Source organism: Hemicordylus capensis, chromosome 6 (genome assembly GCF_027244095.1).
Source record: "Hemicordylus capensis ecotype Gifberg chromosome 6, rHemCap1.1.pri, whole genome shotgun sequence".
Classification (NCBI taxonomy): Eukaryota; Metazoa; Chordata; class Lepidosauria; order Squamata; family Cordylidae; genus Hemicordylus; species Hemicordylus capensis.
The window spans coordinates 32,744,018-32,816,106 of NC_069662.1; the positions used below are offsets into that span (position 1 = coordinate 32,744,018).

General features: G+C 42.4%; 5 protein-coding genes and 1 pseudogene across 5 annotated transcripts; 4 read left to right on the top strand and 2 right to left on the bottom strand.

Moving 5' to 3' along the window:
• Positions 1-6,397: 6,397 nt before the first annotated feature.
• Positions 6,398-7,330, bottom strand: LOC128331266 (olfactory receptor 10C1-like). The gene has a single exon (XM_053264618.1). The coding sequence runs from the start codon at positions 7,328-7,330 to the stop codon at positions 6,398-6,400; it is 933 nt and encodes a 310-aa protein (XP_053120593.1).
• Positions 7,331-22,336: 15,006 nt separating this feature from the next.
• On the top strand, positions 22,337-23,299 carry LOC128331267 (olfactory receptor 10C1-like). Its single transcript, XM_053264619.1, has one exon. The coding sequence runs from the start codon at positions 22,337-22,339 to the stop codon at positions 23,297-23,299; it is 963 nt and encodes a 320-aa protein (XP_053120594.1).
• Positions 23,300-34,323: 11,024 nt separating this feature from the next.
• On the bottom strand, positions 34,324-35,280 carry LOC128331268 (olfactory receptor 10A7-like; annotated as a pseudogene).
• Positions 35,281-41,038: 5,758 nt separating this feature from the next.
• On the top strand, positions 41,039-41,980 carry LOC128331269 (olfactory receptor 5V1-like). Its single transcript, XM_053264620.1, has one exon. It carries the CDS (start codon positions 41,039-41,041, stop codon positions 41,978-41,980), a length of 942 nt encoding a protein of 313 aa, XP_053120595.1.
• Positions 41,981-50,049: 8,069 nt separating this feature from the next.
• Positions 50,050-51,003, top strand: LOC128331270 (olfactory receptor 10C1-like). The gene has a single exon (XM_053264621.1). It carries the CDS (start codon positions 50,050-50,052, stop codon positions 51,001-51,003), a length of 954 nt encoding a protein of 317 aa, XP_053120596.1.
• Positions 51,004-60,354: 9,351 nt separating this feature from the next.
• LOC128331271 (olfactory receptor 10A7-like) lies at positions 60,355-62,816 on the top strand. The gene is made up of 3 exons (XM_053264622.1): positions 60,355-60,410; positions 61,756-62,683; positions 62,784-62,816. The coding sequence occupies exons 1-3, from the start codon at positions 60,355-60,357 to the stop codon at positions 62,814-62,816; spliced, it is 1,017 nt and encodes a 338-aa protein (XP_053120597.1).
• The last annotated feature ends 9,273 nt before the right edge of the window (positions 62,817-72,089 follow it).

The following is a 72,089-nucleotide window of genomic DNA, read 5'->3' on the forward strand; positions in this document are numbered from 1 at the left end:
TAAGGATTGTCATGCACAGAGGTGCACCTAGGTAATTTTGGAGCCTGGACCTAAAGCCTTTGGAGGCCCCCCTCCCCTGAAAATTAAGCATCATCATGCTTCGCCAGGTGACCACACCACCTGGAACAGACTAAAGAGGATTTGGGGGCCACAGGGGCTGTGGAGGCCCTGGACTTTGGACCCAAAGTCCAGGGGTAGGAGCACCTCTGGTCATGCAATTTAGTAAATAGAGCCAGCTAACAATTAATTTCCAGAAAACCAAAATTATGTCATTTTCTAAAAGGCATACATTCATTGTGCATGTGCATGGTGCATTATGGGGAGCTTCCCGACACAGGCCGGGATGCTACTTGTGTATATGTGCTGTGTGAAGCTGTGAACACAATCAGTTAGCCAGGCGTAAGAGCTCACTCGCACCCTTTACCTGGCTAACAGCCGGGACTCACTACAAGGTTTGCTGCTGTGCCACTGTCGTGACGGGAGCCTCGCAGCTCCCGGCATTTCTCATGCACAGGCAAAACCAGGATGGACTTCCTTAGCCCGGTATTCCCTGGGCATGTGAACAGCCCCTGTGCCTTCCAATGCTTGATGAGTACTGGGGTTTTGCAAGAGGCCTTTTTGGGAAGCTGAGCTGAGCATTTGTTATGGTTACTCTTTCTATTATAATATCTTATCTTGTTGCTTGATATTGTTTTAATTACTTGCATTTCTATAATGATAGATACTTTGAATTCTCTAAAGAAAAAATGGGGGATATATATATATATTTAAAGAAAAATAATTATAGTGTTGCAAGAGCAGCAATTCAGTTAAGGTGGTGGTGGTGGTGATGGTGATTGCCATGATTTACCATTACAATGTCTGCGAATTCTATTCATTATAAAATCAATATGATTTTTTTCCTATCAGAATGAAATTCCAAATTCCATGGAGAATAATCATAGAAATGTAAACATTTGACCTCCAGTGTTCACAACCTTTTCTGTGATAGACAGACAGACATATACAGATGGATAAAGACAGACAGACAGACACACAAACTATGGAATGGACCATCAGACTAAGTGAAATTTACATAGATGCTGTGGAAGCATACATTATTTAGCTATTTAGAGACACTATGATTTCATAGCCCTGAGGAGAGGAAAGCGATGTGCAGTGTGGTAATTTTTACTATGGAAAATAATCTTAAGAGATAACCTTGCAGTCTGTGTATCCATTTGTGTGTGTGTGTGTTCCTAACAACATTGCAATGCCTGGACCTATTTGGACCAAATGAAAGGCATATTTTGTGATGACATCATCCACCCCAAATTAGATGGCAGATGCATGAAGATTTGGGGTGGAAGTGGGCTTACCCATGAACCTTCTGTGCCCCCCCCCCCAATTCTGTTTTTCCCAGTGCCACCACTGGGTTAGCAAGAATTTTTTTCAATTCAAGATTTGTCTGTTGGGCAGGATAATATAATCAGAGTGCTTTTCTTGAATACTATACTGAAAATCCTTTTGGCAAATTCTGTTTGCATACTGCTCTTATTGAACATTAAAAAATACTTATATGATGTTATCTGGGGGGAAATCCCTCTAACTCAAACAATTCTGTGAGTTTTGTCAACCCATTATAGTTAGCTGCAATAATAAAAATGTTGGAAAATATGCATGGACCATTTTGTGATCTATGCTTTCCCCCAAATTAGATCTAGATCTATCTCCATATCTATAAAGAAATAATTATACTTATTTAAGACTGATTCTTAATACATAGAGTGGTTTATCCCTTTACAGATTTTATGTTTATTCAACAGACCTTAACCCGCCTATTATAAATAGCTGTAACTGAACAATTATTTATAGGGGTAAAGATCTTCTTCTCATTTAAACAGTATTTTATTTGATGTCAGTTATGATCAATGGTACTCATATTAACGAATCAGGGACACTTTATCGCTTTATTATATATTTTTATATATTATATAATGAGTAGATCATTATGACAGTATTAATATGTATATTGGTGAAGATGGGCATATTTTTATAGAATGGACATATGTTGAGAAGGCTTGTGTACTCCCATTGAAAAAAAATCTATTATCCAGCACAGAAGTATTATTATTTATTTACACAGTCAGGCAGGTGTTATTGACTGGTTTGTTTTATCCAGACATCGAGTCCTTCCCAAGGACCTGGGATGCCAGAATTTTATTGTCAATGTCATTGCTGTTATAGATATTGTCGCAGAATATAGGCTGTTCCCAGTAAAGCTGCTTTTTGTAATTGGCTGATGGTGATTTCTGTGGCCCCTATGGTGTTGAGGTGCTCTTTGAGGTCTTTTGGAACTGCACCCAGGGCGTTAATTACCACTGGGATTATTTTGGTCTTTTTCTGCCACAGCCTTTCAATTTCAGTTTGTAGATCTCTGTATTTTGTTAAAGATCTTTGTATTTTGTTGTTGTTGTTATTATTAATAATAATTCAATTTCTACACTGCCCTTCCAAAAATGGCTTAGGGTGGTTTACAAAGAGAAATAACAAACAAATAAGATGGCTCCCTGTCCTCAAAGGGCTCACATTCTAAAAAGAAACATAAGACACACATCAGCAACAGTCACTGGAAGTACTGTGCTGGGGGTGGATAGGGCCAGTAACTCTCCCCCTGCTAAAGAAGGTGAAGAACAATTTGAACTTTTATGTGCGCTTGAAAAAGTCTACTGAAACAGCAAACATTACCGGAAAGCTGTTGTGTGCTTATACATTTTAGAAATATTATACTGTTGTTCTTATGTTCATATTTCTATTGTTTGGTTGTTATATCTTATTGACTTGAATGATTTAATTATTATACATGTTTCACCTTTAATATAATTTATATATTCAGTTGTATTTTACACACACACACACACACACACACACACACATATATATATATAGAGAGAGAGATATCTGATGGTTGGTTTGTATGTCTTGCTAAGGATAAACATATGTAACCATGTACATCAGGAAGAGTGGGAATATATGAAAAAATAAAACAAACATTTCTGGGTGGCACAGGGTTCTTTAGAGGGAAGCAGAGATTCGTGAAATTCTACTGCTCTCGCACTCCGCAGTGCAGACATTTCTTCCTGGCATGCTGCCATTGCCTAGGCTGTCAAGCTCTAATAATAATATAGCTTAGCATTTGTATAGCACTTTTTGAATGTAAAATTTTTGTGCTTTTGAAATGATTATGGCAAACTTTTGTTTCAGTCCTCAAGTACAGTATCACAGAGGTATTTGGGTACCTTCTTTTCATCACACAGTTTTATCTTCTCCTGCACCAGAAATTATATGATAACAACCTTGAGCCCAAATGGGAGATTAGTTTCTGGTCATACGCCTGTTGAATATTAATCTCCACAGAGCCTATGTTAAATATATTCAAGAGAAAAGGAAATATGTTTAACAAAATATTCTCTATAAAATATATAACACAATTGTTTCATAGTATTACTAATAATTCCATTGAGCTGGCTTGCATCCTAAGAAAGCTAGTCATGACTAAGCACCAATGAAATCAAAGAGATACATTAGTCACAATTAACTTAGTCCCATTAATTTCATTGGGACTTAGTAAAGACTGACTTTTTAGGCTACTATAAATAAATAATAAATTATTAGAAAGAGGAGAAATATAAATCAAGCAATGGTAAAGACTGGTATTGCCAAAGAATTTTGCCTTACAAAGTTTCCACTTTTCTCTGTAGAGTACAAATATATAAGAGCAGTGGCGTAGCAAGGTTGGAGGTGGAGGCTGGTGGGCAAATTCCAAAAGGCACCTCCCTCTTCATTCACTGTCCACCTCTCTTGTTTAGTCTCTCATCGTTCCGCCCCACCCCTTCACTAACCACTCATTGGCTGCCCACCTTCCAAGCTGTGCTTTCTCCAACTGCTAGTGAGAACAGGCCTGCTTGGATGGGCCACCAGCTGTTCTCACTGGAATCCTGGCTGTTCCAGTGTGGACTTGGGGCGAGCACAGCCCAGTGGTGGCAGGAGGTGCAAAGGTGGGGGTGAGCCTGTAGGGTGATGGGTGTTTGGCCAGCATGGCCCCTGGACACCCACACTCACCCATGGTCTACAATACTGTATAAGAGGTATATACAATTTTTTTGACAGTGGCCTACATGTTGCACAGTATAACTTGGGTAGTTCAGAACCTCCTGTGCTGCTGTGGGCACCTAATAAACAGATGCACACAACCGCAACTCTGTGCGATAGAGCTCTCCCACTGCTATTTACCCTAAATTTACATTATTTACTCATAATGTTACTTGCATTGGGAATAATGCAAGTAGAGTCTCACTGTATGACTGCACAAGGGAAAGCAGTAGTGAAAGAGACCTGTTGCACAGCGTTGTGGGTTGCCTGCAGCCAGGGCCGATGCCAGACTATTTTGCACCCTAGGCAAACACATTGACACTCTACACTCTGCACCCTTCTGAAGTCTGTGCCCTAGACAGCTGCCTAGTTGACCTAATGGTAGCACTGGCCCTGCCTGCAGCAGTGTGGGCAGTTCTGAACCACCTGCACAGCATGTAAGCAAATATCATGAAGAGTGCTATGTATATTTTATTGAACATTTGAATTAAGAACTTAATATGAACTGGGTTTTTAAAATAAAATATCTACTTGCATTTTTCAAACAGAGATGCACATCCAACACTACTTGGATGTAATAATAATAATACTTTCACCACATTGGAATTGCCTGTTGTTGTTTTTTCTCATTCTGAGAGGGGGTGGTCTGGTTTAGAGGTGCTAACTCTGACTGAAACTATTCCTGGACATACTTTGTTGTCTCAATAATAATCAAAACATCAAGTCATTAAAATCTTCAGGGTTGTTTTCAATAATCCTGGAGAGCCTTACATGTTAAGCAAGGCAAAAGTATAAATAGCAGCAGAGCTTAAATGTAACCATGTTGTTTTCTTCATTGAGGAACAAAGCAAGGGAACAGCCAAAAGGTTTCTGAGAGTAATTTTTAATGCACAGTTATCAGGAATATCTAAACACTGAGTACATTTGAAATTTCACAGATCCTTCCCCAGCAGATTATAAAAATTGCACAGAACTGTTTGTTCAACAATGTGAAATCAAAAGTTCTAATATTCTTTATTAGTTTAAAATCATTTCACATAAAGCATCACTTTATATTTTTATCTTTGACATACTGTTGAAAATTATTTTTATAAAAACATAAATCATTAGAGGGAAAAGCCCATCTGATTCCAATGGTAGCCAACCATATCAAGAAAAGCCATAGCCAACCTTGAGAAAAAAAACCATAGCAGGACACAGAAGAGAAAACAAAAGTGCATGGCTATACCATGAATGGGGAAGCATAGCATTTGAACTCAGAGGTGTGTACCATTCCACATGTAAGAGCCTTTGAGTTCCAATATCTAGAGAGGTAAGGCAGGTCAGGTTGTCCAAGTGACCAACTTGCTTTGATTAGGCCCAGACATGAAATGAATTCTTAAATATCTTCAGCCTATACTTCCCAGGCTTTTCCTCCATGGCTAGAGAGCAGAAATGGTTAAAGGAGCATCCCTCTGACCTGGAGTCCTGCACGCCTCTCTCTCTGCTCCATCTGATCTCTCTCTCTGCTCCATTAATAGACCAGTTGACACCACAGCTGTGCAGGCTTGGGGTACAAAGAATGGAAGAGGCTAGTCTATTGAGGGGCTCAGGTTCAGTGGTCGTGGGGCCTGCTTGTAAAGGGGAATCAGGTGAGGCAGAATCCTACCTCTAAACAGGTTCTAAGGGTGGCTGGGGCAGCAGTGAGAGGGCACCTTACCAGCTCTCAGCACTCCACACTTCCTCGTCCATCCTTAGAACCCTTTTAGAAGTAGTTTTTCCTTTTGCTTATAAAGGGGATCCTCACCATATTCCCCTTTACAAGCAGAGCTCCTCAAACCTGTCAAACTGGGTTGACCCAGTTTGACCCGGTTTGACTGAACAGGCTGGACTGCCAGTGGGTTCAATTGAACCCGCTCATGGACCGGTGGTTCAGTTTGAATCTGAACCGAATCTGAACTGAATTTTCACCTTACCGGCTCCTACCATCTATCCACCCAGCCGCCCTTAGAACCCTCTAAGAGGCATGATTCCCCTCTGCTTGTAAAGGGGAATCCTAGATGGATTCCCCTTTACAAGCAGAGCCCCTCTAACTAGGTTGGACCACCAGCCAGTTCAACCAAACCAGCTTACGGACTGGTGGTTTGGTTCAAATTTGGTTTTAATTTGAACCAAACCGCCAAAACCAGTTCCATGCAAACCCTGTGTGTGAGATAGGAAGAAGGAGACATCACAGGGCAGTTCTCTTTGTTTTGGATGGTTTCCCCACCCCTGCCACAGTTCCAGTTCAGTGAAATAAATATTTTTTCAATAGTTTCCTCAGAGCTCCTTTGAATTCCTTGTTTCTCAGACTGTAAATAACAGGATTCAGCAATGGAGTCACAATAGCATAGAACAGAGACAGCAGTTTGTCAACTGATGGCAAGTAACATGATCTTGGTCTTAAGTACATGAAGCCTGCTGTGCCATAGAACAGTGTCACTACCAGGAGGTGTGAAGAACAGGTGGAGAAGGCTTTGTATCTGTTCTGTGATGATGGCATCATGAATATGGTGTGGAGGATACAGCTGTAGGAGAAGATGATCATCCAGAATGGCACCATGATTGCCAGCACAGCCACTGCAATAACTTGAATCTCACTGAGAAAAGTGTCTCCACAGACCAGTTCAAAGAGTGGTTGAATTTCACAAAAAAAGTGGTTGATGATGATCCCGCAGAACGGCAAGTGAAACATGAGTGTGGTGTGTCCCAGTGCTACGGCACTTCCACAGATCCATGACCCAACCACCAACTGGATACAAAATTTCTTGTTCATGACAGCTCCATAGGTCAAAGGCCTACATATTGCCACATACCGGTCAAATGACATGGAAGCCAAGAGGAAGCACTCTGCCACCCCAAAGAATAGGAAGAAGAACATCTGGGCAGCACATCCCCAAAAGGAAATGGTAGTTTGCTTCACCAGCAAGTTATCCAGCATCTTTGGGGTTGTGACTGAGGTATAGAAAATCTCCAAGAATGACAAATGTGTAAGGAAGAAATACATAGGAGTGTGAAGACTGTGGTCAGCATTTATTATTGCAATAATAAGGCCATTGGACAAAAGGGTGATGAGATAGACAGAAAATAGTATTGTAAATAGTAGTGGATGGAGTCTCGGAACATCAGAAAAACCCAGGAGTATGAAGCTAGTCACAGGAGTATTGTTCACAAAAAACATTTTCTCCTCAAAATTGTTTGCCTCTTTCCTTCGTTGCTTCCAGCCCACATAACTGTAACTGATGACCAGTTAACTCTTGGGAAGCATTCCTGTCTTCATTATAGTATACAATCTGAGAAGGAAAATCTTGTGGTGGTCTATATTCTGATTATCATAATACAAAGAAATGCAAATCAAGAAATGCAGGAAAAGGTAGTGTACGGCTGAGAGACACAACACAGAAAAGACTGACAAATGGAGCTGGAAGTTAGTGTGTAATTTTAGGTAATTAAACCCAAAATAGTCAAATGTTAAATCCCACACAAAGTCACAAAACTATGAGGTCATTCACACAATCAAAAACTGTGTTCTACCTGGGTTTGGTTGCTTTGTGTGCTCTCAGTTTTCAGTTATCAGTTGTGTGGAAGCACGGTAATCTAGTGTGGATTGCCGGGAAATTTAGGACCAACAAACGGAAGTACTTTTTCACACATGCATAATCAGCTTGTGGAATTCTCTGCCATGAGATGTGGTGACAGCCAACAACCTGGATGGCTTTAAGAGGGGTTTGGATGACTTCATGGAGGAGAGGTCTGTCATCGGCTACTAGTTAGAGGGCTAGAGGCCATCTCCAGCCTCAAAGGCAGGATGCCGCTGAGTACCAGTTGCAGGGGAGTAACAGCAGGAGAGATGGCACACCCTCAACTCCTGCCTGTGGCTTCCAGCAGGATCTGGTGGGCTACTGTGCAAAACAGGATGCTGGGCTAGATGGTGCTTGAGCCTGATCCAGCAGGGCTGTTCTTATGTTCTAAGGTATGACACTAGAACTAAAGCTCATCCCATGACACTAATTGCCAAGAAATTTAGGACAAACAAAAGGAAGCACTTTTTCACACAACACATATTTAACCTATGGAATTCTCTGCCACAAGATGTGGTGACAGCCAACAACCTGGATGGCTTTAAGAGGCGTTTGGATAAATTCATGGAGGAAAGGTCTATCAAAGGCTACTAGTCTAAGGGCTATAGGCCACCTCCAGGAGGGGAGTAACATCAGTAGAGAAGGCATGCCTTCAGCTCTTGCCTGTGAGCTTCCCAGCGGTATCTGGTGGGCCACTGCATGAAACAGGATAATGGACTAGATGGGCGTTTGGCCTGATCCAGCAGGGCTGTTTGTATGAAGAAAACCTGGGTAGCTTTTCCTCCTACTTTGCTTCCACACAGTAACCTCTACCCCAGTTTTCCTCTTTCCTTGCTTCCACACAAATGAAAATTGTCAGCACACACAGCTCCCAAACCCAAGTAGAACACAATTTTTGATTGTCGGAATGACCCCTATGTATGTGAGAGATGATATGCAGTTATCACAAAATCTGCTAATAATATTTATTATTTATTGATTAAAATACCCTGCTCTTTAGCTCCATAGCTTTTAGTGCCAGCTGATTTTTCTTTTCCCCCCACAGATGTGCCAATGCTCCAATATGGCAGTTAGACTATGTTTTTAAAATCTACCCTCAAATAACCATGATGGTTTTCCTTGATTCTGTTTTCCTTCTACAAGCTGGTTGAAACATTTCTTTTTTAGTATAAGGTTGTAGATCCTACTTTATCAAAATGTGTCTTATGGTGGCTAACAACATTGTTATGTAAACATGCATGATCAATAAAACCACTGCTAAAAAGTCAGCCATTAAAATAATCAAATGCACACTAAAATAAAAACATACTAAAAAACAGTGGGCCAGATCAACATCCTCCTTGACACACAAGGAGAACAGGGTCACAGCGAGAACATGACTGCCCTGAAGCCACTAAAGGACATACTGACTCTTATCTTGGGATGTCCTGGAATTTCATGTGAGGGATGTTCATCCAAATTGCCAGTCTTCACAGGCTGCAAAATCCTGGGGTTTGCCATATGTGTAGAGTGGCTATTCAGATGAACACCTCTCACATGTGATTAAAGGACAATCACATGTTAAAGGCAGGGGTGTATCTAGGGTAGGGCAGGCAGGGCAGGTGCCCCGGGTGCCACTTGAAGGGGGGCGCCATTTTGTAAAAGTAAAAAAAATATTAAAAATGGCCACTGAAAACAAAATGGCCACTGTGCATGCTCAAATGGCCTCTGTGAGGTCCTAGGCCATGCCAGGCCTCACAGAGGCCATTTGAGCTTGCATGGCAGCCATTTTGTTTTCAGCCGCACCATTAGGAAGCCCCCGAAGGGGCTATAGGTATTTTTCAAAAATTAATATAATGTAAGTCACTGTACGCATATTCAGTTTGGCACTATGTACAGAGAATCAGGGCTGTGAATAATGAGCTGAAGCTTATGAGCTAGGATTGTATTCATTTGCTCTTACTTTGCTTCTTGTGACAAATGAGTTAAATGTGATGTCTTAATGATATGGCTATTAATGGTGAGTTTGTCTTTGAATCAGTGTGGAATCCTTAGTATTAAGGCCCACTGGGAGTTTCTTGCTCTCTTTCTCTCATTTTAACTGTCTTTCTGAAATATATTATAGATATATAAAATAGAATATATTCCAAGCAGTGACACAGTTCACTCTGCATATCCTTTAATTATTTTCAGAATATCTGGGAAAAGCCAAATTCTCCATTGATTTTTAAAACTTATGTAATAGTGATGCTACAATGCATCGTAGAGAATTAGACAGGCACTTCTGTTTAGTTTTCCAAGTATACCTCCACATAGTATTGGGGTATTTCATGAGCCCCAGCATACTGAAATTTGAAGTTTTCCTTCACTTTTTGGTCTGGCTACACCCACAGCTAAATAGTTTTTGAAATATTAAAAGATTAACGAGCTTGACTTGTATTTTTGAGCTGATATTATGGTAAATATCTGAAAGATGGGTGTCGGATGATTGGACAGGAGGCGCAATTCCAGTGCTTGCCCTGGGCGCTATTTTCCCTACATACGCCTCTGGTTAAAGGACTGTGCGTCAGCACAGTCTTTAGTGAAATTGGGTGGCTGGTTCTTGCCATGGCCCAGTTCTCCATGCATGAAGAGAATTGTGTTAATCTGAACTGGCCCACAGTCAATAACAAAATTGTTTTGTTTTTACAGAAGTGATCAAAACTAGTTAATGTTATGAAATGTCTTAGAGGCAGGGCTGACTTTTCCTGGTGCTGAAGAGATGGCAGTGACAGTCCCAGGCTCTGGGCTTAATGGTCCAAGGTCTGGTGCCACCACAGAAATGGCCTTTTCTGCACCTACTGCATACTTGACCTCTGGGGCAGGGATACCCAAGAAGGGCCTCAGATGATTATCACAACTGATGGACAGGTTCATATGAGAAAAGACAGTCCTTTAAGGAACCTGGTCTTGAGCTTTAAAGTTAAATTTCCCTATGGCAGGGGGTCCAAACCATGCCTCCCCAGATACTGTTAGACTAATTATGTGTTATTTATTTTTCTATGTAAACCACTTTGAGACCTTTGATTGAAGAGTGGTATATAAATATTCATCACCATCGGTGGTAGTAGTAGGTTACACTTCCCATCATACCCAACCACAGTCATATTTGGCTGTTGTGGGGATGATGAGATTTGTAGTTCAGCAACTTCTGGGTGTGCAAGGTTGAGAACCCCTGCCATAGGGAAACTGATTTCACTAATGTTGAGAAATATGATCAGTATGGAGTCGTAAAAGATTGAAAACAGAGTTTCATCTCCCCCACCACCACTTCTCTAGATCAATTTTATCTCACCATCCAGGCAAATAACTAGAATTATTTTTTAAAAATATAACTAGATTCATGCTAATGTGTCAATTTGAAGACTTTTACAAATGTGCTCCTCTAATATATTGTGGCGAGTGTAGATGTGCAAAAACAGGGAGAGGGAGAGCCAGCATTTGCACATAAATGGCATCCACCCTCCCCCCACAATGTGATTGCCTGTCCTCATTCAGATGTTACCAGCAGGAGAATGCAGAGGGGAGTGGGAACTGGCTGGGTGGGCTTCCTTCTGCAATGAAGGACAGCCCCGACTGCCAATCACAGCTGGAGTGAGGGAGGAGCTTCCTCCATCAACTCCAGTTTGAGCTTAGTGGGACTGCAGTTCAGCATTCAGACATAATACTGACACCTTCAAACCTCAGGTAGGAGCATAGAAGGCCACTACAAACCAACAGTTCAAATTGGAGTTTGGGGAGGGAAACCATGGGTCATTTTTACTTTCAAAATGTGATTGCGTGCTTTGGAGCATACTAGAAATTCAGCCTCAGGTGCCTACAACTCTGGTTTCCTGTTACATGCAAATGGGGCCAGAGAGAGAGAAAGAGGGGGTGGGGAAGCATTCTCACTAGGAAATTGACAAAACCCTACCTATACTTCACAAAGGGCTGCCCAGCCATCTGTGTATAACTAAAAACCTGCAAATTTGGGAAAGGATTCATAGCGCAGTGGCAGATTGGTATTCAGAACAACTGTAATTCCCAGCTACAGAAAGAAGTATCAGGGCTGAGAAAGACAGCTGCCTGAATCTGCCAAATAAAGCCAAAAGTACTATATTAGATGGTGCATTGGCTTGACTCTATATAACACAAATTCATACGTTGAGACAGAGGACCTTTTTAAAGTTTGTGGAATATAGATGGAATAGAATGAACAGATTATGGGAAATAATAATGCCTGCTGAAGTATACTCTAAAGCTTCATAAACAAAATTATAGAATCCTGTATCACAATTATGCTTAATCTAGAAAGAATGAGACACTGGCTTAAAGTAAAGATCTCACCTGCTCTCAGAGTCCTATGTTAGTTACAAGTCATGCCTATCCAGACTTGAAGAGAATTTAAATCTTTACTGTGACCTCAGAGACATATTCCCCAATGTTATCTCAATTCATTTTATGGCCTACTTGAACTCCAGGGACTATGTCATGCAAATCTCTTAGGAGAGGCAAAAGAATATGTACTGCCAAGTTTTTTCTGAGGTGTGAATTCTCATTCTATCATAGCAAATGAGATTTTTTTCAGTTAAACAACTCTCATGACCCCACTTTCACTTTTTCACACTTTCCTTTACTATGAATAATATGAGGAAGTAATCAATTTAGCACACTTCACCTTATGAAGACAAACCTCATAAAAATAAATTCACCAAAATTCCCCCCTCTGCCCAATCACTCTTAAATTGGGGATCGGTGGTAGCCTCCACCCATTAGGCACTATCTACCAGCCCACCCCACTCCTTTGGGGCAGATCCACTTTCTGCCCCCAATCTGCCCCAAAGACACCCAAACTTCAAAAATTCTCAAAAAATCAGCCCTTTGCCCAATCCCCCTGAAATGGGGGTGGTATCCTCCACCCATTAGGCACTACCACCCCACCCCACTATTTTGGGGCAGATCCACTTTCTGCCCCCAAACTGCCCCAAAGTCACCAAAACTTCAAAAATTCTCAAAAAATCACCCCTTTGTCCAAACCCCCTGAAATTGGGGTGGTAGCCTGCACCCATTAGGCACTACCACCCCACCCCACAATTCTTCCCCAGGCCCCACTTTCTGCCCCAATATGCCCCAATCTGCCCCAAAGACATGAAAATTTCAGAAATTTACCAAAAATCAGCCCTTTGCCCAATCCCCCTGAAATTGGGGTGGTAGCCTGCACCCATTAGGCACTACCACCCCACCCCACTCCTTTTGCCCAAATCCCATGCTATGCCCCCGAACTGCCCCAAAGTCACTAAAACTTTAAAAATTCACAAAAAATCAGGACTTTGCCCAATCCCACTGAAATTGGGGTGGTAGACTCTACCCATTGGGCACTACCACTCCACCCCAAAATTTTGCCCCTGGGCCCCTTTTTACCCCCCCCAAATCGATTCGGATTCGGATTCGGATTAAATCCAAATCCGAACCGAATCAAGGGTGATTCGGGTGACCCAGATTCGGGCACAAAACAGAACGGGGTGATTCGGCTCGGGTCCGAGCCGAATCACCCGAAAATCCGAATTGCACACCCCTACTTCTTTTGATATCAAGTTCTATGAATATTCAGACAACTCACTTGACTTCATCTGTCCTGTCTATGGGCATGATATAGACATCAAGTCACTGGAATCATATTTTTGTGGATTGTGATCTACATTTGAGAAGAGCTTAATTTTTGCATCCAATCACTAATGCTGGGACTTGTGTGAGGAAAGATCTTGATAATGGATTCTGTTTAATAATGGCTTGATGATTTAAACGCACACCTTGTTTTTACTGAGTTTGCAGGAGAACTTCTGTGTTTCTTCTATGATCTGCAGCATGAACAAGACGCATCGCCTGCTTCTTGTTGCACAAGTTGAGTGAGTTGCAATTCCTACAGTAGGGAAATTATTGTAAAAGAGAGAGAGAGAAAATGACTCTAGTTTTCATTCCCGCACAACTTTCAACCCACCAAATGAAGTGCAGCTAAGCAGTTTCTGCTATAGCTACATATCTGGGACTGCAAAGACTGAGAGGTTGCCAGACTCTTGGCATGGCTTCCAAGTTTCAAGATTAGGTCTAAAATTGCCTTCTTTCAAAACAGCCCTCGTAGTTGTTGCACAACAGTAGGGATGTGTGAAGTGGCTCAACCTTGAGCCAGTTCAACATGAGACTGGCCCAGTTCCAGGGCTCAACCTTGAGCTGAACCGGGCCTGGTTCAGTTTGGCTCAAGGTCAAGCTGAACCCCCACCCCAGGCCTTTTCAGGCCCGGTTCAGGGTGCAATTGATGGATGTTGTTTTTTTGGGGGTGGGAGGCAGACTTACCACAGCTGCAGGCTCCCACTGTCTCAGGGGGTGCTGATGCGGCTGCAGGGGGTCTCCATTGGTTTTCCCTCTCCCTGCCACCCTCCCCCAGGCCAGACCATTTTGGGCCCATATCAGGCCTCTCTGAATGTGCCCGGGGTCCATGGGCATGGGCAATTTGCATGCCCGGACCAGGCCTGGACCAGCTTGAATTCGAGCCAAGCCAGCCCCTCATTCAGGGTGACAAAACTGAACATGCCTTGTTTGATTCAAGTCCAAGCCAGTTTTGTGCACATCTCTACACAACCGCGCACATCTTTAACCTTGTCATAAACAGTTTCACTTGTTATCTACCTCTGTCAAATTCCTATTAAAGGGACAGGAACAGACATAATATTATGTTCAAGGAATTTTTCCTTTAATTTTGAATTTGAGTTATTTTCTTTCATATTTAATTCAGAGAAGTGGTCTAAGCTATTCCTCTCTTATCAGACAGAACAACACTATAGAATTCTATGGCCTTTCTATGTGTAGGGTTGCCAAATTTTTTCTCCTGCCAGTGTTCTTGAACCTTTAAAATTTTTCTAATACACAGAAATGCGGTAAGTGAAGCTTTGCTTGTTATGAAAAATGGAAATGTCATCTGTTTAATTTCTGCATGCCAGTCTGCTGTTGTAGCCCAGGATAAGATTGGCAGCATTGTGTTCAAGTTGACAATGCCTTGAAAACTGTTTAACTTTACATAAATCTTCCATGTTAAAAAACAATATTGTGTTGAGAGATTTGTGGTTCATCAGATTTTTGTATAGCATTAGATCCAACATCATAACCACATCCAATCTTGAAATTAAAATGAGAAAATTATTCCAATTGAACTATTGACCTTTAATTGGCAATCTTTTCTTTTTTAAAAAACTTATTCAGAATCACATATACTTCATCATGTATAATGATTTTAATAGGATCCATAGGGCTTCATTTAAAAAGAAAATATTTGCAAACTGAACCAAAATTGAACTCCAGCTAGTCACCAAGGGGCCTGTTAAAAATGGAGCGAACTCTATTGGTGTCACATCCCTAAGATTATAATTTACACCCACACAAGATCTGGCCCATTGCATGAGGTAACTGGAGGTAGAATTAACACTTATGTATTTCTCAAAGGTGGTATGAACCAAACAAAAATCAGTGTTAAATTATAACAGTTAAATGAGATCTTTTGTGGTTCATTATATGAGAAACTAAACTTTCAGGATCGCATCCTCAGAGATTTGAGATAGTACTACCCTACTAATGTTTGTACAATGACAAATGCAGTTCTGACTCCCAAGTATATAGGAATTTGAATTTTTTACTTTTGTGTAGAGGGGCAGATTTCTAGCACAATGGTTTGTTGAATTGCTCTACATTGACTAGTGTACCTGATTTTAATCCCAGACAATCTTAATTAATCTGCCAGAACTAATAATCACCTTCCACTTGTGAGAACACAGCAAACAACACAAAAACATCTATGCAATAAATTCAATCCTTGCAATAGCCTAAGTTTACTACACAATGAAATCGTTAAGATAATGATCCTACAGGGATTTCTTTGTCTACAAATGGTTTACAAAGTAAACATAGACTTGTCTAGGAAGACAACTAATATTTATCTTATTTTAGCTTATTTTATTTATTTCCGTTACTCACTTATATATACTTATAAAAAAGATCTATGAAATATTTCCTGTCACAGCTACATGAGTTAGCCCTGAACCTTCTGGAAATAATGATATATATTCAGGTGGCAGAAGAATTAACACCCAAGTAAAGAAAATTATTGAGTTACTTTAATGGTATACGAACAAACAAATAAAAGCACCATCGAAATCAATGAGGCAAGTTTATTTTGTGATTAGCTTAATTCTGTTAAGTGAAGTCAAAACTCGGTTAAGTAAAAAACTGTTTGGTTTTATGGTTTTTATTGTTTTAACCATCTTGGGATATATTTATGAAAAGAGGTATAGAAATTGAACTATAGCGTATGGGGCTGTGGATGCCCTGCAGGTGAGTCTGTGCGGGATCGGGGCCAGAGAGGGTGAGTTAGCAGTTCCTGAGGGTCAGCTGCTCAGATTAGCCATCTTTCTGGACTTATATAAGGGCTGCTGCCCTATGTTGGCAAGACCATCACCAGCAGGGTTGCCACCAAAGGGGTGACACCAAATGGGGTTGCCCCTTTGGGGGAGCCACCTCGGGGGCAATGAGGGCAAGGGCCTGGTGTTATTTTTGGCTCCTGTTGTTTTTGGATCCTGGGTGTGATGTATCAGGGTAACCTTGTCCCCAATAAGGAGGTTCATTCCTGGGCAGATGGAGCCCAATAATCATCAGCCCAGACGAGACAACAAGATCAAAGGTTTATTTACTCTTGAGTAGTAATGGTATTGTTTGGCTCATGCTCAAAACAAGACAAAGGACTATTGCAGAGAGCATACATTTTATACTCTTAAAATTGTTCTCCAGAACAACATGTTGTTCAGCTACATAGCAAATACGTCATCATGACTTGCTAAGATTAGGGAATAAACCACAAACATGCACGCAGGCAGACAGACAGCCTTATCTTAAAATTGTTCTACATTCTAAATCCATGGTCACTCTAACCTGTGGGGGATGGAAAACTACCAGAGGGAATACACAGTAGTAAGCATCCTTCTAGCAGAGCAGATCCTTGAGTTTAGTTAAACATAATGGCGTTGCTTATGTCAAGCTGTGAACTTCTATGCATTTCTGATTTACTATACATCAGGTGTTCCAGATGTGTCTTGTTTTGTCTGGGGATGGGGAGACGGGGGAGTGTCCACTGACTGTGGGGTGGCTATTCCAGTGGTGGTGGAGAATAGAGTAAGTAAAGTTGGCAGGTCAGCACGTCGTTATAGGGGAAGGGAAAACAGAAGTCTATTAGCTGTTTCCCCTTCTGACTGCCCTGCCAGCTCTTTGACCTTGGGGAGCAGTGCAAACCTCCCACAGAATCTCACCTTGCTACTCTGTAATGCCAAGTCTGTCCAGAATAAGTCAGAAACCATCCATGATCTGATTCTGAATGAAGGGGCAGACCTGGTATGTATTACAGAGACTTGGTTGGGGGAGGCTGGTGGCCAAGTTTGGTCCCATCTTCTCCCTCCAGGGTACTCTGTTGAGGAACAGGTGCAAGGCCGTGGGCAGGGAGGTGGAGTGGCTGTGGTTTATAAGAATAACCTCTCCCTGACCCTGTGGAAGTGTCTGACCATATTGAATGTGTGTACCTGAGTTGGGGACCAGGGATACACTGGGACTTCTCTTGGTATACCAATCACCCTGCTACCTGACAGAGTCCCTAACCGAGCTGACGGACTTGTTCTCAGGTTTGGCGTTGGAGTCTCCTAGGCTTGTGGTGCTGGGGGACTTCAATGTCCAATTTGGGACCAATTTGTCTGGGGTGGCTCCAGAGTTCATAGTGGCCATGACGACTATAGGCCTATCCCAAAGGGTCTCGGGACTGACACACTTTGCAGGTCACATGCTTGATTTGGTCTTTCACTCTGATCATGGTGGTGTTCTGTGGGTGGGGACTCCTGTGATTTCCACATTGTCATAGACGGACCACCATCTGGTTAAGGTTGGACTCACAGTCACACCCCACCTTCGCTGGGGCAAGAGGCCCATTAGAATGGTCCGCCCGAGAAGGTTATTCGATCCTATAGGGTTCTAAGAAGCCTTGGAGGCATTTAGTGTTGGCTCTGCCTGTGTGATCCTGTTGATGTCCTGGTGGAGAACTGGAACAGCAAGCTCACCAGGGCAGTAGACATGATCACACCTAAGCCTCCTCTCTGACCTGCTTCAAAACTGGCCCCTTGGTATACAGAAGAACTACAAGGGCTGAAGCTGTGAGGTAGATGACTGTAGTGCAAGTGGAGGAAGACTCGACTCGAATCTGACAGATTGCAACATAGAGCACATTTGAAGATCTATGCTCTGGCAATATGGGCAGCAAAGAAGCGATTCTTTTCAGCCTGTATTGTATCCTCAGGTTCACATATGGTGGAGTTGTCCAGAGTTGCGAGAAGGCTAGTGAGTGCCCCTCCTCTCTTGAATCAGAATTTGGAACCATCTATTACCCGCTGTGATGTGTTTAATGATTTTATTGTGGATAAAATCTCTTGTATTCGGGCCAGCATGGATTTAGATCCCACTATTACTGCAGTGTCTGAATCCGAGTTTTCCAGCAATTCCTCTTATGTAGTTAGGCTTGATCAGTTTCCATTTGTGACTCGTGAGCATGTGGACAAGCTGCTTGGAGCAATGCAGCCTACCACCTGTTCTCTTGACCCTTGCCCGAGGTGGCTAATACTATCTGGCAGGGAGGTTGTTGTAGAAGGCCTGGTAGAGATCATAAATGCTTCTCTGAGGGAGGGCAGGATGCCTCCTTGTCTTAAGGAGGCAATTATTAGACCACTTCTTAAGAAGCCTGCCCTGGATTCCTCAGATTTGAGCACCTATAGGCCTGTCTCCAACCTTCTATGGCTGGGCAAGGTAATTGAGAAAGTGGTGGCCTCCCAACTCCAGGCAGTCTTGGAAGAAACTGCTTATCTAGACCTGTTCCGGACTGGGCTTCGGGTGGGCTATGGGGTGGAGACTGCCTTGGTCGGCCTGATGTATGATCTCCGATTGGGAATAAACAGAGGAAATGTGACTCTGTTGGTCCTTTTGGACCTCTTAGTGGCTTTCGATACTATCAACCATAATATCCTTCTGGAGCGTCTGAGGGGATTGGGAGTGGGAGGCACTGTTTTGAAGTGGTTCCACTCTTATCTCTCGGGCAGATTCCAGATGGTGTATCTCAGGGACTGTTGTTCTTAAAAAACTAAACTTCGGTATGGTGTCCCTCAGGGCTCCGTATTGTCTCTGATGTTGTTTAACATCTAAATGAAACCACTGGGAGAGATCATCAGGAGATTTGGTGCAGGGTGCTATCAGTATTCTGATGACACCCAAATCTATTACTCCATGTCAACATCATCAGGATAAGGCATAACCTCCCTAAATGCCTGCCTGGAGGCAGTGATGGGCTGGATGAAAAGTAACAAGTTGAGACTGAATCCAGATAAGACAAAGGTACTTATTGTGCAGGGTCGGAACTTGGGAGATGATTTTGATCTGCCAGTTCTGGATGGAGTCACACTTCCCCAGAAGGAACAGGTATGCTCTCTCGGGGTGCTTCTGGACACAAAACTCTCCCTGGTGTCCCAGGTTGAGGCAGTGGCCAGAGGTGCCTTTTATTAGCTTGGGCTGATATGCCAGCTGCTTCCGTTTCTTGAGATAAATGACCTCAGAACAGTACTACATCTGCTGGTCACCTCCGGACTTTACTACTGCAATGTGCTCTATGTGGGCCTGCCTTTGTATGTAGTCCAGAAACTGCAGTTAGTCCAGAATGTGGCGGCCAGGTTGGTCTCTGGGCCATCTCGGAGATGCCATATCACTCCTATCTTAAAAGATCTACACTGGCTGCTGATAAGTTTTCAGGCAAAGTACAAGGTTTTGGTTATAACTTATAAAGCCCTAAACAGTTTAGCCCTGGGTATTTAAGAGAACGGATTCTTTGCTATGAACCACACCGCCCATTGAGATCATCTGGAGAGGTTTGTCTGCAGTTGCCACCGGCATGTCTGGGTGGCTACTCGAGGACCGGGCTTCTCCATTGCTGCCCCGAGGCTTTGGAACACACTTCCTGCTGAAATAAGAGCCTCCCCATCTCTTACAACTTTTAAAAGGGCAGTCAAGACGCATTTGTTCACCCAGGCTTTTAATTAGATACTGTTTTAATTGTGTTTTAATTGTGTTAACTTTTTAAATTTTAATTGTTGAAATGTTTTAATCTTTTTATTGGTTGTTTTTATTGTCTTGTAAACCAGAGAACTTGTGTTTTGGGCAGTATAGAAATGAAAGAGAAAGAAAGAAAGAAAGAAAGAAAGAAAGAAAGAAAGAAAGAAAGAAAGAAAGAAAGAAAGAGAAACCTCAATTTAATTACAGTGATTGACATACTGACTAACAAAGCACCTGTAGTGATGTGTTCTGGACAAAAGACCCAGTCTCAGTAAACATTATCTCTTCTGCAGCTGCCTGTGCCATCTGTCCGCCCATAATTTCAAGTCATAATTGACTTTCTTTCAATAGAACTCAATGAGGCTGTTCTCACAAGCAACCAAGACAGGACTAGGGCAGCTAAGCCTAGGCTTGGCTGCCCATGGGAACTGCTGGCAGCCAAACAGCTCCCAGCAGTGCCTCAGTGGCCAATCCGGCTAGGAAGCTGGGCTCTTAAACAAGATTAACCGAGTGAGCACTTATCCCCATTTATTTGATAGTGTTCCACACTGGTTGCTTTCTGCTTTTGACTGTCTGTCATGCCCCTCTGACTCCTGGGGGGTCCCCACAATGTGCCATGCACTTGCGCATTGTGTCCCAGCCTCAGAGCCATCCTGGGACAATGAGTCACAGCCTCAGAGTGATCCACTCTGCTCCACACTGCACCAGGCTTACAAGGATCATCTGGGAAGAAGGCAAGGAGGAATGCCCCAATATGTTTAGTTAGCTTAAATATCATAAAATGCTTGTGTTTCCCAACATTGGGTGAAACACCACTGGGCACTTAACCTCATTAAGGTTGATTATGACATGGAACATGGAATTGCAGAACATTTCTCAGATGAGGTATGATTCACCCCAATGTCTATTGAGGATTTAGCAAAACACCCTTGAGCAGTTTCAGTGGTCTTGATCCCAAATTCCTCACGTTTCAACTGAGGGGGAATATTCACATTTTGCTTTAGGCAGTGGCATTCTAGGATATGTGAAAGCACTCCCCAAACACACACACACACACACACACACACACACCAAAATATGTTGCCAGTATAATCTAAACATTTTATTCCCTTGAAATTCCTTAGATATCTTGCTTTGGGAGGAACTCTCAATTTTCCGTTGAATGCAACTGCAGATGGCCCTTATTATCCACAGTGGAGACACCCACAGTTTCACATATCTGTGGTTGGCCAATGGATACCCAACCTTGTTATTTGTGGATACAAAAAGAGTTAAAACGAGCTGGGCTGGGCGCAGAGCATCTGTGTCTCCAGCCAGATCACCCACCACCGCTGCTTCCCCCCTGCCCTGGCACGCCCTTCTCCCCCCCCCCCCACTTTCTGGTGGGCTGGCCCACTTCCTCTCTCCTCCACCCCGCCCACTTCTCACCCCCACCCCACAGTTTATGGCTGGCAGGCCAGCGGGAAAGCCGGCTAGCCACCTCCGGCTGCCTCTTCCCACTGGGCCAGCCTGCTGCCACCTCTTCCTTCTGGCAGCCGGGCTGGCCCACCGCCACCTCCTGCTCCCGCCAGCCGGACTGGGTCGACCCGCCTCCTCCTCCCAGCAGCCGGGCTGCCTGCTGCCGACTCCTGCTCCTGTCGGCCGAACCACCCTGCCGCCGCCTCCAACCAACTGGCTGACACTGCCTTTGTCTCCTTGTCCCTGTCACTATTCCCCAGACAGCTGCTTGCAAACTCTCATGAGAGCTGCCATGCATGAGATTAGCAATGGGTACGTTTAGGAGAATTATATAGAGAGATATGCCTATCTGCAGGTCCTTGGTGGCCAGAAATGATCTCCGAGGTCATTAGCGGCCACCGTTTTGCTGAATGGATTTCAAAAAAACAACCCATGATTTTTCACAGAAAACCAGCAGAATTGGGGAGTTTGGTGGGCATTGCTGAACAGTTGGCGACCTGGAGGGCATGGCACAGTATATTTAACTTATTTCTGCTCCCCCGACCCTTTTTTACCCTTTTTAGATACCAAGGAACCTAACTCTCTGATTCCCATTCACTCAAGTTCTCGTTATCTGCAGTTTATCCATGGTTGTAGGTGAAAACAGAACCCACACAGATAACAAGGGCCACCTGTATAGGCAAAGTAGTAAGATGGATGGATCAGGATAGAAAGTACAGTGTCATTGTTAATTCGCATTTATATGCCGGACTCTGCAGCTGACAGCCTTGTGCTGCAATGGAACTTTCTGTGTTATTTGTGCAAGCCACTTATCAAAAACTCTCAGGGCTGTTCGGGGGATCAAATACCACTCATAACCTTCATTTATCTACAGAGGCAGGTTAAACTTCAGCTATCTAAAGTAATAAGTGAATTATGAATGGGTTTTAGCATTCAATAATAGTAATATTTTCTCTTTTTGGTCCATAAGATAAAATATGCTGAAAGATAAAACATGGAGATTGGAGAATGGAACATCTATTACTGAATTCATTATATTGGGCTTCTCAAAGCTCCCAGAAATGAAGATTTTTCTTTTTGTGGTTTTTGCATGTCTCTACTTCTTCACAGTACTTGGCAATATCACCATTACTGTGATCACCAGTGTTGATGCTGCCCTTGACACTCCCATGTATTTCTTCTTAAGGAACTTATCTCTCGTGGAACTGTGCTTCACTTCAGTCACTGTACCTAACTTGCTAGCAAATCTCCTCTTGGAAGAAGGCAGAATCTCTTTTATTGGGTGTGCATCACAGCTGTATTTCTTTTTAGTGTTTGCTGTGACTGAGTGCTTTCTCCTCTCTTTCATGTCGTATGACCGCTATGTGGCCATTTGCATCCCATTGCGGTATACAACCATCATGAACAAGAGATTTTGCATCCAGCTGTCAGTGGCATCTTGGGTTGTTGGATTGTTAATTGCTGCAGGACACACCACCTTCATCTTCACCCTACCCTTTTGCAGGTCCAACATAATTAACCATTTCTTTTGCGAGATCCAGCCATTGCTCATGCTAGTTTGTGGCAACACCTATTGGAATGAAGTCCAAGTCATTGTGGCTGCCGGTGTAGTACTGATGTTGCCCTTCATCCTTATTCTGGTGTCTTACATCCATATCATCATCACTATCTTGAGGATGAAGTCAGCCAAAAGCAGGAGGAAAGCTTTCTCCACTTGTTCCTCTCACCTCATTGTAGTAACCCTGTTCTATGGCTCAGCCCTCTTCATGTATGGCCGACCTAAGTCAAATTACTCTTTGGATACTGACAAATGGCTTTCCCTATTCTATTCTGTCATTACTCCAGTACTGAACCCTATAATATACAGTTTCAGGAACAAAGAAGTAAAAGGAGCCCTGAGGAAACTGGGTGCTAAAGTCTTCCTTACATCAAAAGGATAAACAACACTGCAGTCCAAAGCTCTGAAAATAGTGTGGCATGTTAACAGGGCAGCATACTCAAGTGCATCTTTATTCTTTCCAGTAATTGCTACAGTAACTTCTCTGTCTGATATGGGATTAACGTACCTAGCTATTCTTGCATTCAATTCCACAAAGAAGCTGTTTGCATACAAGGTGAATTCCTCGTGTTTTCAAGGAAACTCCTGCACACATACAGACCACACATATAGCTCTGCTTGCCTGAGATATATTAGTATTTCCTTTGAATGCTTTCATTATTATTATTATTTTATTATTTGCTGTACATTTAATGGTGCTGCCTACTTCCCAATATACTGATGTGATATATTTATAATTTGCTATTTCAGAGACAATTTCACATTCTATGGCTGATAATTTGTTCCAAATGGTGTTGCTATTATTCTTATTTTATTATTACAATCTTGTATTGGGTACTTTGATGCTATCTTGATTAAGTTCAATTTTAATTAATCCATATTGACTGAATATTAGATATTGAGGGTATTCTTATGATCACTGGAAAGCGGGCTAAAGGAGCTTAGCCCATTTTCCAGTCATCGTGAGAACCAGAGACCCCACCAAAGTAGCCCTCCCCTTAGCCCAGGTTAGTGGAGCGAGCACTGGCAGTTGTGTGGGCAGCCGATCCGGCTGCCCAGGGCTGCAGTAGTGATTGCCTGTGCAGAGAGCAGGCTAAGCCCGCTCTCCCCGCAGAACCCCCTCCAGCGGGTCTCACTGATTGTGAGACTCACCCCATTATCTTGATTATTTGTATTTCTGTGCTGTTAGCAGGCTTGATTTGTCGGGGGGCAGGAGGTTATTTTTTTTTTAAAAAATGTAATAGTTATTTTATGGCTATGGTCAGGGTTCCTAATTTGGGGGGAAACTACTCTGGTTTCTGGTTATAGAAAGGATGAACTGTAGCCACTTTAAGATACAGAACCTGTAGCCACAATTGGTTGTTTACCATGCAGATGTGCACAGGGGCAGCTGAGGAAGTGCCACAAGTACGGAAGTGGTGATGACTGGAGGAGGAGCAGGGATGAACCTGCTCTCCTCCATGCAAAAGAGGCCATGGAAGCTCTTGGTTTAATAGGATTGTGCTGCAATTTGGATGCCGAATCACATTTTGAGCATATCCCTACACAAAACTACCCCTTCTCCATATGTTTCTAGAAAGAAATGGACACCAACAATAGCCACTGGAGGAATGCTGTTCTGGGAATGGATAGGGACAATTGCTCTTCCTGTGCAAATTATAAGAGAATCATCACTTGAAAATATAAAATGTAGATTTTGAGGAGGGAGTTAGTGGTAACATGTAGGTATTCTGGGAGAACATGCCAAGCATAAGAGGTGGAGAATGGACAGAATAATGTCCATAGGAGAGCTGGTCTTTTGATAGCAAACATGACTTGTCCCCATAGCTAAGCAGAGTCTGCCCTGGTTGCATATTAATGGGAGACTTGATGTGTGAGCACTGTAAGATATTCCCCTTAGAGAATGTAGCTGCTCTGGGAAGAGCAGAAAGTTCCAAGTTCCCTCCCTGGCTTCTCCAAGACAGGACTGAGAGAGATTCCTGCCTGCAATCTTGAAGAAGCTGCGGTAACACCAGCCAAACTTACCCTGAAGTCTCTTTGAGATCCTTGGACCCACTCCAAGGATGACTTTAAATATCCATCCACACACCTGGTGTCCCCCCCCCCCCCCACAAATCCAGGCATGTAGCCAGGCTCTGACACATGGAGCATCAACATCTCCTTTGGGTGTGTGCAAACTTCACTGGGAAGGGAGGTGGGTGAGTCGCAGCACTTCTGCTCTATCTTTTACAATGGAGAGTTGTGGACCCCACTCAAGCAGGGCCCCCTTTGTTGGGTTAACTCTTGAGCATGAAGCTGGGAGACTTGGGGCTTACAATCCCATGAGAGGGATAGCCCACCAGCAGCAAGCTGCCAATGGAGCAGGAGTGTGGCTTGGTCTGCATGGACTTTTTTGCAAAGGTCCTGCAAAGGATCCCCTTGCAAGAGCATCCTAGGTTATGGTGAGGCAGACCCACCAGGATCCTTTACCCTTCCTCATATACATATCCCCTCCTAGGAAATCTTCATGTTTTCTTCTCTTTCCCAAGTAAAAGGGAGATAGTACCTCCAGGACGATCCCTCTAAAAATCATTTTTGTGTGGGGTTATTTTGTGGCAGGGGTCTAAGGGGCTGATGGTGCTGTGGCTGACAGAAGAAGCACTGGCATGGCATGAGGGTTTAAAATGCCCTTTCCATGCCGAGGGCAGGTGGCCCAGTCTGAAGATTTAGGGATGGGATATAAATCTTTTAAATAAATAAATTTAAGAATCCTATGGATGAGGGGGGAAGCCTTCGATTGTATTGACCGTGTCAATTTGTGGAATATCCTGAGGAAAACGGGCATCCCATAACACCTCATTGTTCTCATGAGAAACTTATACATGGGACAGGAAGCCACAGTCCAGACGGAACATGGTGAAACAGACTGGTCCCAGGTCGGCAAAGGAGTAAGACAAGATTGTATGTTTTCTCCTTCTTTATTCAATTTATGTGCTGAACATATACTGAGAAGCTGGACTGGAAGAAGATGAGCGTCGTTTTAAAGTTGGAGGAAGAAACATAAATAACCCATGCTACACTGATGACACCACTCTGATAGCTGAGAATGCGGATGATCTGCAAGCTCTAGTCAAGGAGTACAGTGAAAAAATGGGACTACAACTAAATGTAAAGAAGACTAAAAAAAAATGAAAACGGGTGCAGCAGCCAGCCTCAGAATTGACAATGAAGACATTGAAGTGGTGGATAGCTTCTGCTTTTTAGGATTAACTGTCAACAGTAAAAGATCCAGCAGTCAAGAAATACGCTGCAGACTAGCACTTGGTAGAGTTGCAATGAAGACCTTTGGAAGGATATTTAGATGCCGTGACATGTCTAGACCTATAAAGATTAGAATTGTTTGGACAATGGTTTTTCCCATGACACTCTATGAATGTGAAAGCTGGACTTTGAAGACGAAAGATAGAAAAAGTATTGACGCTTTTGAACTTTGGTCAATCAATCAATTTATTACAGCCATAGGCCATACAGTTGAACTTTGGTGCTGGAGAAGACTTTTGAGGACTTTTGAGGATATCATGGACAGCCAGGAAAACAAGCAAAAGCATCATAGAACACTGAACATAGTTTTAACTCAAGGCACAAATGACCGGGCTCAAACTATCATACTTCGGACACATTATACGAAGATCCAGCTCCCTTGAGAAGTCCACAATGCTGGGAAAAGTTGAAGGAAAGAGAAGAGGACAACTAGCAGCAAGGTGGATGGACTCAATTCACAGCAGCAATGAATGCACCACTGAGAGACCTTTAAGGCCAAGTTGAAGACAGATCGTCCTGGAGAGAATCTCTTTGTGGTTGCTAAGAGTCAACACCAACTTGATGGCACTTAATCAATCAATCAACGGATGAGGCTTAATTATCAATCCTGTCTTCCCTCACCATTTTACATTGATTCAAGCACTTTTCTTACTTCTCTGGCATCAGAACTAGTTTGGGAGAAAATTTCCCAAAGCATTGGATTTCAACAAAAGGGGAAGAGGTGCTTTCCTCACTTTTGTGCACTTTTCTTTTTGGAAATATCAAACCTTGCCCCACCCCTGCTTTATATGTCAATGGGGCAAAACCATAAACAAACCACAAATAGGGCAGACAGCACAGCACATCAAAAAGTCATCTAGTTTGACCCTGACACCGAGTCATGACCGTCAGGAGGCAGTGGCGTATCGGGGGGAAATGGCGCCCAGGGCAAGCTTTGGCCCTGGAATGGCACCCCCCAGCCCCCCGGCCCCCACATACCTGTGAGGGCACGGCGGCGCCCCCCAGGCGGCAGATTGCTGGTGGTGGCGGCGATTCGGCGGTGGCGGGTCACCCGCCGAGTGTGGTGGCGGGCGGGTGGCGGCGATTCGGCGGCGGCGGGCAGCAGCGGCGGGTCGCCCGCCGAGTGCAGCGGTGGCTGGCGGCGATGGGCTGTAGCACGGCCCGAGCGGCAGCGGCGGATCGCCCGCCGAGGAGTGCAGGCAGAGCGACGCCGAGCCTGCCTTCTGGCCCGGCGTCGCTTCCCAACTGCGCAGGCGCGCTTGCGCAGTTCACAGAATGGACTGCGCAGGCGTGCCTGCGCAGTTGGGAAGCGAGTCCGGGCCAGAAGGCAGGCTCGGCATCGCTCTGCCTGCACTCCTCGGCGGGCGATCCACCGCCACTCAGGCCGCGCTACAGCCCATCGCCGTCAGCCACCAGCCACCGCCGCACTCGGCGGGTGATCCGCCGCTGCCGCCACCCGCCGCCACACTCGGCGGGCGATCCAGGGGGGCGGGGGAAGCCACTTTTTGGCGCCCCCCCATGTGGCCTGCCGGGGTGGCGCCCAGGGCACGTGCCCTGCCTGCCCCCCTATCGTTACGCCCCTGTCAGGAGGAGAACAAGTTACTGAGCACTTGGCTACCAGCTTCTAGGCCTCTCTAGTAATGTTATAAAAGTGAGATCCCATAGGAACTGCTGGCTACATTGCTATTTACAATGTCTGTGCTGTCCCACGCTCAGGAAAGGGATAGGATGAAGTAGAAATTAACCATGTTGTCAATACTTCTGAGCATATGATCAAAATGTCACATTGCCAGAGCTCTGTGAGCTGAAGCCATTCAGCAGCAGCAACTATCCTGTTCATTATTTTGCAAGAACTGTTTGTCTAAATGTGTTTCAGAGTTGTTACATTTTCCATTACATGTGATATTCTGCTATCTATCTATCTATCTATCTATCTATATATTTATTTATTTATTTTACATTTTATATCCCACTCTTCCTCCAAGGAGCCCAGAGTGGTGTACTACATACTTAGGTTTCTCCTCACAACAACAACCCTGTGAAATAGGTTAGGCTGAGAGAGAAGTGACTGGCCCAGAGTCACCCAGCAAGTATCATGGCTGAATGGGGATTTGAACTCAGGTCTCCCCAGTCCTAGTCTGACACTCTAGCCACTACACCACACTGGCTGAATAATAGACTCTTATTCCTTTGAGGTAATACAGGAGTTGTCTTAAATTCATAGTTGTCTTTGATTTGGGTAAATACATCATCCCTACATCATAAGTTCAGGTTTACTACCACTTCTTCATAACAAAGATCTGATGTACATGAATTCCTACAGCCTAGGATTTCTTGGACAACAAGCACTATGTGCAGCAGGTTTTTTTTAAAAAAAAATCTATACAAAAACAGCTATGAGAGGGGGCAACTAACAGCAGAGAAGCAGGAAGGGTATATAACCATTCCCATACGCCAAACTGCCCCCCATGGATTTATCTCCATAGTGTTTCAAATGCATGTCAAACATGCAATATCCCCCATGTATTAAACCACTTGGGGGTGATTTGGAGCAAAGAAATGGTGAGCAAAGAAACAGTTAAATGCTCATACCATCACCTGCCACTTCTTAACTTTGTTTTCTTCACTGCCCCTCCTGAATCTGCTATTTTTATTATATGTTGATGTTTTAATGAGATGCCAAAGTAAGATGATAAAGAAATAAAACATGTAAGGACATTAATACCTGATACATTATTATTATAAATATTTATGTACTGCTTTCATATCCAGCGCTATTCAAAAAGCAGTGAGGGGTGGGAATGTGTTCTAATACAGAGGTCTGAGAAATCTGCCTCCTTAAAGAACTTTGCTAGGGAGCAAAGATGATACTAACAGCTGTCATGAAGAGCTGAAATGAAACAGACATTAATGCTGTGTTGACACCATACATTGGAAAAACAAACTGCAATGATCAAAGCAATTAACCTTTTACAAAAGACAGAGATAAGACAGAGCAATGACAAATGTCAAACAGTCATGCACCACATTAGAAATACCAACATGTACAATCCAATATGGAGGAAAAGCTTCAAAATTTTCATCAGAGCAGATGAGATATATCTAAAGTTCCCCTACGAATTGGACAAAGAAGCACTCTTAAAGTAGTGGCTCTCTTCAACCCAGCATAGCATCCCTCCAGTGGCTGTAAGCCCATTTGGGACAGGGAACAAATCCTTTTGCTATGTAAACTAGAACATAAGAACAACCCTGCTGGATCAGGCCCAAGGCCCATCTAGTCCAGCATCCTGTTTCTCACAGTAGCCCACCAGATGCTGCTGGAAGCTGCAGGCAGGAGTTGAGGGTATCCCCGCTCTCTTGCTGTTACTCCCCTGCAACTGGTACTCAGAGGCACCCCGCCCCTGAGGCTGGAGGTGGCCCACAGCCCTCCGACTAGTAAGAACATAAGAACAGCCTTGCTGGATCAGGCCCAAGGTCCATCCATCAACTACTTTGAGAACTTTTTGTTGAAAATATAATAACTATAACATATACATATTAATAATTGACTAAACCCCTTCTGAAGAAATGGCAGTGAAAGGCCAGTTGATCAATATAGCAATAGCAATAGCAATAGCACTTACATTTATATACCGCTCTATAGCTGGAAGCTCTCTAAGCGGTTTACAATGATTTAGCATATTGCCCCCAACATTCTGGGTCAAGGCTATGACTTCATCTCCTGTGGGCTACCCAGAGGCATCTGGACAGCCACTGTGAGAAACAGGATGCTGGACTATATAGGCTTTGTACCAGATCTGGCAAGGCTCTCATTATGTTCTTATATTCCATTAATCCGTTTTGAATTATCCTTATAATGGGAAACATAGCAGCTAGGGCTCTACCTTATGCATTTTTGCGATATCTGCAGTTAACTATACATATAATAGTTATACAGTTCCTCAAAAACAAAGAAATTAGTCTAATTCTAAGACAGGCTCACAGTATCAAAGTCTTGGCCAGTCATGATGAGACTGTAGTGGGCAACCAGCCAGCAAGAATAAGATTAACTGCATCAAGTGATTTTCCTTAATTGACAGTCTGTAGAACCTGGGCTATGACCCAATCGCCTAACAAGATGGGTGGGACTAAAGGGCTCCTGATGGTCTTCTGGAAAGAAGGGTGTGCCCAGGTGAGAAGAGCAAAGGAATCTTGCCAAGTTTTCTCAGGGTGAGTTTTTGTAAGTCCCTGGGGGGTCAGGGGTTGCAGGGCCGGACTAACCTAGGTCCTGGTGAGGTCTAAGGGAAGCAAGCCAAACCTTATGGCTTAGGAAGGTTAGACTTAGGAAAAAAGTGTTTTAGTAAGACTTGTGTTAGAAGTTATTTTATTTTATGTGTGTGTCCTTGTATACCCAAGAATCTGCTTTTGTAACTACCTCCCTTCAACATCAGTCTAGTAAAAGATTAAGGTAAGTACTGCCTGAGAACATCTGGGCATTTGAAAATCCATTGTAACCATTAAGAAGCAAATCTTATCTGCATCCAGCTATGCTTGAAAACCTGAACTTGCCAGTTTGTAGTAAAATAATAAACTGATTTCTTTGTTTTTAAAAGTTATCTCAGAGTGTTTGACTGGCTCAGGGACCAGGGAAAGCCCCTAGTTCACATGCCCCCAAAAGACTGCAAAGGCCTGTTAATTTCCCACATAAACATACATATAAGAGGAACCACATTTTTATATTTCCTTCCTTCAATTTAAAGAGGAGGCTCATTGCCCACTTTCAGTTGGAGAAACCCTGCTAACGGGGTGGTTGGTGACAGTGAGACAATCTTCCAGAATTCTTCAAGTAAATTTTAAATCCAGTCAGCTTAGGGGGTCTAGGGAGAGGTGACTCAGCTATAATTCCTCTCACATGAGCTAGCTTGGTTCTTTACAGAGACAGCCATCACAAAGGCCATGTGATATCAATCACAAATGCCTCTTGGTTTCAAAAGCAGTTTGCCATGTGACATAAGCATCTGAACTGCACATCCAAATGTCTCAATGAGTATGTGGAGCAAGATATTATTTGTTTTTATTTATTTTTTATTTAATTTATATACTAATTTATATACTTTTATTCAATTTATATATAAATTAAATAAAAAATTAATTTTTAAAATTTAATTTATATACTAAAGTATAAAAAATCTTTAGGCGGTGTACAGAATTAAAACATACAATACAACACATTTAAAATTCTAAAAAGATAAAAACTATAGATTAAAAACATATTAAAATTTAAAATTTAAAAATCAAAACTCAGTTGAAGGCTGGGAAAACAAGTACGTCTTCAGGGTCCTTCTAAAAGCAACCAGAGAAGGAGATGCTCTTATTTCATCAGGGAGCACGTTCCAAAGCTCTGGGGCAGCTGCAGAAAAGGCCCGATCCTGAGTTGCCACCAAATGGGTTTGCAGCACCCATAGTCGGACCTCTCCAGATGATCTTAATAGGTGACAGGGTTCACAACATAGAAGGCGCTCTCTTAAATACCCTGGACCTAAGCCATTAAGGGCCTTATAGGTAATTACTAGCACTTTGTATCTCATTCGGAAACCTATCGGCAACTAGTGCAGCTCTTTTAGAATCGGTGTTATACGGTCCCTTCTGGTAAACCCAGAGACCAGTCTGGCTGCCCCATTCTGTACCAATTGTGGTTTCCGAACTACGTACAAAGGCAGCCCCACGTAGAGTGCATTACAGTAGTCAAGCCTAGAGGTTACCAGCATATGTACCACCATTTTAAGGTCACTAGTCTCCAAGAACAGACTTATCTGGCATATCAGCCAAAGCTGATAAAAAGCACTCCTGGCCACAACTTCAACCTGAGAAACCTGGGAGAGTTTTGGATCCAGGAACACTCCCAGACTATGAACCTGATCTTTTAGGGGGAGTGTAACTGAATCCAGAACAGGCAGATCTAAACCATCTCTTGGATCCCAACCCCCTACAAACAGTATCTCCGTCTTGCTTGGATTCAACCTCCGTTTGTTATCCCACATCCAGCCCAATATTGCCTTCAGGCAGGCACTGAAGGGGGTCATGCCATTTCCTGATGAAGTTGGTATAGAGAAATAGATCCGGGGTCATCAGCATATTGATAGCATCCCAGACCAAACTTCCTGATGATCTCTCCCAGTGGTTTCATGTAGATGTTAAATAGCACTGGAGACAGTATGGAGCCTTGTGGAACCCCACACTTCAGCTCTCACTTTTCAGAGCAAGTCTCCAAGCGATACCATCTGGAATCTGCCAGAGAGGTAGGAGCAGAACCACTGTAAGACAGTGCCACCCAAGCCCACCTCCTTCAAGCGACCCAGCAGGATACCATGGTCAATGGTATCAAAAGCCACTGAGAGATCCAAAAGGATCAGCAGAGTCATACTCCCTCTGTTGATCGCCAATTGGAGATCATCCATCAGGCTGACCAAGGCAGTCTCAACCCCATAGCCCACCCAAAAACCAGACTGGAAAGGATCTAAATAATCTGTGTCATCCAAAACTGCGTGGAGCTGAGAAGCAACCACTCGCTCAGTCACCTTGCCCAACCACAGAAGATTAGAGACGGGTCTGTAATTAGCTAATTCTGAGGGATCCAAAGCAGGTTTCTTCAAATAAGGTCTAATAATAGCCTCCTTAAGACAAGGAGGCATCCTGCCTCCCTCAGAGAAGCATTTTGATATTTACCAGACCCTCACTGATAATATGACTATCAGATGAAATAAGCCAAGTTGGGCAAGGGTCAAGAGAGCAGGTGGTGGGGCGTACAGTCTGAAGCAGTTTGTCTACATCTTCAGAAGTAACAAACTGAAAATGATCCAGTTCAGTCATACAAGAGGAGTTTCTGGGCACCTATGACAGACTCTGCAGTAACTGTGGAGTCTAGTTTAGCGCGAATACCAGATATGCCGTTCTTTGGATTCAGATTTTCTAGGTACGTATTGTACCTAAACAGCAGCCTGCATCCAGCTTGCTTCTGCTAACTGATTAAAAACAATTCAAAACACACTTTATCTACAATCACAAAATGCTCCCCTGTGGATTATTTTCTGCTGCCTCCCATTTAAAGTCCAAATAAGTCAGAAGGCTCATGAAGCTCCACCTTTATTGTCTGTAAGGAGAATCAAGATAGATAGAATATTCACCATTTTGTTCCATGGGAGGTTTCCTTCCTCTCTGAACTCTCCTTAGGAGACCCGTGAGTGTTTGACAGTGTTTGAAGACCTGTGAGTCTTCCCCAGTCACCTGATATTCAATGCCCCTCTCCAGAACATTCTCTGATACCATCAGTCAATCCCACAGATGGATGGTAGCCTTTTCCCAGTTGTTCCTCAGCTACTAAATCTATGTCCAAATATAAAAGGCCAAAATATGTGGCACAAGAAACAGGATGGACTGAAAAACCTGGGGATGAAAATGGGTAGAACTAAGGAGATCAGAGCTAGGCAGAAAGAGTGTATACTGGAAATTGTTGATCTGCTTCTGTATCACAATTAGAGACACGTTGAAGCCATTCTCACGGCCACTCAAAAGCAGGTTAAGGGAGCCCAGCCCACTTTTGAGCAGTCATGAGAACTACCGGGCTCTCAGGTGAGTTCGGTGGTTCAGTGGCAGCTAGCCCACTTAAATACCCCTCCCCTATAATGAGGTTAGTGGAGGAAGCACTCCACGAACCCCATTTTTGTGATCAAGAGTTGCTACAATGTGGCTCCACGCCACAGTGACTCACAAGGAGATCCCTGACTGGGAGGCTAAAACAAGCCTCCCAGTGTCAGGGGTCTCCCCAGAATGCCTCACTCATGCATGGCATTCAGTGACAGAACCTGTAATTGTGTAGGTGGCCGATCCAGCTGCCCAGGGCAGGTTTTCTGCTCATCTGTGGGGAGTGCAGGCCAAGCCCGCTCTCCCTGCAGAACCCTCTAAGGCTCTCCACAGTGCTCGTGTGGAAAGCCTTATTGTGTCAACTTAAAGAATTCAGAAATCCTTCTTGTAAACCATAGCAAAAAAGGATTACTGATCAATTTTTATTCAGATAAATTAAAGCGAGAGGGAGAGGGAGAGTTTAGGTGTTCAGGTTTAAGGTTTAGTTTAGAATCTTCTTCTCCCACAGAAATATTTGCCTAGTTCACAGACTAACATTCTGTTCCCCTTCAGCCTCCTCAGGGCATCTTTCACCTCCTTATTCCTCAGACTATAGATCATGGGATTCAGCATGGGTGTGATCACAGAATAAAAGAGAGCAACCAGCCTATCGATATCCTCAATGTGGCTTGATTTGGGGCGCAGGTACATGGCACTGGCAGAGCCATAGAACATGGTGACCACAATGAGATGGGATGAGCAAGTGGAGAAGGCTTTGTGTCTACCCTAGGCTGATGGCATGTTCAACACAGTGAGGAGGATATGAATGTAAGAAACTAGCACAAGTAAGAAGGGGGATAGTGTGATCAAGATACTTAAAGCAAGGATGGATATCTCATTCCTTGTGGTGTCAGCACAAGCCAATTTCAGCACTGGTGGTATATCACAGAAGAAGTGGTTAATCTTATTGGGGCCACAGTAAGGCAAGGTAAAGATCCAAACCACATTTCCGAGAGGCATGAAGATTCCACAAAGCCAAGAAGCCATGGCCATCTGAGCACAAACCTTTTTGTTCATAATGACTGGATAATGCAGTGGGGAACAGATAGCCCTGTAGCGGTCATATGCCATGACAGCCAGAAGATAGCATTCAACTGTCCCAAGTGAAAGAAGGAAATACATCTGGGCAGCACAGCCAGCAAAGGAGATGCTCTTGGCTTCAGATGCAAGGTTGAGTAGCATCTTTGGAAGGGTCACTGACGTGTAGCAAATCTCCAGACAGGACAAGTTCCTCAGGAAAAAATACATGGGTGTGTGAAGGGATGAATCAACAAGGGTGAGAATGATAATAAGGCCATTTCCCAGAAGTGTGAGAGTATACATTATTGAGAACCCAACACAGAATAACACTTGTGTTCCAGAATTATTGGAGAATTCAAGGAAAATGAACTCAGTTCTCAGAGTGTGATTTACAGGTTTATAATCCCTGATAAAATTCATCTGGAAAGAGAGAGAAAGAGATGGAAAAACAAAGTCATGAGATCTATGCACATCATAGACAATAAAATTTATGTATCCCTTTAGCCTTACAACCCTTCTGTTACCTCAGTACCTGTGGAATTCCTTGGTACAAATATTGGTCATATGGCATATATAATCAAGTCAAATATTCTTCGTTAGTAATACTCCACTGTGTTTTCTTATATGGTTATACTTGACAAAGGGACAATAGTTCAATGGAAAAGCATCTGCTTTGCATGCACAAGATCCCCGGTTCTATCCCTAGCATCTCCAGGTGTGGCCAGGAAATACTCCTGCCTGAAAATTTGAAAAGCCACTGACAGTAAGTGTAGACAAAATGGACTTAGATGGACCAAGGGTCTGACTCAGTTTAAGACAGCTTCCTGTATTCTTGTGCTGAGAGGTCAAATCAGCATTTAAGGTGAAAAGAATGGCTTACCTCTGAGATGATGATAATTGTGATGATGGGTGTTGTCTGGAATAGATGCCTCTGTGCATGGAACAGAAGTATTTCATCCAGTTTGGGGAGACTCTGTGAAGGTATTCCCTGCAGACTCTGAATATTTAAGGAAGAGTTACACTAAATATGCCATATCCTGAGGACTGAGAACATTCCCTAGGGGATAAAGCTCTATAAAGAGCAGGCCACTAGTGAATTGTCTTGTGTGTGTGTTTATAAATTAAACTGTGTTTATATGTTATGTGTATTTCCTTCTGGGGAGATTTTTGAATGGTGTTAAAAGATGCTCACTTATAGATATATAGACCTACTAATTCAAAATATCCAGGGTCAGAAAAACCAGCAAGAAACATGAAGCCAAACCAAAACACCTATTTTGAGTTTATGCTCAAGAAAAGCCTAGTCGAAAATAATACTAGTCTCATCTCACATTCACAAAACAATTCTATTTGATTTGCACTGTGGGTCTAAGTCCAGCACAGAGAGCTCTATGCAGACACACACTTAAAGTGTAATATACATATATGGAGAGATATGCTGATTCTATAACTATACCTGTCTGCACTATTACAGATGGAGCATCCACTAGCATAGCTACTGTATAAAAATGTCCTACACAATTTATAGGGAAATGCCATAAGACCCATCACGCAGTGTCTAGATAGGCTGTTATGCAGTGCTGGGGAGGAGACAGTTGTCATGGTGCACGTTGGCACCGATGATGTGGTGAAATGTAGAGAGGTCCTGGAATCCAAATTTAGGCTGATAGGTAGCATATTGAAGTCCAAGACCCCCAAGGTAGCATTCTCAGAAATGCTACCTGTACCACGCACAGGTTCAGCAAGACAGGCAGAGCCAAGGGGTCTCAATGTGTGGATTAAACATTGGTGCCAGGAGGAGGGGTTTAGATTTGTTAGGCACTGGGATACATTTCGGGGCAAGCGAAGCCTGCACAAAAGGGCCGGACTGCACTTGAACAAAGATGAAACCAGACTGCTTGCGAATAAAATCAAAAAGGTAGCAGAGCAGCTTTTAAAATTACACCTGGGGAATAGCCAACAGGAGCTAGGCAGTATCCAGTTTGGTAAATGCCATCCCTTGAGGTATGAGGGTGTAAAGTATTTAGATAAAACAAAAGGAGACAGAGTAGAACCATTTAAAGAGCAGTCAGAAGGCTGTGCTAGCTGGTCAAAGAGATCAAAGAGCCAAAAGAAAGATAGCATACACCAGGTAAGAGATTCAGTGCATAGGTGCTTATATGCCAATGCCAGAAACCTCCGAGCCAAGATGGGTGAGCTGGACTGCTTGGTTGCTAAAGAAGAAATATATATAATGGGCATAACAGAAACATGGTGGAACATTGAGAATCAGTGGGACACGTTTATCCCTGGATACAAACTCTATAAAAAGGATAGGGGAGGGGGCACTTTGGAGGTGGAGTAGCACTGTATGTTAAAGAAGGGATAGAATCTAACAAGCTAGAAAACCTAGGCGGACTGGAGTCCTCCACAGAAACCCTGTGGGTGACACTACAAGGCCTGAAAGGAAATACTCTACTGGGGACACGCTATTGCCCTCTGGATCAAAATGCTGATAGTAACTGGGAGTTGCAGAAGGAAATCAGGGAGGCATCAAGGAGAGGCATGGCAGTAATAATGAGTGACTTCAATTACGCACACAAAGTGGCTATTCCCACAACCGCTGGAAAACGGTTGTGAGAACCACCGGGCTTGCAGGTAAGCTCGGTAGTTCAGTGGCTGCTAGCCCACCTAAATACCCCTCCCCTAAAACGATTTTAAACCATTTTGGTGATCGTGTGCTGCCATGATGTGGCTCCATGACATGGCGACACACAAGTAGACCCCTGACTGGGAGGCTACAACTAACCTCTCAGTGTCTGGGGTTCCCCCGGAATGCCCCATGCACTCACACAGTACGTTCTGGGACTTCCAGGGCCGGGAGGCCCCCGATCCCCACCCAAACCCTTAATGGTTATAATAATACATAATATATCAATGATAATACCCAGTTGTAGGGAGGGAGATATTCTTCTAAAATATATTTGTTAAAGTAAAAATTGCCAAAAACTCCTCTTCCTTATTCTGTTGGAACAAAATCAGTTTAAATGCTGACAGGGAACCTATCTCAGCTCTTTAAAGTTGCGAATCAGTAATAAAAATGTTTGGTCCAGTATATCTGCAAACACAATTAAATCCTGGCCAACAGTTTGCACAATGGAATACCCGTGTTAGGGAACTGCTTGGGCTACTGCATGTGTGGCAGGCAACCCCAATGCTATTGCAATTGTGTGATAACTTTAAAGAGTGCATGCCCAGTTCTGTAGTGCTACTTCCATTGGAAACAATGGCAGTAGCATTGAATGATACTGTTCTAAGTCATCACACTGCTTCCCTGTTGCGCAGCACCATCACAGCTGCCTGCCATGTGCACAGGACCTCTGGTGGGTCCCTAACGCCAGCGTTCTGCTGCGTGGAATGTCAGCCACTCTTTTTGAGCAGTTTAGTAATACACCTGTGAGTGTATGTATACAAAAAAGATGGTGTGGAGAGCAATTAAAACAGGAAGGAGGCTAATTGTACTGAAGTCTTATATAGAGACGAGACCAATAGAACTCATCTTTACTTCTTCTCAAGTTCTGGCTCTTTGCCTTCAATTGCACCATATGAGTGTGAAAGCACCTGAACAATCGTAATAGTTACGAACCTTTCTGAAAAATTCAGTGCTCCTCCCATGGATTTGGATTAAAAAACCACAGGAGGGAGTTAACTGGAAGATGTCAAAATAATTTGCCATGCAGTTGTGCATAGAGTTGCATCCAGTTCTTCTGTCTGAATATAGCCAATCACAGAAATCTGCAGTCTTGCAGATCTGTATATGCAGTTCCAGATCCCTTCTATGACTTTTTGAACATGTTCAGCTTCTCGCAGGTAAGGAAAAAAAAAATCTCTAAAGCAGCAGTCTGTTACATAGATCTATATAAGTTATTGCCACAAATATAATATTTTGATGTATCCAAAGAGAATTCTCTATTGATTTATATATTAGTTAGACAGCCAAAGTATTTCCTTATCATCCTTATGCTAAAACTAACTTGTGAAGTTAGTTTTTTCTGCAGATCAAAAAGCTGTTAAAAGCCTTTTTGTTTTCCACACAACTGGCAACTCTGCCTTCTAGTCTACAATAAATCACCGTACCAAACGGTGATTGTTACTCCTCTTTCATGACTTTTGGATTTCTGTTCTGGCAGATTTGTGCTTTGGCTGGCTGGTGGCTACTAAATCTTGCTGCTAAACATTATGCTGCCGATTGCCTGCTGTCTTATTAGGATTACTGCTTTTAGCTCAATATTATGATTGTTTTCAGATGGTTTTATTAAAAATCCAGATGATTTTAACAAAGGAGATGGAAACATATGCTTAACACGCTTTGTTGAAATCAATGAAAACTTTCCTCTCATAACTGAGTTGTCTTTATTCCAAGATTATGTAAGTAGCTTCATGCACTTGAAACTGGGGTGAATTCTGCCTTAACTCAGTTATAGGATGATATTTAATCTTGGAAGAATAACAGAGTATATAATTCATTCAAGTGAATGTATTGCTTGCATCTCTTTCAGAAAAGATTCTGAGGTTGTTCTCACTCACAGCCAAGACCGGGCTAAGACATCCAAGCCTGGGCTTGGCTGTGCAAGAGAAGCGCCAGGAATGCACCCAATCCTGGTGTTACTTCGGCTGCAAACCCACCTATGGAGCCAGCCTCTTAAATGAGGTTAAGGGAGAGGGTGCTCCCTTTGCCCTGATTTTTAAAATCATTTTTAGTGCCAGCTGCTTTTAGCCTACACTCACTGCAGCAATGACAGGTGCCTGCCTGTTGCTGCGGGAATCCCCATAATGCACCTTGCACTCGCACAATGCATTATGGGATATCCAGGGGCCAGGATGACACATTCTGGCCCCCGATCCTCTGCGCTGCCAGGGGCTGCCTGTTTCCATCTGGGCAGGCAATTTGCACACCTACACAGACCCAACAACCATATGCAGGGGAGGTAAGCTTCAGCAGCCTTCCTACCTGTGCACTCTCAAGCCCTTCTCACTGAACATGAGAAAAGGCTCACTAGGTTGCATCTAAAGGTCTCCTTTCTCTGACTGAGTGTTTCTCCATCAGGGAATCTTTGTATACAACTCACAACTTCTTAAGTCTGTGACCATCAGAAAGTAGCAGTGGGTGAGACTGGAGGCAGTGTTGTGTTCTGCTACATTTCCTCTTATGTACTGTAGCTTGTCTGAAAGTAAATGGGATACACCAACCTTGTTGAAGCTAAAGAGTTCTGGACCTAGTCAATGCCTAGGCATCATTGCCAGAGTCTGGAAGGGAGGTTGCCTGGGAACCTGTGAGTTTTGCAGGGCAGGATATAAATGTAACAGTTATAAGAAGAAGAAAAATAGTGTGACCGTGCTTGTATGAGTTTAGACAAGTGGTGATAGGGACAGAGCAAGAAACAAGAGGGTATGTGAAATTTAAGCAGTGGGGCTATTCTTACGATCACAAAAATTGGGCTAGGAAAATCCTAGCCCGATTTTTGTGATCGTCAGAACCACCGGGCTCACAGCCGAGCCCAGTGGTTCTGGAACGGCTAACCCGCTCCTGTAGCCCACCCCTTAGCCCGGGTTTGCGGAGCAAGCGCTTTGGTTGGATGTAACACTGATTTCCATTCACCATCATTTCCCCCTCTGTGGCGATAAGAGCCCTCTTAGTATGAAGAACAATGTGATACTGCAGTGTGATAGTGGACACATATTTTTTGTAATATTTTAGGAAATAACCAGGTCCTAAATTAAGAAAGCCACCTAATGGCGCAGTGGGGAAATAACTTGACTAGCAAGCCAGAAGTTGCCAGTTCGAACCCCGGTGGTATGTTTCCCAGACTATGGGAAACACCTATACCAGGCAGCGGCAATATAGGAAGATGCTGAACGGCATCATCTCATACTGTGGGAGATGGCAATGGTAAACCCCTCCTGTATTCTACCAAAGACCACCACAGGGCTCTGTGGTTGCCAGAAGTCGACACTGACTTGACAGCACACTTTATCTTTAAATTAAGAATGAGTTTTAATGTATTATTTCTTTCCCCTGCACACACACTATATTAGAAATCCACATATTACAGTTGTGTTTGTTCTCGTTGTTTCCTCATAGGACAAGCACTCAGAAGGAATTATGAATGTGAATGGTACCACCATGATTGAATTTGTGCTTCTGGGACTCTCTCACAGATCTGACTTACGAATCCTGCTCTTCATTGTCTTCCTGATAATCTATCTCTTCATCTTGATGGGAAATATTCTTGTTTTTATTGCCATAGTATCTAATCGCACCCTGCACACACCCATGTACTTCTTCCTTAGGCATTTGTCTTTTTTGGACATCTGTTATACAACAGTAACTCTCCCCCAAATGCTTGTGAATCTGATGGCAGAGAGGAAAACAATCTCATTCTTAGGCTGTGCCATGCAAATGTTCTTCTACATTTTCCTGGGGGCTGCTGTGTGTTACCTCCTGGCCATTATGGCATATGACCGTTACCTGGCAATCTGCCATCCCTTGAACTATGTGAGATTCATGACCAGGAGGGTTTGCTTACTTTTGATCTCAGGATGTTGGATCATTGGATTGTCCATTTCCCTTGTGCAGACAGTGCTGATATTTTCCTACCCCTTCTGCGGCTCTGACATTATCAACCACTTCTTCTGTGACATTCCCCCAGTGCTGAGGCTACACTGCCCAAGTCCTTACATAAACAATGTCAATCAATTTCTAACCATTTTCCTTGTTCTCATCACTCCATTTGCATGTATCCTGGTTTCCTATATTCTGATCATGGGTGCCATCATGAAGATTGCCATGTTAGATGGGAGGCAAAAGGCTATGGGCACATGTTCCTCCCACCTGCTCTCTGTGGTCCTCTTCTATGGCACAGCTATGTTCACATACCTGAGGCCTAGTTCTAGTGAGTCAATTACTATACATAAGCTCCTCTCCCTTACTTATACTATGGTCCCTGCCATGCTTAATCCTATTATCTACAGCCTGAGAAATAAGCAAGTGAAAGATGCCTTGAAGAATACATTTGCCAAAATCAAAACTTTGGTAGACATATGAAGAATCTATTTTAGTGTCTGATTAACTATATTCCTATATTCCTCATAGTGAAATGTGGTGGAGAACTAAAAAAAAAAGCTCACATATAGTGTAGATTGAAGCCAAATCTAGAGGAAAAACTAGTTTCCTGCATTTCCTGCACTAGTTTCCCTTTCTTTTTGAGAGTCATGTTTAATAACATTTGAATATGGCAGAAATCTCACATTCATTTTTGAATGTTCAGATTCAAGGCAAAAGTAGTATTTTTTTTAATTAAAGTGATTTTGTTCAGAACCTATGTTTGTGTATGCTATGTCAATATTAATTAGTTTAAATATTCCCGAACTCCATTAAAATCTCTCATAAGTATTATTTCTCCATTTGATATCTGTATTATTTCATCATAAAAGTGACCTTGTGCTGTATTTGGTGCACATATTCCTGCTATGGATATTTCCTGATCTTCCAGACTCCCTTGTAATATTAGAGACTGACTGTCTGTACCTTTTTGTATGACAAAAAATTGAAACGGCAGCTTCTATTTTGCTGTTGTGCTGGTCAAAGACTGAAATAAAGACTATGACTTTTTTGTACTTTATGAATTAATAATGGGAGACGTTTCTTTTCATAACCTCTTTTGTCTTGGTTTTTGCTGGTGCATGATATATTGGCCCTTTCCGAATATTCTTCTAATATTTCTCCTCTGTATTTCACAGATAAGTTTTTTGCATCCATACTATTTCTTATTTCTTGGATCTCAAGAACCTAGCCACACATCTTCTTTTAAAAGGATTGTTGAGGCCAGCCACACTGTCATAATTTTTATAGTAGTTGCCATTCTGCAACTTAAACTAAATTAGAAAAAATGTAATACAAAAAAGCACATTAAATATCTTTATTGTTAGAATCACCCTTCAACAATTTACCCAGTTGATCTGCCTCTTCCTATAAACTATATCTTTTTAAATCAATATATTCCTTAGGTCTTTCTCCCCCCCCCCCATCTATGTATCCTCTCTCTTCGTCTTCTGGACTGTCCAACATCTGCGTAAATTGATTTGCTTTTTCTAAAGATTTTACTGTAAGCAACCTATTTTGATATGGATGTCAATTTGGATAAATCATTTAGTAAAACTGGAGCTGTTGGCCTACCAAAACAATGGTGTAAATGATTACAGGGTAGAGGGTTGAAAGATTCCTGGAGAGAAAAGAATAGAGATCAAAGAGACTACACTTTTTATTCAGGAAGACACAATACATACATTAGAATTGACTACATCTTTCTATCTAAATGTAGAATAGCAGAGCTAAAGTCAGTTAATATAGCTCCTAAAATCTATGAACATCATGCTCCTGTAAAAAATTTTTAATACTGGCATAAGCCCAGGAAAATGCTAGCTAGAATGTTGGCAGAAAGCAAAGCTCAAAAGCCCATCCCAACTAACAATGCTAAAGATGGAAAGGAGCTGGTCACAGATGAAGATCAAATACAATAGTTTCAAAGTTATTATCAAAATTTTTATTCTTTCTCTAATCCATCAAAAGAAAAGATACAAAACTTTACAGAGATATCAGATACCTTTGATTACAACAGAACATAGACAATGACTTAACCTACCCATTACTAAGGAAGAAATTTCAAAAGTCATTGAAAAGTAAAAGATCAACAAATTACCTGGACTAGGTATTTAAATTTAAATTGTATGAACGATTTATAGAACAACTAGTCCCAATACTGGAGAAATAATTTAAAGAAATTATTAGTTACTTCAACTTACAAAAACATGGCTGGAAACTGCAATTGACTTGATCCTCAAGCCAGATACAGATCCAATGCAAGTCAGTCCCTATAGACCTAGTCCCCTTTTAAATGCAGATTCCAAAATACTAACTACAATTTTGTCTGAGAGGTTGTATGCTATTTTAGGAGATTACTTGAAAAAAGAACAAGCAGGTTTTCTTAGGGGAGATTAGGGCTCGCAGAGGCCTCGCAGAGGGCATTTGTGCATGCGTGGCGGCCATTTGCTCTTACGGCAGCCTGAGAGGGCCAAAAAGGATTTAATTACCTGGCCATGGTGGTGATGAAAAAGGCCAGGGGGGGGGAACCTGCATGGACACCCCACCCAACAGCAAGCCCCCCGAAGAGGCTACAGCAAGCCCCCGGAAGGGGCTACAGGTACTTTATTCACTTAATTTAAAAAAAAAAAATAGTTCGCGGACCTGCCGGACTGGACCTGGTGGTCTGGTTCCAGTCTGATGGGACCGGGGGGTGGTTCGATTTGACCACGAACTCCCGGACCGAATCGCCGGACTGCCGGACCGGTCTGCACATCCCTAGCCGCTTCTATGAGGCTTCTTTGCAACTAATGATTAGTTGCATTATCCTGTGATTAAGCCTGAAATATAGGAAAGCCCATGTACATGTGCACAACAACATGTTCATGTGTATAGACACCTGGACACACTTACAACATAATATCTGAATAGAACAAATCTTTTAAGTTTGACCCTGGACAAATTTTTAAAGGAGAAGGAAATGCAAAAACAACATTAAAATGTGTTATCGTTGGCACGGGGGAGGGCTCTCAAACACTTCTTTAGTTTAACCTCTGGACTGGACTCAACTGCAGGAATTTGCACAAGTCAGATCCATATTTTATATAAGCAAGGATTTGGTCTGAAGAACAACGGCAAACAATGCAAGATTCTTAGTTAATATTGTTGATCCCTTGCCAGGTAATGATCTGTTTAACCAAGGGTAAGCTATTAGTTCCTACTCTGCAAATCATGAGAGGAAGTGAAATTAGTGTATCTGTCCACTCAACCAGGCAGTCTTTGTGATCTGCTTGGGATGGAACTCCCAGAGGTGACAATACTGGAGCTTAAAGCATGGCCAATGTGTCTGATGAACTGACAACTTTTCTTAAATCAGCAGCCTGAGATCATGCCCTTCTGTCGTTGTTGCTAGAAACCACATATCTGCTGAGGAGTCAGTGACAGAAGGATGTACATGAACATCGTATGTGTCAGTAAGTACGTCACTATATTTTCTGAAGACTTAGCTGTTTCTATTCCTTATTTATTATAGACATTTATATCCCGCCTCTTTATTTATAGAAATTGAATAAAATAAAATAAGTAAAATAAAATAATAAATATTTAAAAGAAACTCACAACATAACAATCTACAAACCACAAATAAATTATAAAAGTCAAAAAATAATTAACATCAACAATCAAAAAAATATGAGGGGGGAAAATAGCAACAGATAAAAGCAAAAGAACAGCTCCAAAGGGGAGGGGATAATAACTGAATATATTGTACGTATGCATATGGAATGTATACCCCATAATTATAATTATTTAATCACCCCAAAACCTTTGGTTTAAAATGAGAGTTTAGATTCTTTACGTTTTCATTTGTGCTAAAAAAAAAATGGAAATTGCAAGTTACAGTGCCCATCTTAACTTCCATGTCAGATTCGCTTAAAGGTTTTTGTGTCATCCTGTATGTTATGCCAACATTACAAATGAGTATCCACAGAGCCACACTTTGTCTTCGTCTTTCAGATGGACATTGGGCTGGGGAAGATGCATCCTGGCAGAAATTCAACTGGCACAGCTCCTCTAATCATTTCCTAGAGTTGCCCGTTACATTTCTGTCTGATGTATCTCTAGAAGGTTTAGTGCTTCCCTAGAATGACACTTTTCCAGCTGTAGTCCTCAAAAAATCTGCACCGGATTTAATAGGCTGTTTTAGTCCTGATCAGTATCAATCTTGTGATGTTTGCCAAATGCATTCTGAGGACTGAAGGGGTGAAGGATGTGCCATTCTAACAACTAATTATCCACACTTCTTGCACAAGTTTATATTATGACACTTCAGACAAGAACTATTGGATATATTCTTGGACTTGATTTCTTCAGCCAGTTGTACAGCGGACATTTGTATGAGACTTTATCTCTCTTTAATGAATCTAGTTATGTTACAGTATATGGACATATACTGATTTGGAAGAATCATCTTTAATTGAGTCATGACACTTTTAAACTCTATAATACATAGTTGTACTATTATTATTTTAAACATCAGTGTTATATTTTGGGGTTCCCTTTGGCATTGTCGAACTTTGCTTGCCGGTTAGATCTCCTCTTGCACTGCCCTCTCCCTATCCCCAGGGAGGCAGGAGGGTATGGGTATTATTTTTGGAGGTTGCATCCTGGAAATCAGGTTAAGAGAAAGAAAGGTAACTCCCCATTTTTCAGGATACAGCCCTTCACAACCACCCATAGAACTAATTAAGAGAGAAATTTCTATGTCTAATTCTGTGGATGGTTTTGAAGGTTTAAAGCAGGTCCCTCTTGGGGAGCTGCCCTTCCTCTCACGGCTCCGATATCTAGGATGCAGCCTCTGAAAATCATCTGAGTCAGAAAGCAGAGAGCAAATCATCTGAGTCAGAGAACAAACCTCCCCCAAGTTAAGTCCAAGATATTTATCTTTGATTCTTCTTCAGGTGGTTTTGAGGGGCTGCATCCTGGAAATTTGGGAGAGGTGAAGAAGGGAAGCTCCCCACACTTGACTCTGTGTTCCTGTAAGTTCCCTGTGGGGAGTTGCCCTTCTCTGCCAGTTTCCACTATGCTACCCTTCAAAACCATCCTTGGAGCCATATCCGAGAGAAATCTGACTTGGGGTGAGTGGTCTGAAATAATGTTGGAAAAATGTTGGAGTTCTTCTGGACATGACAGTTTTGCCAGGCACTGAAACTCTCACAACAATTCTCATGTCAGGTTGGGTTCGCTTGGATCTGACATTTTTTCAGCCTGCATGTGACTACTAAATAATTACTCAAAACAAACAAACAAATGATGGATATTTTTCATAGAAGCAAAAATCATTAGTCAAACAAGGACCTATATTTTTGGAAAAAAATTAAAGAAGCATTAAAACAGTTTAAAGGTATATTATCCTGGTGAAAAAAAGTAGCCAACCCTTGAAACCTCTCTTTAAATGAGTTAGAGGCTGTTCTCACAAGGAACCAAGACCCCTGTGAGAAGTGCCGGGAGCCCTACAGCCCCCAGTGGCATCTCAGTGGCAAACCCAACTAGAGAGCCTGCAGATTAGCCATGGTTGAGGGTGTAAGCATGCCCTTAACCTGGCATAACTGCTCATGTATTGGTGCCAGCTGCTCCCAGCCAGCACTGACACAGGAGCAGACTTCCCTTCGATGCACCACAAAGTGCAAGGTGCATTGTGGGATATCCGTGGGTGGGGATGATGCATCCTGGCCGCCTCACCTCCTGGTTCAGTGGTGGACAATCTGGATGCACTATCCATCTGCCCAGATAGTCATGGGAATTGTCTGTGCGGAGGTGGGCTTTTGCAGCCTTTCCTGCTGCCCACCAGCTAGCCTGCTCACAGGATTGTGAGAAAGGGGTTTAATATTTTATTGGTTCCTTATCTCAGCCATTTTTCAACATGATAAAGGACACCACCCTTCAAATTCAGTACAGGTCAATGGATCTGCACTGAATTAGGAAGGGTGGTTCTTTTATTACCTATATTATGTCTGCAAATAGGCAGATTTGATGAATAGCTTTGATTTTATGATGAACAGAATGTTCATCATAAAATTATAATGGCTTATAACAGCATGCTGAATGTTCAAACACCACCATGCCAGTTTAATGAGGTATGAGGTCCTTCATGACTTTGTTCCAGAGTGCATTATTTTGATACAAAAATTGCTCCCTTGTCCAGAATGTCATGCATTTATGTATAGACTATGTATTGCCTTCAATAGAGGCAGTGAATCAGTATGTAATGTTTGTCATTATTTACTACATTCAGCTGTAGAAAGTATCTTTTGCCATCAGATCATCATCTCATTCACGTCACACATTGAAGCTATTCTCATGACCAGCCAAAACCAAGCTAATGGAGACTAGCCTGGTTTTGGCTGGCTGTGAGGCCCAACAGAAGCCACACCACTCCAGGTGGCTGCAGCGCAGTGGCGAGCCATCTTAAGTGGCCCATTGCTTAACCTAGGTTTTGGGGGCAGGAGCATGCAAAAAGTGGGTTAAACAATTGCGTGTTGGTGTAGTGTGGCTCTGTGCTGCACTGACTCACAAGGAGCCTTCTGGCATTGGGAGGCTCCCCAAAAGGCACCATTGCTTTTTGGGACTTCCAGGGGCCAGGAGACCCCCGAACCGCACCACCGCAACCAGCTTTGTGCCAGATACGGTAATTGTTTGGGTGGCCAATTCGGCCACCCAGAGAGGGCTCCCTGCTCATCTGTGGGGAAAGCATGTCAAACCCACTCTCCTTGCAAACCCCCTTCTGGCTTTACACACTAATCATGTGAACAGCTTCCTTCTGTTGCCACAGTCACAATAGATAGTTATTTATTTATTTATTTATTTATTTATTTATTTGTTTGTTTGTTTGTTTGTTTGTTTGTTCTATTTAGAAATTTGTATTGTATATGCCAACTTTATTCAAATGTGAATTCATTGCAGTTTATAACAAAATGTTAAAACACAATAAAACACAGTAACAATATTAAAGGTAGCAACCTCTAGACAAGGATAAAAGACACAAATTAAAATGGAACTCATTGGAAGAAATGGTATATTGTTAGGGGACGGCTTGTAGAAATAAGAATAGTTCAGTTGAGTTTATTACAATCTTTGATCAAATATACAGATTTCAACCAAGACCCAAATGAAGAGTATATTGGTACAAAAATAAATATACATATAGAAACTATTTCGTGAATAAAATAGAATAAGATGAGGCATACTAAAATAACCTAAATTAACCATTTCTGACACACCATGTGTGGATCCTAATCACAGCCATACAGAATCTGGCTACATGGTGCGAAACATCAGTGTGATGATCAGAGAGAAGTAGGTTTATATAAAACTCATCAGAGTTATGTGGATATCTAAAAACAAAAGGAGTAATATTTCTAAAATGTAAGTCACAATAAAAAGAGCATTTTAGATTTATTTTTAAAATTGAACAAGGAGAGAGCGAGCCTAAGATTCAGATTGCTGGAGCCACCACTGAGAAGGTTTGCCCAAGCGTCACTAGCAGCCATCCTTCAGAAGGCATTGGGACAGGAAGTAAAGTCCCTCTGCATGATCTCAGGGGTTGGGCAGATGTATATGGGAGTAGGCAACCCATCAGGTAGCTTGGCCAAGAAAAATATTGGCAGCTAGTGTTGCTGGTGCAGTAGCACAAGGATAGGGGTGAGAATTTGCTCTCTGCCAGAACCCTTACTGCTGCACACACGGCACCAGTTGTAATTCTGGAGAATCTTCAAGGGTAGTCCCAATAATAGCATGCTGCAGTTGTCTAACCTTATCCTGGCTCTCCCAACTTCTTTTATTTGAATTTTCTTTTAGCAGACCAGAATGACCTTAGGTCTTACAATGTGCCTAAGTTTTGCTTTATAGCTAGTAAAATTCACTTAGAGCTTAATAAGAATTAGCATTTTATGAGGTCCATCATGTATTAGTTATTCAATGTTCATTTGCTTTCCTAACTTTATAATCAATGTCATTTTGCTTTAGTTTTATTAGATTTTAGTATATAGTTTTGTTATTATAGTATTTTACCATTTATTGTACTGAGTAATCTTAGAGAGAGTTTGTAGCTGTATGTTTGAATTGTTTCTCTGTTTGCTTGGCTGGTCAAAGAATGTAAAAAAGACCACCACTACTACAGTTGTCTAATGATGAACTGATAAGAGACTGGATCACCATGGCAAGTTCCGCTTGTACCAGGAATGTAACAATAATATCCATAGCCAAACTGTTATTATTATTATTATTTATTATTTATTCGATTTCTATAACACCCTTCCAAAAATGGCTCAGGACGATTTAGACAGATAAATAATAAATAAATAAGATGGATCCCTGTCCCCAGAGGGCTCACAGTCTAAAAGGAAGTATAAGATAGACACCAGCAACAGTCACTGGTACTGTGCTGGGGGTGGATAGGGCCAGTTACTTTCCCCCTGCTAAATAAAGAAAATCACCTCTCCTAAATTCATTTATATATGTTACCTTTTCTTTCTAGGATGTGGACCACAAAAGAAAATATTTTGCAAAACATCACAACACCAGCTGAATTCATCCTGCTGGGTCTGTCTGAGGACCCCAACCTGCAAAGTGTTTTCTTTTTCACTTTTCTAGCAATCTATGTCCTTATCCTGGCAGGAAACTCTCTCATTATTCTCCTTACATTGGCTGACCCTGCCCTTCACACACCCATGTATTTCTTCCTGAGAAACCTGTCCTTTTTGGAGATCTGCTACACATCAGTCAATGTCCCCAAGATGCTAGGAAACCTCCTTTCTGGGAATAAATCGATCTCCTTCATCAGTTGTGCCCTGCAGACCTATTTTGATTTCTTCCTTGGTGGGTCAGAGTGCTTCTTCTTGGCATCCATGTCTTATGATCGATACGTTGCCATTTGCAAACCTTTGCGCTACCATGTCCTGATGAGCCAGAAAGTGTGTACTAGTCTAGCTGTGGCATCTTGGTTAAGTGGGTTGTTCATGTCCTTTGGTCATACAAGCATGGTTTTTACTTTGCCCTTTTGTGGGTCCAATGTGATCAACCACTTCGTCTGTGACATCCCCCCCTTACTGAAATTGGCTTGTGGGGATACCTCTAAGAGGGAAATTGCAGTCTTTGCCGTGGCCATGATATTTGTGACTTGTCCATTTATTCTGATCTTGATGTCTTATGCTGGGATCATTGCCACCATTTTGAGGATCTCATCCTCTGAAGGCCGGAAAAAGACTTTCTCCACCTGTTCCTCACATCTCATTGTTGTAACCTTATTCTTTGGTTCTGCTTGTATTATCTACCTGAAGCCTAATTCCACTTACTCACCGAACACAGACAAATACCTTTCCCTTTTCTATACTGTGGTCGGTCCCATTATGAACCCTGTCATATACAGCTTGCGAAATAAGGAAATGAAAGATGCTCTTCGGAGGATTTGGGAGAGAAAACATTTTAGATAATTACAGGTTAAGATAGTACATTACTATTGCATCTAGTATGTGATATCCAAATCAGATGACTATCTACCTGTTTCTAGAGACTATGCACTTCCCTTGGTCCAAACTAAATTGAGCAAATAAACCTTCTAGCCTTCCTCTTTTGTAGTTTATTTTGTTCTTAAACATTAGAATTGATGCCTAGGATTAGGAAGATGAGCTGAAAGTGTACACAGTCCCAGCAACCCGTTCAGCGTTGTTTTCAGTAAACCATACCAGAATCTGAACCTAAGTTCTCTTGGTTGCTTGAACCTGATGCTGCATCAAACCCTTAAACAAGTAAACAAAGGGTAACCTTTTCAGTATAAATAGTACAATACAAAAGTTCCCAACTCTAATTTGTATGGTTAATGCTTTTATTTATTTGTATTTTAAAATTTTGTAGATATTAGGGCAATTTATTTGATCGGTACTTGGGTAGGAGATGTCTGCATACCTCCATTTGGGGATCCTCTGTCCATGTAAAACAAGATAGGAGGCAGGGAGCTTGATCATTTGCTAAGCCTCAGCTGGGTAGGGTTAACCCACCCTACCCAGATTCCATCCCCAGCGTTCGAATGAAGTAGAAGGAAATAATGGGCACCTTCAGACATAGTGTGAAACCTCCGGTAGATGAACCTGTGCCTAATCTATGAAGCTGGGAAGCATCCCACACATTGTCATCCAGCTGAGGTTATGCAACCAGGTTTCTGGGCAGAGGGACACCTTCCTTTTCCTGGGCTGCTGAGGCTGCATCCCAAGAAGCTCTATACAGCAGGGAAAGGTCATTTAAGCCCTTTCCTCACATCACTTGTATCACTGTCCTTGCAAGAGATCTGCAAACATAGTTTCACACAAGCATAATTACTGGTACTGGGGGATGGAGAGGGGCACTAGTTTCCTGTTACTCTGAGCATGATGTTTCCTAGGAAGAAATATGTATATGAGGGCAGGCAAAGGATACTAGGATTTGGTTTACTGTGTCAAAGGATGCACTTGAATTCGTAGACCTGGGCCAAGCAGTCCAGGAAGTCCCAACACACTCCTGCACCCATGTTGGCTTGCCGGCCGGGGATCAGCCCTCTCATGTGAGAGGGACAGTCAACTGGGGAGTACCAGAAGCACCATGAGCTTTGGTTCTCCATTGGACTGTACTCTCATGAGGTAGGCCATCCAACTATAGGGGGCCCCACTGATGTGGGACTCCGGGTATCTCTGGTTAACAATAGAACCCATACTCTCTACCTTCCCCTCTCCTCTCAACCCTTCTAGACTTCTGAGGAGTCTGGTCTGCTCCATGTGTCAAAGAACTTTTGGGTGGGCAGAGTTGGGAAGGATCGGGGATGGATCTCACATCCACAGCCTGATGTGCTGGGCTGAGACTGGCATTGCAGCCTATGCAAATCAGCCACTGTAGGATATCCCAGGGCAGGACACCCATGGATTTGAGCAATCCCTGGCAAGCCAGATGGCTGTGAGGGGCAAAAAAGGACATAGATATATGGTGTGAAGAGACTAGCCTGTCAGAGGCAGAGCTTGGACTCAGAGACACTCTTACACATGGGTTTCAGGGCCAATGTCCAGGGCCTCCACATCCCCTGGGGACCCCCAAATCCTCTTAGTTCTGTCCTGGGTGGTGTGGTTTGTGCCCTCAAAAACCTATGTTTTAAAAAATGATTCTTAACTTGCAGCATGAGGGGAGGGCCTCCAAAGGCATTTAGGTCCAGGCTCCAAAATTACCTAGTTGCACCTCTGCTTGGTCTTTTGCTTTGTGACAGTCCCTGGAACCAGGAAAGATATTGCTGGGGTACCATTCCCTGGGGCGTGCATAGATCTAACAACTGGGCTGGGCAGCAAGAGCCCTCTGGCCCCAGTTCTGCTCATGAGGTTCTGCTCATGAGGTATGGCCAAGACTGCATGCTTGTACCCCATCGAATGGGCTGGGCCCCACTTACTCTACAAACTCGTACAAAAAATAGAACCACTTAAAAAAGCTAGGGGCTATCATTTAACCCTAAGTGTGGGTTATCCCATTGATCATAGGCTTTCCTTTAATGTATTGTACCGCAACAGTATAGATACTTGCAAGCCTCGGGGCCAAGACTGAACATTAGGATACCAACATACATATGCAGAGATGAGGGCACCCCTATATTCAGCTGGACAGAGCAACACCATCCATGGGAACTTCAAAAATACAGATAGTGGCTGGGCATCAAGGGAAATCAAGGACTTGCTGCCCAACCAGACAACACACACAACTCCTTTGAAAGGATGCCTTACTGGGCAGCCACACTTGATCAGGTGTGTTATTAATGAAAGGGTTCCTTGTACATGCGCCCTCTCTCCTTCTTCAAATTGAAGCTGTCAAAATATATTGTATGGCAATTCCAATTAAAGTTTCTGCATGAACAGAAGAATATTCTAAAATCAGCAGCACAAATTCACTCCCTCCTATGATCGAGCCTGAGAAATCACACATACTCTTGAGGATCCAGTGACAGGATGTTGTACATGAGCATCATATGTGTCAGTAAGTATAGCACTACATTTTCTGACGATGTTAATGTGTGTATTTCTTAGTATGTATGTTAGAAACATTGATATCCCACCTCTCTATTAAAAAAAAAATGCTGAAAGCAGCTCACAACATAATCGAAAAATTACAAATGAACTATAAAAGTAGAATAATAATTTTAACTACATATACAATCAATAAAATGCTATTTTTCTTAGTAATCATACTCTCAGTCATATGGCATGCATTCTCTTAGCACAGTATAATAAGGTCATTCACAGGAGCAACACTACCCAGGCTTGCACAGCTGTATTGGGGCAGGGCTTCTCATGTGGAGTGCCAGGATTGGTCCTAATCCCAGTGCTCTGCAATTGGGAACTCCAGGTTTTTTTATTGATTGATTGATTGATTAATTGCCATCAAGTAGGTGTTGACTCTTAGCAACCACATAGATAGATCATCTATCTATCTATCTATCTATCTATCTATCTATCTATCTATCTATCTATCTATCTATACAATTTCTATACCACCCTTCAAAAAATGTCTCAAGGCGGTTTACACAGAGAAATAATAAACAAACAAACAAACAAACAAACAAGATGGAAGACAGATCTTTTCAGGATGATCTGTCTTCAACTTGGCCTTTAAGGTCTCTCAGTAGTGCATTCATTGCTGTGGTAATCAAATCCATCCACCTTGCTGCTGTGGATTATGTTGTGAGCTGCTTTCAGCATTTTTTAAAAAAATAGAGAGGTGGGATATCAATGTCTCTAACATACATAATAAGAAATACACACATCTTTGAGGGTGATTCGGTTCGGCTCTGAATCACCAGAAATTTGCTGTTTTGGGTACAGTCGTTCTGTACCCGAAACGATTCGCACATCCCTAGTCCAAAGTATGTTATTTTGAGCCTGGTCATTTGTGCCTCGGGTGCAAATTCTGGATTGATTTGTTCTATGATCCCCTTGATTGTTTTCCTGGTTGTCCATGCTATCCTCAAAAGTCTTCTCCAGCACCAAAGTTCAAAAGCCAATGTTTTTTTCTATCTTGCTTCTTCAAAGTCCAGCTTTCGCATCCATAGAGTTTGGGTTTTTTACCTGGGGTAAAAGTGATGCAGAAGGGCATAAGTACCCTTCTGGCACACCTCTCCCGGTAGTATGAGCCAGCAGGCATGCCCAGCCGTGGGGAAATCATCTAATGCACCATGCTCATTACATGGTGCATTGTGGGATGTGAGAGGTTACAACCTGCAGTGTGTTCCAGAGAGCTGGGGGCGCCACTGAAAATCCTTGTCCGTGCATCACCAACAGCAATGTTTCAGAGGCAGTGGAACAGGAAGGAATCCCTCTCTACATAATCTCATGGGCTGGATGGAACTCTGTCCTTCAGCTAGATTGGTGTTTGTCATTAAGTGCTTTGTAGGTCAGAACCAGCTGCTCGAATCACACCCAGGAAAAAAAAGGCAAACAGTCTAGCTGGTGCAGTAGTTGAGTGATATGGGCTAAAAATCTGACTCCTGCTAGAATTCTTAGCACTAACTTCTGCACCAGCTTTAATTAAAGAGGGTGTGAAAGGGGAGCCCTATAGAGAGCAAATTGCAGTAGTCTAACCATGAAGTGGAAAGGGCATGCATCACCATGATAAATTACATCCCAGGAAGGTAACAAAATTATGCAGACCCTGTGATTTTAGGAATGTGTGATTTTTTTTTTAGGTTGACTCAATTCGACTTGAATCTGGTTGATTTGAGTGATTTGACCTTAAAACAAATCTGCCCAGTCACCCCTGGCACAATGAGGGGGGGGTGACAATCCCCCCCACAAGCCAGTGGGCCCTCAGTTTATTTTTTTATGAATTTGTGAAATGTGTAGACATTTTGGTGTGCTATGAACTTTCCATATGGAATTCCATTCAGGAATTTTTGAGTAGTTTAGACTCTTTGGTAGGTTTTTGCTTTTCCTCATAATGAATCCCTACGAGGACTCATTACATACCAAAGAGTCTAAACACTTCAAAAATGCCTATAAAATAACTGATTACCACAGTGGCTTGCAGGTGATAGGTGGCACCCATGGGGCCATACTAACCACCCCACTTTGGGGGCCCCAGGACCTTTGAAAGAAGGTAGAATTAATTTAAATATGAATATGAATCAAATCCAACTCAAATCGAATCTGATCAGATTTGAGTTTGAAGATTTGAGTTTGAATTGAATCTTGCTGATTTGATTTGACCTCAAATGTAATCACAAAAATCGATTTGTGCACATCTCTAAAGAATTGACTCCCTAAAACAAAGGTTTTTGTTGATACTGTATATGCTACCTTACCTGTGGAGTTTAGTGAGGTAAACAGAGCATAGGAACATAGGAAATTGCCATATACTGAGTCAGACCATTGGTCTATCAAGCTCAGTATTGTCTTCACAGACTGGCAGCATCTTCTCCAAGGTTGCAGGCAGGAACCTCTCTCAGACCTATCTTGGAGAAGCCAGGGAGGGAACTCGAAAACTTCTGCTCTTCCCAGAGCAGCTTCATCCCCTGAGGGGAATATCTTGCAGTGCTCACACATCGAGTCTCCCATTCATATGCAACCAGGGCAGACCCTGCTTAGCTTAAGGGGACAAGTCATGCTTGCTACCACAAGACCACCTCTGTTGCTATGTACTGGGACTGAAAGGGAGAGTTCCATGGATGCCTCTGGGGAGCCCACAGGCAAGAGGTGAGGGCATGCCCTTTCTCCTGCTGTTGCTCCCCTGCAACTGGTATTGAGAGGCATCGTGCCTCTGGTGCTGGAGGTGACCCACAACCACCAGACTAGTAGCTATTGATAGATCTATCCTCCATGAATTTGTTAAAGCCCCTTTTAAAGCCATCCAAGCTGGTGGCGATCACCACATCTCAGGGTAAAGACTTCCATAGATTAATAATTCGCTGTGTGAAAAAGTACTTCATCTTCAACGTAAGTACTTTCAAAGGTGTAACTAGTTCTGCAATTAACTCTGCATTTCTTGGGAAGAGTCAACTCCTGGTTCTTTTTGTTTTGTTTTTTATTTCATTTTTTCTTGTGAAATTATAAATCTTCCTTATCTTAAAAATATTTGGACTTCCTTTATTAGACTGATGCTCCTCATGCCTATAGCATTCTTCCATTATCATGGGCACTAAGTATTAGGGGTGTGCAATTCGGGAATTCGGTGATTCGGATCGGGACCCAAACCGAATCACCCCTGTTCTGTTTTGTGCCCGAATATGGGCCACCTGAATCACCCTTGATTCGGTTCGGATTCGGATTTAATCCGAATCCAAATCTGAATCTGAATTGATTTGGGGGTAAAAAATGGGCCCAGGGGCAACATTTTGGGGTGGGGTGGTAGTTTCCAATGGGTGGAGTCTACCACCCCAATTTCAGGGGAATTGGGCAAAAGGCTGATTTTTGGGGAATTTTTGAAATTTTAGTGACTTTGGGGCAGTTTGGGGGCATAGCATGGGATCTGGGCAAAAGGAGTGGGGTGGGATGGTAGTGCCTAATGGGTGCAGGCTACCACCCCAATTTCAGGGGGATTGGGCAAAGGGGTGATATTTGGGGAATTTCTGAAGTTTTCATGTCTTTGGGGCAGATTGGGGCAGATTGGGGCAGAAAGTGGGGCCTGGGGCAGAATAGTGGTGTGGTGTGGTAGTGCCTAATGGGTGGAGGCTGCCACCCCAATTTCAGGGGGATTGGGCAGAGGCCTGATTTTTTGGGAATATTTGAAGTTTTGGTGTCTTTGGGGCAGATTGGGGGCAGAAAGTGGATCTGCCCCAAAGGAGTGGGGTGGGCTGGTAGATAGTGCCTAATGGGTGGAGGCTACCACCCGTCCCCAATTTGAGAGTGATTGGACAGAGGGGTGAATTTTGGTGAATTTCTGAGGTTTGTCTTCATAAGGTGAAGTGTGCTAAATTGATTACTTCTTCATATTCATAGTAGTAGAGAGTGTGAAAAAGTGAAAGTGGGGTCATGAGAGTTGTCTAATTGAAAAAAATCTCATTTGCTATGATAGAATGAGAATTCACACCTCAGAAGTTTTTTCTGAGGTGTGAATTCTCATTCTATCATAGCAAATGAAGTTTTTTCTGAGGTGTGAATTCTCATTCTATCATAGCAAATGAGATTTTTTTCAATTAAACAAATCTCATGACCCCACTTTCACTTTTTCACACTCTCAATTACTATGAATATGAAGAAGTAATCAATTTAGCACACTTCACCTTATGAAGACAAACCTCAGAAATTCAACAAAATTCACCCCTCTGTCCAATCACTCTCAAATTGGGGACGGGTGGTAGCCTCCACCCATTAGGCACTATCTACCAGCCCACCTCACTCCTTTGGGGCAGATCCACTTTCTGCCCCCAAACTGCCCCAAAGACATGAAAACTTCAGAAATTCCCAAAAAATCACCCCTTTGCCCAATCCCCCTGAAATTGGGGTGGTAGCCTGCACCCATTAGGCACTACCACCCCACCCCACTCCTTTTGCCCAGATCCCATGCTATGCTCCCAAACTGCCCCAAAGTCACTAAAACTTCAAAAAATCCCCCCAAATCGGCCAAGAGCCGAATCACCCGAATTTTTCAGCCCCGAAATTCGGGTGATTCGGCTCAGTCCCGAAAAATATCAGGGGACATCGGGGGTGATTCGGTTCGGCCCCGAATCACCCGAAATTGCTCGTTTCGGGCACAGATCGTTCTGTGCCCGAAATTTTTTGCACATCCCTACTAAGTATTATAGAAGAAGGCTTGGTAATACACAGTAAATGATAGCAGAGGATGCAGGAACTGTCACATGGTGGCATTGACATGTAATGGGAAACCGGAGGTGAAGTTGCCTGAGGCTGAATTTCTTGTACATCCAGATGCATGCAACCGTGATTACATGAGAAAAGCAAACTGAGGTTTTCCTTTCTAAACTCCAATTTGAACCCTCAGGTTGTAGTGAGTTTTGCTGCTTCTGCCTGAGGTTTGCATTCGGCAGCGTTACATCCAAAGGCAGAATTGCAGTTACAGTGAGCAGTAACTGGAGTTGAGGGAGGAAGTTCCTCACTCCCTCCAGTTGTGGTTATCTGGGAAGCCCACACAGCCAGTTCCCATGCCTGTGCAGGAAGTTCCCCCTCCTATCTTCAGTCTCCGAAGTTTCAATTTTGAACATCTGCGAAGCACGTGGGGGGTAGGTCCAGATTATTACATTTGAATGTGGCCAAAGTCAAACTACTATCTCTTAAAATAATACATTAACGTATATTTCCATTCCTTTTATGGATGCAGACCCCAAAAGAGAATATTTTGCAAAACAGCACAGCACCAGATGAGTTCATCCTGGTGGGTTTGTCTGATGACCCCTGCCAAGAAGGTGGCTTCTTCTCAACTTTTCTGGCAGTCTGTATCATTACCCTGGCAGGCAACTCTCTCATCATTCTCCTTACATTGGCTGACCCTGCCCTTGACACCCATGAATTTCTTCCTGAGAAACCTGTCCTTTTTGGAGATCTGCTACACATCGGTCAATGTCCCCAAAATGCTGGAAAACCTTCTCTCTGGGGGGAAATCCATCTCCTTCATCAGTTGTGCTCTGCACACTTATTTTACTTTCTTCCCTGGTGGGTCAAAGTGTTTCCTCTTGGCTTCCATGTCTTACAATCAGCAGCATGGTTTTTACTTTGCCCTTTTGTGGGTCCAATGTTATAAACCACTTTGTCTGTGACATTCCCCCTTTACTGAAATTAGCTTGTGAGCCTCTAGGAGGGAAATTGCAGGCTTTCTCGTGGCCATGATATTTGTGCCTTGTCCATTGATTCAGATCTTGATTCATTATACAGTATTTTGTATTTTCTCCCCCCACCCCTTTGTTCTTACATGATTTAATGTGTTCTGAGTTTTTATTTCATGTTTTAATGTTTTCTTATGAAACGCCCAGTGATCAGTTTGTTATGGGGCAGCTAAGAAATAAAGTGTATTATTCTTATTATTTATTTTATTAAGATTGCAAAAGCAATTACATAACAATAAAGCTGTCCACATGAGCAGCCCTACCCGGTCTTGCTCAGCCCTACCACAATAAGGCTGCTTGTGCCGGGATCGAGGCTGATGCAACAACAGGTAGCCCAGAGTTTTTCTGTCCTCCCCCTGGGTCCCGAGTCATGTATGTGTTCGGACTGCCTGTGGCTGGTGTGCTTGGCTGAGGGGCAAACCCTTAAGGAACCGTGCTCCTGGAACAGTGCGCTGATGGATACCAGGGGACTTCCTTCCCCAGCTCTCTGCTCTGTCACTCACAGTGGTGCCACGAGTGTTCCATGGCAAGTGGCAAAGCGAACTCAAGAGGGCAATCATGTGTGCCCCTCTCCAGAGAATTCATGTACACAACCTAAATGTCTTATCTGAAAAGAGGCTTCTTAACCACTTCATTCATATAACCTCTGGACTGGGTTCATCTTCAGCCATTTACACGAATCATATTTATGTAAAATGCTTGGCTTTGGTCTGAGAAACCAGAGCAAACAATGTCAGATTATTATTTACTGCTGAGAACTCTTGCCATGTATCAGTCTTCTTGAACATGGGTATGTACAGTACTGTCCATTGATTTCGGTTGCTATTCTGCAGATGGTGACAGGTTATTAAATTAGTGCATCTGTCCACTCAACCAGTCAGCCTTTCTGATCTGCTTGGCCTGAAACTCCCAGAGGTGACAGTACTGCAGGATAAGGCATGGCCGTTATGCTTGATCAACAGACAAAGGTACCAACAAGCTCACTCCCTTCTATGATTGTGGCTGAGACATGACACATGCTGCTAAGGAGTCAGTGACAGAAGGTTGTGCACGAGAATCCTATGTGTAAGTAAGTATAAGTAAGTACTATATTTTCTTTAGACTTGGCTATGTCTGTATCTGATGATTTATTATAGACATTTATAGCATACCTCTCTGTTTTAAAAATATGCTCTGAAAGGATCATATCACTATCTACAAACTACCAATAAACTATAAATATAGGAAAAAAATTAATTACATCAATGATCAAAGAAATGCTAGAAATGATAGCAGTACATAAAACTGCTATTTATGCAAGAGTATATTTTTCAGAGTGAAATATCAGTGTATTTTTTTATTTAGACGATTTTATATAACAAAACATCTAGAAAGCAAAAACCCCAAAACAAAAAAAGTTCTGCCATTGGTATTCTGGAAGAATATATTTAAGAATCTCATAATATTATTAAAATACATATATTGTTCCAGAGTGGGAGCTGGACAGGGACAAGAGATCTTTGCTTACAGTGATTCTTATGGTAGAAAAAAGAAAAGTACACCCTAGATATTTTTTTACCAACAGAAGCAATATTTATTGCCAGTATTGTGGGAGTCCTATTGATTATATTAGCTTCAGCAATGGAAAAGATCTTTTGCCATCAGATCATGACTGGCATCATATGTCAGGCATTCTGTCGCCCCAGTGAAAGATTAGTGTATTGTTTTTACAGTAATTGAAACAATTGTATATGCCACCATTCTTTACCTGTGAATTCAGGGAGGCTGATAACAAAATTGTAACACACAATATGGACACAATAAAAACAATAAAAAGCCTCAAGAGTCATAAAGGCAATGATTAAAAATGGGCAGTCCTTGGGAGAAATGATATATACATATGGGAAGTTCTGCCAAAGTAAGTAAGTGTTTTATTTCCATTTAAAACTGAATAGGGCAGGAACAAACCTAAGATCAAGGAGCAGGAAGTTCTAGAGAGCTGGAGCCACCACTGAGAAGGTTTGTTCATGTGCTACCAACAGCCATATTTCAGAGGGCAGTGGGCTTCTCTACATGGTCTCCTGTGCTGGACAGAACTATAAGGAGGAAGGCTTTGTAGCTCAAAACCAGCAGCTTGGATCACACATGGGGAAACACTGGTGACCAATCTAGCTGGTGCAGTAGAACAGTCATATGTCTGGCCCCTGCCATAATTCTTGCCACTGCATTATGTTCCAGCTGTAATTTACAGGGGTTTTTCATAAGCAGCCCCATAAAAACTGTGTTGCAGTAATCTAAGCATGAGGTGATGAGGTCATGTATCAGCATGGTGATATCTTCTTGAGTGAATACTTTGACAATATTATACATAGCTATATTGTTAGTATCCCCTAAATTCACTTATGAATATGTATTTCCTTTCCTTTTCTAGGATGCATACGCCAAAAGAGAATATTTTGCAAAACAACACTACACCTGCTGAGTTCATCCTGCTGGGTCTGTCTGAGGACCCCAACCTGCAAAGTGTTTTCTTTTTCACTTTTCTGGCAATCTATATCATGACCCTGGCAGGAAACCTTCTCATCATTCTCCTTACATTGGCTGACCCTGCCCTTCACACACCCATGTATTTCTTCCTGAGAAACCTGTCCTTTTTGGAGATCTGCTACACATCAGTCAATGTCCCCAAGATGCTGGGAAACCTTCTCTCGGGGCGGAAATCCATCTCCTTCATCAGTTGTGCCCTGCAGACCTATTTTACTTTCTTCCTTGGTGGGTCAGAGTGCTTCCTCTTGGCTTCCATGTCTTATGATCGATACGTTGCCATTTGCAAACCTTTGCGCTACCATATCCTGATGAGCCAGAGAGTCTGTACTAGTCTAGCTGTGGCATCTTGGTTAAGTGGGTTGTTGATGTCCTTTGGTCACACCAGCATGGTTTTTACTTTGCCCTTTTGTGGGTCCAATGTGATCAACCACTTCTTCTGTGACATCCCCCCTTTACTGAAATTGGCTTGTGGAGACACCTCTAAGAGGGAAATTGCAGTCTTTGCTGTGGCCATGATATTTGTGACTTGTCCATTTATCCTGATCTTGATGTCTTATGCTGGAATCATTGCCGTCATTTTGAGGATCTCATCTTCTGAAGGCCGGAAGAAGACCTTCTCCACCTGTTCTTCACACCTCATTGTAGTAACGTTATTCTTTGGTTCTGCTTGCATTACCTACTTGAAGCCTAATTCCACTTATTCAGCAGATACTGACAAATATCTTTCACTCTTCTACACTGTGATTAGTCCCATTTTGAATCCTGTCATATACAGCTTTCGCAATAAAGAGGTGAAAGATGCCCTTTGGAAAATGTGGGAGAGAAGACCTTTTGGATAGCTGAGGGCATGGATATTGTGTGTGATATACCAATCAGATCAGATGCTAACCTTTTTCTAGAGACTATGCAAACCTTCTCACAAAGCTTCTACTCTGCCGGTTTTAGTGTATATTGCCCTTAAACATTAGAATTGTTACCTAGGATCATGAAGTTGAACTGAAAGTGCATACATACCCTGCAACTCATTCTGAGGAGGTTTTGTTTCCACAGTAAACAGGAGCAGAACTTGAAACTAAATTGTCTTTATTGCCTGGAATGGAACCCCTTAAAAAAAAGTGGTTAATATTTCAGAAAAAAGTGATACAATACACAAGAACACAACTTTCTGGTGTATTGTCTACTTATTGTTTGTTTGTTTCTTTATTGCATTTCTGTCCCGCCTAGTATAGAAATCTCTAGGCTGTATACAAATTAAAACATAATATAAAAACATTTAAAATTCATTAAAACAGTTAAAATTTACAGTAGATTTAAAAAAAAACACATTTACATTTAAAATTTAAATTTCAGTTAAAAGCCTGGAAAAACAGGTGCTTCGGGGTCCTCCTAAAAGCAAAAAGAGAAGGAGATGCTCTTATTTCAGCAGGATGCACGTTCTCCAAAGCCCTAGAGCAGCTGCAGAGAAGACCTGGTCACTGGTTGCCATCAAACGAGTTTGCAGCAACCATAACCAGACCTCTCCAGATGATCTTAATAGGTGACAGGGTTCACGACGGAGAAGGCGGTATCTTAGGTAGCCTGGACCTAAGCCATTGAGGGCCTTATAGTTAATAACCAGCACTTTGTATTTCATTTGGAAACATATCAGCAGTCAGTGCAGTTCTTTTAGAATTGATGTTATATAGTCCCTTCAGGTAAACCCAGAGAGCAATCTGGCTGCCGTATTCTGTACCAATTGTAGTTTCCAAACTATGTACAAAGGCAGCCCAATGTAGAGTGCAGTACAGTAGTCAAGCCTAGAGGTTACCGGCAGATGTACCACTGTTTTAGGGTCATTTGTCTCCAGAAATGGTTGTATCTGGCATTTCAGCCAAAGGTGATAAAAAGCACTCCTGGCCACAGTCTCAGCCTGACAAACTAGGGAGAGTTGGGGATCCAGGAGCACTCCCAGACTACGAACCTGATATTTTGGGGGGAATGCAACTCCATCCAAAACAGGCAGATCTAAACCATCTCTCTGATCCCAACCCCCTACAGACAGTACCTCCATCTTGTTAGGATTGCATGATTGTGTTTTCCTGGATTCTAAAATTATTTTGTAGCATTTTGTTTGTAAAACCTTTTAACATTTCAAAAAGAAGGATGGGAATTTTAAAGTAATATTTTCAAACTGAATAATTTTTTCCCTGTTATATTGTTATAATGCAAGAAAATCATGTAATATCATTAGAATATTATGTATAAAATATATAATCTATTTCAAAATGTTTTACCCACTTTTTACAGTAAGTGTGTGAATCAGAATGGAACCAGATAGTTTAAGAATAATGATCAAACTTAATGAAACACACATTTTTAATAGTTTGACTCCCTGCCTAGGATAGAGAGAGGTGATCAGTGGGATTGCCCTATATAACAATACATGTTAAAGGGATATTACCTTGAAATTCCAGATATATATTTCAGTTTGCTTGTTCAGTGTTGGAATGACAGGCTGTATTCCATAAATCATATCTATAGCAATTTGTGATAACTGCATGGGTCATAACGTAGCACACGGTGACATGGGTTTAAGTCCTCTTAGAATGTTTTTTATAGAGATAAGGCAGATGTGGGCCAGGAGTTTACCATTCCACTAACTTTTGATGATTAATGCCATAGATTTAAGTGTGAGACTTCTCAGGATATACAGGTGATCTTTAGGGGAGGTAGGGGTGTGCATGGAACTGGCTGGTCTGGTTTGGTTTGAGTTTGGACCAGACCCGGGCCAGTTCGGTCCAGCATCCCCTCAACGCCCCCCCTCCCAGTACGGTTCAGTCCAAGGGGATTGCAAATTGTAAATAAATAAATAAATTTCACTTACCCCTTCGAGGGACTTGTTGGAGGTGGCGGAGGGGTGTCTTGCGGAAGTTCCCCCTCCCCCCGCAGGTCTCACTTTATGCCACCACCAGCCATTCTGCCGGCTCTTTGATCCATTTGGGCCTTCCCCCTCTGACATGGCAATTTGATTTCTGTACTTGCAAGTACAAAATATTTTTTTAAAGATTGACACAAAGAACTGATTTAGGTAGCAATGAATTCAAGTTAGAATCATTATTAATATCTGGGAATGTATGCAAAGGGTTTTTTTTAATCAAAAATCTATGAATTATTAAAAGAGGGTACTAAAGAATCTGATTTGTACAAATGAAAATGGGGAGCCGAACTTAATGAAGTTAATGAACTTAATTAAGAACTGAATGAACTTAATTTCATTATTAATGAAACTTAATAGGCCAATGGAAATATATGTGCCAATTTGGTAATGCGATTTAAAAAAAACACACAAAAAAAGTGCATTTAAAGAAAATCACTTTGAAATGTTGATTCAGTGTATTATGCACAATTAGAATAAATCCTATGTACCAGATAGCATCAGATGGGTTTTTTTTTGGAGACTCACCTAATCACAGTGAAAGAGAAACTCAAGTATGTAGTACACCACTCTGGGCTCCTTGGAGGAAGAGCAGGATATAAATGTAATAATAATTATTATTATTATGTGGAAGCAAGGTAGGAGGAAAAGCTGTCCCAGTTTTCCTCCTATCTTGCTTCCACACAACCAAAAATTGGTTTGCCAGATGGTGTAAACTCTGCTCAGAGATTCAGGAATTTTCTTTTTTCCAATACTTATGGGTGGATTCTTATCCCAACCCTTGGCTAACATATGTAAATAACAAAATAATGCAGCTGGGCCTTTCTCCTTTTGAACTTCTCACTCAGGAATGCAATAAGGTGAAGGAAATATTATTTCTCCGGTTGCATGGCACTGAACGTCAGGAACTAATGTCTTTGGCCAACAGGACTTGTTCCCCTCTGCATTTGGGGATTTTGCCACCTAGGGGAGATAGAGGTGCAAATTACTTAACAACGTTGCACTTTTCTAAATTTCGGATCTCATTTGCTCGGGCTCGGTTAAACGTGTTGCCCTCTTCTCTTTTGGAACGGAGGTTTGCTAAAGACCAATCTGCATTTTTTGCCCTTGTGGTGCTGACCTCCTGAAAACTGTCACCCGTGTTCTGCTGTACTGTTCTTTGTATCGGGATGCTAGATAAGAACTTATTTCCCCTTTGTTACTCAAATTTCCTGGGAGGTGCAAGCATTTTTATACATATTACTGTCTTGCAGATGTAAGCTCTGATATTACAAAAATTGTAGCAAATTTTCTTTATATTGCCATTAGGTTAAGGTCTCAATTAAGTGCTTAACTGTGGGAGCTGTTTATGCTTTTTAAACTATTTTTTGTGAATGACTGTATTTTGTTTTATTGTGTTTTAGTATTGTTGTATTGGATATGTTTGTTATTTCTGTTTCTGCTGGCCAATGGCTGTAATAAAACTGATGATGATGATGGGATCACAAACAGCTCCCAAACCTCGGTAGAACACAATTTTTAAATGTGTGAATGACCACAGTGTCTTGCCATTCAGGTAATTAAGGATAATGGTCATTGTAGGATATCGAGAGGCATGAGAGCTAGATTCCTCATGGTTCTGAACAATCTGGGCCAATAGGGAGCAATTTCTAATGAAGGCCTCTGCTTCAGTTCATCCCAGCTGCCATGAAGGTTAAGGTGGGGACAGAAAAGAGATGACTTGAAGACATTTCATGCCAAGAACGTTTTCTTTTTCATCATGTCTTGGAAGGACCAGACACAGTGGGGGGCGGTGCAAGGACCCATCTTCATTTCTGGGCCAATGGCTATCCCAACCTTGCTACACATATTTTATAGCTGCTTCCCTAATAAACACAATAAATCTTTTGTAGATTTAACTAAAGATTTATTTAGAAACAACTCCAATTTCTCCTTCTCCTTTCCCTCCTTTTTCCTTTCTGACTCCACCCCCGCCCACCACCCACCCCCACACACAGTCTCTACAGGACCCCCACTGGGACAAACTTCTCAACAACAAAACATAAAAGATTACTAGACAGAATAATTCAACATCCCTGTTTATATTTTGATGAGTCAAGCAATTGAAAATACACCCAAGTGCAGTCCCAAACTGAGATACACAATACCCACATCTTAATAGTTGAGTTCTATACTAAAGCAAAAAAAAAAAAAAAAGTTTTCTTTGAAGCATCTCCTAGGAATAGAAGAAATATGCCTGGCTTATGTTTTTAAAAGAATTTAAACTTTTTGTGTTAAATCTTTTTCTTCAGAAGAAGTTTTCATTAGGTTTTCAACAACAGTCCTTTGCACTTGTAGATACAAAGCAGATTTGCAGATTTGCAGAATGGATAGTGTCCCTACAGTACAAGCTGGTAGACCATAAAGCATTGATCAAAGGTGATGTATGGTGACTGGAGCACCAGTTATATGTTTGAAACTTGCAAAGAAGCAGTTGGTTGTATGCAAAAGTTATCTTCCTCCAGGAGAAGAAAATACTGTAGCCCTATGCAGAGGTAATGTTCAATGCATGTACAGTCTGTGTACAGCATATGCATGTGGAAGTCTGTATGCAGCTCCAGTTATTCACACATGATGAACGCATGTGCAGCAGTATACTTCCTGTCCATATCCGATGTTTTAAGGGGCCAGCACCCAAGTTTACTTTGAAGATGAACACATGGGGCTTTCCCAGATGCCATATTTACTTCCAAGTTCCCCAGGAGTGGTGGGTGTATGTTCACACTTCAGGTGGATTTACCTTGATGTCCCTACAAGGTATTGGGGAGCACTCCATAAACTGTTTGGGTTTTCCCCTACCCATTAGGAATTTTTGCCTGAATTATCCCAGTGCTAAAAAGTCCTGCTTTCTACAGCGGCATTTTGGAATACTTTGAAGTATCCGGACGTTTCTTCTGAGATGTATCAAGGGACCAAAGTGATAGAGTAGAGACTTTTTTCTTTGCATTTTTTAAAAAATTGCTGGGTGATCTCATGGAACACCAGCAAGAACACCATCTTTACCAAGTTGGTGATCTTCCACAAGACCACCTACCACTGGGGCAGAAATAAAATAAAAGGATAGGTGCATCATCTCCATGCTTCACCCGGTTGGCTTGGCTTGCTCTGCCTGACTTCTCTGTGGCTGCTTTCTGGCCAGGAGGGTGGGCAGGGCGGAGAGGGATGTATTGAGGCTGCCAGCTCCGTGATCTTGTGGAAGACCCTATAAAAATAAGTTGTTTGTTGTTGTTGTTGTTGTTTTAATTATTCATTGAAATGAAAGTTTTTAGAAGCACTCACCACACTTGCACTGTGCGGGGGGCCGGGGGGAGAAGGCACAGCATCCCAACTACTCTAGGAAGCCATTGGCCAGAGAAAGATTGGGAGCAAGTGGTATGAATGGTCCACAGGAAAAATTGAAACAGAACAAAGGGGACACTGCATCAAAGCAGCCCTATGCAAACCACCCTGAGCCATTTTTGGAAGGGTGGTATAGAAATCAAATAAATAAATAAATAAATGCCCCCAGAAATATTATTATTTCAGCTTCTATGAGGTTTCTATGCGACTAGAGATTAGTTGAGTTATCCTGCGATTAAGCCTGCCATATAGGAAAGCCCATGTACATGTACACAACAACATGTACATGTGTATAGACACCTGAACACACACATACAGCATAATGTCTGAATAGAACAAATCTTTCAAGCTTGACCCTGGACAGATTTTTAAAGTAGAGGGAAATGCAAAAGCAACATTAAAAAATGTGTTATCAGGGAAAAGGCCTCTCAAACACTTCTTTCGTTTAACCTCTGGACTGGACTCAACTGCAGGAATTTGCACAAGTCAGATCCATATTTTATATAAGCAAGGATTTGGTCTGAAGAACAACGGCAAACAATGCAAGATTCTTAGTTAATATTGTTGATCCCTTGCCAGGTAATGATCTGTTTAACCAAGGGTAAGCTATTAGTTCCTACTCTGCAAATCATGAGAGAAAATTAAATTAGTGTATCTGTCCACTCAACCAGGCAGTCTTAGTGATCTGCTTGGGATGGAACTCCCAGAGGTGACAATACTGGAGGTTAAAGCATGGCCAATGTGTCTGATGAACAGACAACTTTTCTTAAATCAGCAGCCTGAGATCACTCCCTTCTATGATTGTGGCTAGGAAACACACATCTGCTGAAGAGTCAATGGCAGAAGGATGTACATGAGCAACGTATGTGTCAGTAAGTACGGCACTTTATTTTCTGAAGACTTAACTTTTTCTATTCCTTATCTATTATAGACATTGATATCCCACCTCTCTATTTAAAAGAAACTCACAACTGAACAATCTGCAAAATACAAATAAATTATAAAATTCAAAAAATAATTAACTACATCAACAATCCAAAAATACTAGGGAGAAAATAGCAACAGATAAAAGCAAAAGAACAGCTCCAAAGGGGAGGGGATAATAACTGTTCCTACTTGAATATATTGTATGTATGCATATGGAATGTATACCCCATAATTATAATTATTTAATCACCCCAAAACCTTTGGTTTAAAATGAGAGTTTAGATTCTTTCCATTTTCGTGTGTGCGCCAAAAAAACATGGAAATTGCAAGTTACAGTGCCCATCTTAATTTCCATGTCAGATTCGCTTAAACGTTTTTTTACCATACTTTACAGCTTTATCCTGTACAGCTAGCTTTACAAATGAGGCTCCACACAGTCACACTTTGTCTTGGTCTTTGTCTTGGCTAGGCAAGATGCATCCTGGCAGAAATTTAACTGGTACAGTTCCCCTAATAATTTCCTAGAGTTGCCCCTGAAACATTTCTGCCTGATGCATCTCTAGAAGGCTTAGTGCTTCCCCAGAATGACAGTTGTACAGCTGTAGTCCTCAAAAAATCTGCACTGCATTCAATAGGCTGTTTCAGTCCCAATCAGTATCAATCTTGTGATGTTTGCCAAATGCATCCTGAGGACTGAATGGGAGAAGGGTATTCTATTCCAACCCCTGTGAAGGGATAGAAGTTTACAAGTTTTGTTGAACACTGAAGAAGACTGCTTCATGTTCGAAACATGTTTGGCAAATGTTACAAGATAAACTGAATCCCCTTCTAGAACCTTCCATTTTGATACTATAATGGCAATTGCATGGTAATAATTATCCACACATCTTGCACAAGTTTATATTATGACACTTCAGACAAGAACTATTGGATATATTCTTGGACTTGATTTCTTCAGTCAGTTGTACAGTGGACATTTGTATGAGACTTTATCTCTCTTTAATGAATCTAGTTATGTTACAGTATATGGACATATACTGATTTGGAAGAATCATCTTTAATTGAGTCATAACACTTTTAAACTCTATAATACATAGTTTTACTATCATCATCATCATCATCATTTTATTATCATTATCATTATTATATTAAACATCAGTGTTATATTTTGGGCAGGGGCGTAGCAAGGTGGGAGTGGGCCCAGAGACAAGATTTTAAAATGCCCCCCCCCCAAGCTCAGCTCATGAATTAAAGAAATCTTAAATGAGGCTGTTAATTATTTTTGAAAAGGTTTTGTGAATTATGGACGATGCAAGTCATTGAATGGTACTAGAGAAAGACATGCTGTTCTGGTAGCTCCAGGTCTTAATACTCACATCAATTTCAGAGGATGAATACAAATGAAGGAAGCACAGACAGGTGCGCGGCTGGGGGAGTCAGTCATGTGACTTGCCTCTGGGGGCCCCGCAAGGCAGTGGGCCCCCAGACAACTGTCTCCCCTTGCCCTATTATAGTTACGCCCCTGATTTTGGGGTTCCCTTTGGCGTTGTGGAGCTTTCACTTGCCAGTTAGATCTCCTCTTGCACTACCCTCTCCACATCCCCAGGGAGGCAGGAGGGGATGGGCATGATTTTGAGAGGCTTTATCCGGGAAATAAGGTTAAGAGAAAGAAAACTGACTCCCCGTTTTCCAGGATGCAGCCCTTTCCCATAGAACTAAGTCAGAGAGAAATGTCTATGTCCAGTTCTGGGGATGGTTTTGAAGGTTTAAAGCAGGTCCTTCATGGGGAGTTGCCCTTCCTCTCACCTCTCGGATTTCCAGGATGCAGCCCCTGAAAATCATCTGATTCAGAGAGGAGAGAGCAAATCATCTGAGTCAGAGAGCAAACCTCTCACAAGTTAAGTCTGAGATATTTATCTTTGATTCTTCTTCAGGTGGTTTTGAGGGGCTGCATCATGGAAATTGGGGAGAGGTGAAGAACGGACGCTCCAGTTGTCCTCCTTCCTCCTCCACTACTTTCCATTATGCTGCCCTTCAAAACCATCCTTGGAACCATATCAGAGAGAAATCTGACTTGGGGTGGGTGGTCTGAAATAATGTTGGAAAAATGTTGGAGTTCTTCTGATCCAATCCAACTGGATATCATAGTTTTGGCAGGCATTGAAACTCTCGCAACCATTTCCTTGTCAGGTTGGGTTGGGTTGGATCTGACAGTTTTCAGCCTTCATTCTTCGGCCTACTAATTAATCAAAAAACAAACAATGGATATTTGTCATACAAGCAAAAATCATTAGTCCAGCAATGACCTGCATTTTTGGAAAAAAATAAAGAAGCATTAAAATGGTTCAAAGGTACTTTATCTTGGTGGCGTGGGGAAGGAATGGTAGCCAACACTTGAAACTTCTCTTTAAATGAGTTAGAGGCTGTTCTCACAAGCAGCTCAGACTGGCCTAGGTCAGCTAAGCCTGGGCTTGGCTGCCAGTGAGAACTGCCTGGAGCCCTACAGCCCCCAGTGGCATGTCAGTGGCAAACCCAACTAGAGAGCCTGCAAGTTAGCCAAGCTTAATGGTTCGTGCATGCCCTTAACCTGGCCTAACTGCTCATGTGTTGGTGCCAGCGGCTCCCAGCCAGCGCTGACACAGGAGCGGACTCCCTGCCATTGCCAGGGGTATCCCCACAATGCACCGCACACTGGCGAGGCACTTTGTAGGATACCTGGGGTCAGGATGTTGCATCCTAGTCCCCACTCTTCCTGGGGCAGAGGTGGACAATCCGGGTGCACTATCCATTCGCTCATTATCCTGGGGATTGTCTGCAAGTAAAATGGCCTTTCATTCATTCATTCATTCATTCATTCGATTTTTATACTGCCCTTCCAAAGTGGCTCAGGGCAGTTTACAATTAAAACTGAACCATTCAAACCAATAACAGTTAAAACATAAATACAAACAATATAAAACATCAATTAACAATTAAAACATCATAAAGAACAATTAAAC

Excerpts from the sequence above, each read along its gene's own strand:
- LOC128331267 (XM_053264619.1), top strand. The coding sequence starts at position 22,337 with ATGCTGAAAGATAAAACATGGAGATTGGAGAATGGAACATCTATTACT.
- LOC128331270 (XM_053264621.1), top strand. The coding sequence starts at position 50,050 with ATGTGGACCACAAAAGAAAATATTTTGCAAAACATCACAACACCAGCT.
- LOC128331269 (XM_053264620.1), top strand. The coding sequence starts at position 41,039 with ATGAATGTGAATGGTACCACCATGATTGAATTTGTGCTTCTGGGACTC.
- LOC128331266 (XM_053264618.1), bottom strand. The coding sequence starts at position 7,330 with ATGTTTTTTGTGAACAATACTCCTGTGACTAGCTTCATACTCCTGGGT.
- LOC128331271 (XM_053264622.1), top strand. The coding sequence starts at position 60,355 with ATGACACATGCTGCTAAGGAGTCAGTGACAGAAGGTTGTGCACGAGAA. Across the intron at positions 60,411-61,755 it reads TGTGCACGAGAATCCTATGT|GATGCATACGCCAAAAGAGA; the intron begins GTAAGTAAGTAT and ends TTCCTTTTCTAG. Across the intron at positions 62,684-62,783 it reads TGAAAGATGCCCTTTGGAAA|CTTCTCACAAAGCTTCTACT; the intron begins ATGTGGGAGAGA and ends GACTATGCAAAC.